This window comes from Talpa europaea (genome assembly GCF_964194135.1).
Source record: "Talpa europaea genome assembly, chromosome: 6".
NCBI classification, from domain to species: Eukaryota; Metazoa; Chordata; class Mammalia; order Eulipotyphla; family Talpidae; genus Talpa; species Talpa europaea.
In genome coordinates, this window is record NC_140072.1 from 71969125 (window position 1) to 72041213 (window position 72089).

General features: G+C 46.0%; 1 protein-coding gene across 1 annotated transcript; it reads right to left on the minus strand.

Moving 5' to 3' along the window:
• Positions 1–10697: 10697 nt before the first annotated feature.
• On the minus strand, positions 10698–43683 carry EDAR (ectodysplasin A receptor; the record flags this gene model as incomplete). Its single annotated transcript, XM_084235208.1, has 11 exons — positions 10698–11020; positions 19951–20011; positions 21113–21269; positions 23629–23701; positions 23923–23997; positions 24106–24231; positions 26425–26511; positions 34910–34995; positions 41554–41735; positions 42810–42932; positions 43633–43683. The coding sequence occupies 11 exons, from the start codon at positions 43681–43683 to the stop codon at positions 10698–10700; spliced, it is 1344 nt and encodes a 447-aa protein (XP_084091334.1).
• Between the last annotated feature and the right edge of the window lie 28406 nt (positions 43684–72089).

Genomic DNA, 72089 nt, shown 5'->3' on the forward strand with positions numbered 1-72089 from the left:
ATCCTGTTTATTTGTGCTTTCTCCCTTTTTTCCTTTGTGAGCCTGGCTAGGGGTTTGTCTATTTTATTGATTTTTTCAAAGAACCAGCTCTTGGTTTCATTGATCTTTTGGATTGTTTTTTTAGTTTCAATTTCATTTATTTCTGCTTTGGTTTTTATTATTTCTTTTCTTCTACTGGTTTTGGGGTTTTTTTGTTGTTCTTTTTCTAGATCTTTGAGCTTCGAGATTAGGTTGTTTCTTTGAGTTCTTTCTTGTTTCTTGATGTGAGCTTCTATTGCTATATATTTTCCTCTTATTACTGCTTTTGCTGCATCCCATACATTTAGGATATTGGTGTCCTCCTTGTCGTTCAATTCAAAGAATTTTTTAATTTCTTCTTTGATCTCCTCATTAGTCCAGGGGTCTTCCAATAGTGTGGTTTTCAATCTCCATGAGGTAGGAAAGTTCCTTGCCTTCTTTTTATGGTTTATTTCTAGTTTGATGCCTTCATGGTCAGAAAAGATGGTTGATATGATTTCAATCTTGGTGTATCTGTTGATGTTTGTCTTGTGTCCCAGTATGTGATCGATCCTGGAGAATGATCCATGAGCGCTTGAGAAAATGTGTACTCCATTTTTTTGGGGTTTAGTGTTCTATAGATGTCTGTTAAGCCCAAGCGTTCTAGGTCCTTATTGAGAGCTTTAGTGTCTTTACTTATTTTTTGTCTCGTTCATCTATCCATTGTTGTTAGTGGTGTGTTGAAGTCTCCCAATATGTATGTGTTTTCTCTGATGTCTGTTTTCAGAGATGACAATAGTTGTCTGATGTATTTTGGTGCTCCTTCATTTGGTGAATATATGTTAATGAGTGTTATTACTTCTTGAACTATTGTCCCCTCAATCATAATGTAGTGACCGTTGGGGTCTCTTTTTTATCTTTTTGAGTTTGAAATCCATTTTATCTGATATAAGTATAGCTGTTCCTGCTTTCTGTTTTGGTCCATTTGCATGTAGGATTGTTTTCCTCCTTTAACTTTGAGTCTATTTTTATCTTTTTTAGCTAAATGTGTTTCCTGGAGAAAGCAAAAGATTGTTTTCCTGGAGAAAGCAAAAGGTTTGTTTCTTAAGCCAGCCTGTGACTCTGTGTCTTTTTATTGAAGAATTTAGTCCACTTCCATTTAGAGGTAATATTGATATGTTAGCATCTGTATTTGCCATTGTATTTGTCTTTCCTTTGATTTTATTTATTTATTCTTTTAATAACTTTTTTTTTTGCCTTCTTTTGTTGTTATTCGTCCCTCTGAGTTTCTGGCTTTAGGACTCCTTGTAGTATTTTTTGGAGTGGGTGTTTAGTTGTAATGAAATTCCAGAGTTTCTTTTTGTCTGGGAAGGTCCTTATTCTTTCTTCATAGAGGAAGGAGAGCTTTGCGGGATAGAGTATTCTTGGTTGGCATCTGTTGTCTTGGAGTCTGTTGACTGTGTCCCTCCACTCTCTCCTTGTCCATAGTGTTTCTTTGGAGAAGTCTGATGTCAGCCTGATTGGTTTTCCTTTGAATGTTATCTGTTTCTTCCCTCTTGTCAGCTTCATTATTTTTTCCTTGTCCTGGATTCTTGGGAGCTTTACTATTATGTGTCTTGCTGTATTTTTCCTTTCATCGTGGATGTTGGTGTTCTTCTTGCTTCTTTTATATCAATTTTCAGCTCCTTCTTCACGTTTGGGAAGTTCTCTTCAATTATATCCTTGAATATTTTCTCTCTTCGTACATCTCTCTCCTCTCCTTCTGGTATTCCTATAACTCTTATATTTCCTTTGCACATGGAGTCAGATAGTTCCCAAAGTCTTTCTTTGGTCTTTTTCCTTCTTACTTCTCTTTCCTTTTCTGTTTTGGTTCTTTTTATTTCTGTGTCTTCAAGAGTGCTTATTTGTTTCCATTTCATCTATTCTGCTTTCATTGCTTTTCCCAGAGTTCTTCAGTGCCTCCATTAATTCTTTGATCTCCCGCATTTCTTTTACTTCCTTCTTTAGGTACTCAATTTCATTCTTCTGATTGTTGATTATTTTTCCCTTATCGTTGTTTTCCTTTATGAGTTCTGTCATTTTTTTAATCATGGCAATTTTAAATTCTCTTTCTGGAAGGCTCAGAAATTCTTCCAAGTTACTGTCGTTGTAATCTGAGGGGTGGTTTTCTTTTTGTGGTGTGCTTTTTTCCTGAGGAGTTGCTAGGTTGCATGTGGTTCTTCTACTCCCTACTGTGTGTTTTCTAATTTGCCATATGCATTGGGACACTGTGTTTCTGGGACTGGCCAGCATCTTGGGTGAACTTCTTCACCCCCTCTGGCTCCTCCAGGAGCCATCTGTCGGTTTCAAGCAGTCTTTCACTGAAGAAAGGTCCCTGTTCTAAAATGCCGATGTGGGGACACACTCCCCTGCGTGCCTGGTCTCTCCCTGGTGGTGGGTTCCTGCTCCCTCTCTGGGCTTGGACTGCAGGCCAGAAGGGGCCTGGCATGGGTGAACTTCCCAGCTCACCTCTGTCTCCTCCAGGAGCCTTCTACTTGTTTCAGGCACTCCCTGCTCACCTGGTCTCAGGCACACTATTCTGTGCACCCGATCTGCCCCGGCCGTGCGTGCCCGCTCACCCTCTGGGCTTGGACTGCTGTTCAGAAGAGGCCTGGTGTGGGCGAACTTTCCAGCTCACCACTGACTCCTCCGGGAGCCTTCTGCTGGTTTCAAGCAGTCTTTTCTGAAGAAAGGACCCTGTTCTATGGGGTGCTGGTGATTCTTTTTCTGGTAGCTAGGTGGCGCCAGAGATCTCTCCTAGTGTCCTTGGGGAGCTGTTTTTTTCACCCCGTGGGATGGGGAACAGAGTGGGAGTGGTGGGGAAAGCCTCAACGGCTTTGGGGTGTTGTGTCTGCCTTGTGCCCCACCGTCATGGGGAACCCACGCTCCAAATTTCGTGCCCTGGGTCTCAGTTCCAAAGCCCTCAGTTCCAGGAAGTGGGCTGTAGCCCAGTTCAGTATCTGCAGAAATGGCGCCTTTTGCACCCCACTCCTGTGCCCTGGCGCCTGATTTCTGATTACTCAGTGAGGGACATTCACCTCAGTGAGGGCCCCCGTGCATCTCCCCACAAGCCTAGGTTGCAGGCATGGGGACCTGGGCAACCGTGATCCGCATTTGGTTTTCAAGCGCATCGCTTTTCCGCACAAGCTTACCTGCTGGCCTGGGGCTATGTGTAGGTCTCCGGGAGTCTTTGTTTTTCTCTAATGGCACCTGGAGCCTTTTGCTCACCTCCGTGGCGAATCCTGCAAGGTTCTCCACAGCTCCAGTTCACGGGGTGTGGTGGCTGAAATAGTTCCTTTCCACTCACAGTCCTGCTTGATGCGTAGTTTGTTCTTGTTGGTTGTTTTAGTTTTTTTTGTTTTTGTTTTTTTTCCTCCTTTCTGTTGGTCGGAGAGTGCCGACTTTGTGGGTGGGGGAAGGTAGCAGGGTTCTGAGCTTTCCTCCCTTCTAGTCCTCTTTTATGGCAACTTTCTTCTTTGGGTAGTTTTCTGGAGTCGTCCGTTTATCTTCCATGTCCCAGTTCTCACTGGGACCTGCCACTTTTCCTCCCTATTAACTTTTTTTTAATGGGAGATCTTACTTGCAGCATTTCCTCACCGCCATGTTGATCCGCCCTCTGTGACCATCCGATACCATGTTATTGTAAGAAAGTATTTAGGAGTGTGAGCATGGGGCACACGCACCTATAAATATGTATACCTGGGCAGAGAAGCTGGAGATCATGGGGACTAGGAAATTTGGTTGCTCTCTGCCTGCCTGCCCGCTGGTCTGCCTGTAGATCTAGTCCCCTCCTTCAGCATTAAAGGCACGTCAGAAGGACTTGAGACTCCAAGGTTCTTTTTCAATTTGCCTGGATCAATAGTGAAACTGCCTGGTCTGGGACGGTTGCACAACAAGTGGTGTAGACAGCAGGGTGATTTGATACACACGGGCACGAACCCTCTGAGACCTTGGGAGGGATTGATGAGTGGCCAGCCATGAGAAGGTGGTACTCAGTTGCCTGCCTCCTCTCTCTGTGGGCACCTCTCCATGAATGGCCAGACATAAAGGGACCCCTGTTTCAGGTGGAGCAGGCCCTGTGCACAGTAGGGGAGACCTTGGGCAGGCAGAGTGCCCGTGATGCGGCAGGGGCTGTGGAATGTGTGTTTCTCACAGCTCTGTGAGAGTCTATGCTGAGAGAGGAAGCCAAGGCCTGGAGCTCCAGGATGAGATACAGGCACTGCGAGGTCTCTTTAGGACTCTGGGGGAGTGGGAAGAGATCCAGGAAGACCTACCTGCCCCTCTGGAGGTGCCAGGTCCCCCCTCTGGAGAGAAGGGAGAGGCTGACCCCTGGCCTCAGGCTCACTCTGTGGTGGCACAGAAGATGAAGCAGCAATGGCCCATGGCCCTAGGGGGTCAGGCTGTTGGGCCACTGCAGATGATGAGTTCACCATATTGCCCTATCACCCAAGCGGAACTGGTGGACTTGGGTAAACAGTTCCATCAGAAACCAGGAGAGCCCTGGGCAGCCTGGCTGCTGCATTTGTGGGACCTGGGAGGTGGACAGAATTATTTGCACAGCACAGCAATTAGAGAAACTGGGCTCAGTGACCCCATATCTGTCATTGTGACAGTGGCTGCTGAACAGCTGGTAATAAGGTCAATGAGTAATGGTTGCTGGACAAAAAGTATGGGCTGATGCAGATATGCCAGAGAATGTGAGTAAAGGGCAAATATATGCGAGTTTGCACAGGCACTTCGTGAACTAGGGATGAGGCAGGCCAGGTTTAATGTGCACACTCATGGCCCTGATGATGTGCACTTCACTGCAGGGTTGAGGGATGTGGTACTGCAAAATCCCCCTTCGTCCTCATTTGGGTCCCTTATGGCAATTGTAGCACCCTATGTGGGACACCGAATAAATGACGTACTAACTTGGGTACGTGAAGAAGGGTATTCCCTTCTCAGAATACGGGTACTTAGGCAACTGAAAGGGAAGCCAAAAAAAGACAAGCAAACCCCTTAAAGTCACCCATGCTCAAATGTGGGTGGGTCTACTGGGAGCAGCGGTAGATCATGCCAAAACAGATTGCACAGCCCAGAGCACATTTGCTGGAGTGTGGAGACAATTGTTAGAGACCAAAGGCTCACTTCCGTGAGAGGAGGGGCTGCTGTGACGGGAAAAGCTGGGGACTCCAGGCTCCAGGCATGTGCCCCCTGCCTGGAGGACCATTTATTGTCCACCTGGTCCTGCGGGATGTCCTGTTCACTTTTAAATAGGGTGAGGGCCAAGGAACTATCCTCAGGGGATGAGTGGGGACCAGAGGCCACATGTGGAACTTGCCATCCACTGATGCCCAACCAGTGCACAAAAGGTTGTGGTTTTTGGTCAAAGTGATAGCAGTGAGTACCCCTGGGGACTGGGCGATTACCCCCAAAGGAGTATAAAGTGTGCGTGTTGCTATTCCTGGAGTACATCCTGGGGGTGAACTACTACATGGCTCGTGGCTGCAGACCACAGCCAGAGAATTTCACCTTAGGGGGCGTGTAGTGAAGGCGTGGTGCAGGGACATGCTGAGCATCCACCTGTACAGCTGCCAGACTCCAGGCAAAAGACCAATACTAAACAGTATCGGTTGCCAGATGGCCACGAAGAGATTATGGGTACAAGAGCAGAGCTGGAGAAAATGGGTATTGTGCGTGCTGCCCACAGCCCTTACAAGTCACCCGCATGGCCAGTGAAGAAGCCTGATGGCTCCTGGCATATGGTGGTAGATTACTGTGAGTTGAATAAAGTGGCTCCCTGCTCGCATGAAGCAGAGCCTTCACTGGCAGACCTGATGGATGGACTGAGCCATGAGCTGGGCACATATCACTTTGTAGCTGGTCTGGTTAATGCTGCCTTTTCCATTGCTGTAGCACCAGAGGGTCAAGACCAGTTTGCCTTCATGTGGGAGGGTGGCAGTGGACATTCACTGTGCTTCTGCAGGGACATCTGCGAAGCCCTGCTCTGTGCCATGGGCTGGTGACAGCTGATTTGGCCCAGTGAGAGAGGCATCTTCAGTGTGCTTGTACCATTACACTGATGATGTCATTGACCAGTGACTCTCTTGCAGTTTTGGAAAAGGCTGTACCTCTCCTATTGACACACCTGAAAACATGTGGTTGGGCAATCACTGAAAGCAAAAAGCAGTGGCCTGGATTATCTGTCAAGTTCTTGAGGGTTGTTTGGCCTGGTAAAATGAAAGTTACCCCTGATGCTGTTACAGACAAGGTACAATCTTACCCCACTCCAACCACAATGAAGCAGTTGCAAACTTTTCTGGACCTCCTGGGTTGCTGGAGGGCATTTATACCTCACATGGCCCAGCTCCTATGGCCCCTGTGTAGGCTGATACGTAGAGAGCACAAATGGGATTGGTCTGCTGAAGCAGATGCAGCATTTGCTGTAGCCAAATGGACTACAAAGGCTTTGCAGGTTTTTGGCCCAGGCTGACCCTGTGAGCTAGATGTGCATGTGGCTCAGGAAGGGTTCAGGTGGGGACTCGGGTAGAAATCAGAGTGACAACAACAGCCCATTGGTTTCCAACTCTGGAAAGGGCTGAGACTAGGTATTCCTCAGTTTGAAAGCAGCTATGGTGTGTGCAGCTTTATAGCTCCTGTCCTGGTGTGGACTATCTATCCGATGGCTGAGTGGGTACAGGATTGGGCAACAAAGCCCTACAGAAGCTCACTTTGACAAAGTAGGGGGCATACCTGCAATAGCACAGCACTCTGTCAATTAGCCCCTTATAGGTGGAGTTGCAAGAGGTCCTGAGTCCAGTGCAGCAATGGGCAAAAGACATGGGTGTCGAGTGGAAATTCCATGCATCTCACAGGCCCAAGACTATAGGGATCACAGAGAGCCACAATGGCCTGCTGAAGCAAGGACAGAGCTACTCCCCCACTCCCACGCCAGCTGGGTGGAGCAGACTCATGTGGGACCTCCCTTGGACACTAAAGGAGAGGGCCAGGAAAGGCAGCCTGGCTTCTGTAGAGGCGTTGCTGCATCGCGCCGCTGCTCCCATCCAGCTGCAAATATATACTTCAGGCATCAGCCTGGGTTTGGGTGGCAGGGCAACATTTTATTGCCAGCTCCTACCAGGTTGGACCCAGGACAAACTATGGACTGGTTATGACCTTAGAAAGTAAAGCTCCCCACATGCATAGGGTGGCCCTGATAGCCCCTTGGGGATGCAGCCTGGAGGCCCATCTACAAATAACACCTTGGATAACTGGGCAATGGCCCCCATGGGTGCATGTTACCCACTCTGGGGTGGTGGATCAGAGGGCAAAGCCAAAGGGAACATTTGTGTTGATTTTGTGGCCTATTATGAGTCTGCCTCCTAGTTGCAATTTTGTATTGCTTTTGTGGGTTATGGGTACACATTCCTCGCCAAGGGAACCTCGTGGAAGAATGCTGCATAGGTTATACAGCAAAAACCTTGAGGAGGTGGAGTGTCAGGAACACGGAGTAACTCGGGCTCATTTCACCTCCCCCTGCCAGCCTCTGCGGCCACCACCTGCAGCTTTGTTTTCCTCCCAGGTATCATTACCTATATGTGATTCTGTTTTATAGGAGCGTGAGCATGGAGCACACGCACCTATAAATATGGATACCTGGACAGAGAAGCTGGAGATCATGGGGACTAGGAGAATTTGTTGCTCTCTGCCTGCCTGCCCGTTGGTCTGCCTGTGGATCTAGTCCCCTCCTTCAGCATTAAAGGCAGGTCAGAAGGACTTGAGACTCCAAGGTTCTTTTTCCATTTGCCAGAATCAACAGTGAACCTGCCTGGCCTGGGATGCTTACGCAATACCTAGACAGACAATGAGGCAGAGCCACCCTAGTTAAAGTATCCTGACAGAGAAAGGCCTCAGCTGAGCTCACACAACTGAACCCAACCTAGGCCAGGACCCATCTGAGCTATAAACCTATAAAATGCTGTCAGTCACTGAATTTGGGGACTGCTTGTTACATAGCAGTATTTAAGTGATACAATGCCTTAAAGACTAATGATGGAGACTTGGAATGCAAAGCTTGGGGTGGTTTTTGCATATCATTGTAATGTTTGCTTCTGCTGAGTGGATAGCATTTTAGGCAATTCTTATCTGGTTGGTCCTAATCCATACCTCATTGCACACAGTGTAATAACTAAGACAGAGAAATCAACCCTCCTTACTCACCTACCTTCTCACTCTACCCTACCCCACCCCTGTATACATACACACACACACACACACACACACACACACGAGCTTACATTGCAGCAGTTTGTAAATGTCCTTTTCATTTGTTTATTGAAATTGTAAAATATAATAAGTTATATATACAGAATTAGACAAAAGTATTGACAATTAAGATTTCATAGGGTGGGGGGTGAGGGGGATCACAGCTGTAGCCTGGGTGTTTTTTAAATGTGTTTAAATATAGCAAAATGACAGAGAGGGAGGGTGATTCTAGCTTGGGTCAGTGATAATCTTTAGGTCTCATTGATTGAATTCATAATGTTGCCTAAAGCTCATCAGAGTATCGCTTCCTGGGGTTTCCAAATAAGTAAATGACAAAAAATTAAATTACAAAACCCAAATAAGTGAAAGACAAAGGGATGTGTAACTCAGGAAGGGCTAGCTCTCTAAACACAGCAGGCAGAGAGTTGCTGAAACCTAGTGTGAACTTGGCTGGATAGACTCCAGTTTCCCAACAGTGTGAAATGAAGCAGAACCCCCTAGAAGAGTCCCCTCTGCTCCTTCACTGAAAATGCTCTAAGGAAGCTGCAAGCCACTGTCCTGGAACCCATGCCCGTCACATGTGACATCTGCAGCCTAATTAAGGGGAGACTCTCATCATCATTATTGCAATGCAGAGAAAAGTGGCCCCGTAGCATCTTAAAAAGAAATTAAAAGGATAATTAAGGCTTTTCTTGGAGGATTTAGCTTGCAGAATATACCAAGTAAGTTCTGAAAAACAGCAGCAAACAGACACAATAAATGATGATATTAAATATTCAGGACCTAATTATGATCCTATCACAGTATGTTCTACATTCATTGGTGGGAAATTGCTTGTTGGCTTTAAACATATGACTGATTTCCTCCCCCAAAGCATTCCCTCAGCCATGCAACTTGCAATTTTAAAAGCATTGCTTTGTAAGTCAGAGGCTGGTTTTAATTGAGTCACAATCACAAGCAGACCTGTCATTAGGGAGCACAGCGTGAACTCTCAATTAGCCTCCCACCATGAGCCCTGCCCTGGCTTCCCAGCTCTGGCAACTGCCAGTGTGGTAATAGAATTAGCCAAGAACAATGACAATTCATTAACTTTATCTCTACATGTATGCCGAATCATTGCAGTTACAGTGAAACCCCTCAAATCTGAGTTTTTGTGTTTCTATTCCCAGTTTACTTGATGACTCACATTGTTTTCAGTTCTATGGAGAATCTAGAAGGCCTGGCCTTTCCCATAGTGCCACTCTTTCTCACCTAAATTTTACTTTTCCTGATTAGAGGATAATCTCTAATCTCTCATTTACAGAAGAGAAACTGAGGCTTAGGGAGAGAGAAGAAAACAGCCCATCTAGGCACAGTGAGAACAGGGTCTCAGAATCCCAAGCTCAGTTCTCTCAGCTCTGCAGGGTCAACATGCACCAACTGGCTCAGAAGATGCGGTAATATTCCCACACCCTGAGGCTCATGCCTTCATCTCAGACATTCTAAAAATCTAGTCATCATTTCCCTTTCTAAGTAGAGTTGACCACTCAATTCTATTTGAAATGAAAACACCTTGACACATAATGAAAGTTGCTTGTGTCCTTGAGCATCACTCCCCTAAAAGGGTCAAATCTGACTAAAGATGAGATTGGAAGGCAATTCACGTGTAACATAAAACCACTGGGTTCCCAAATCTAAGTCTTAAAAGAGATTGCCTACCAGACAGCCTCCCTAACAGGACACACATATACCTTGTGTATCTGTGACAGAGCAAGCCACGGAATGAGTACGTCCATCAGCAGCTGGAAGGCTGTAGGGATACAGTAACCACAAGAATAAGCACAGTTACCCTAAGGAAGTCACTGACTACTATTAACAGACTTGTTCTGAATCTGAAACTATGTGGAGTGAGGGGTCTGCCTTTTGTTGCCATTCACTGAACTGCTCTCTTCACGAGGATGCTCTCCTTCATCGCCACAGTGGGAAGACACCTTCCTCTCTTAGAATGTTTCTTACATTTTCTTAGCCTTCCCTCATAGTGCTTGAGACATGACAATAAGGACATGTCTTCTGCCCCTCACTGCCTTGCAAACTCCTTTAAAATAAGGGCAAGGTTCTTCATTTCCTTCTTTCCCACATCCTGGTTCATGTGAGAAACCACAAGTTCCTTCAATGAGTTTGTAGCTGACTGGCTCTGAATAAATATTCATTCTGCCTAGTGAGGTAAAGTGGGTAACTGTAATCTTTGGTTAGATCAGAAAACAGGCCTTATTTCCTCTTAGTCCCTGGAACAGCTAAGGCACCCTGGCGACAGAGCTGGAAAGGCCTTTGTTCTCAGCAGGCTCTCTGCAGTCTATTGGCATGACTTGCAGCTCCAGGCCGCTGTCAGTTGGTCCTTGGTACATCCCAAGGAGACCAGTTCACCAGTACACGCCTCAAGATGCTGTGGCTGGTTGGGAGGCTGGTGGCACAGCCCCAGCCCACTCCAGTATGTCTGCGCACAAGGACTCCACGGCATCCAGCCGCTCTATCTGCACCAGTCTGGTGAGCAGTTCTGGAATGCTATAGCCAGCTGTGCTGATGCGGTCAAAGAGTTGCATGCCATCTGTCATGCCCCCGATCTCATCCCTCTTCAATCCAAAGCTCTCAGCGAGGTGGCGCCATGTTTTCACTATGGCCTTCTCAGAGTTGTATGTGGAGCTGAGCATCCGGCTGGTCTTCTCCAGGCAATCAAATGGCAGCTCTGTGGGACTGAGACCTGTGGAGACAAAGGGCCACAGTTGGATGTCACAAGTGGCAATCTATACCGAAGCTCAACACCATTAAATATTATTTTTGAAAACGATTATAAAATAAAATAGATGCATAAACACACGCACAAAATGCCAGACTCTGCCAGACACTTGAGAAACCTCTCCATGTACCTAACCCTAATAGTAATCTCTTCCCCATGGAAAGTAACAGCCATATTTACTGTTCTCAGAGTACTCTCCTCCGGACCATTTTTAGCAGGTCCAAAGCACTCGATACAGGCTAATCTTAGCTGGGTAATTCTGCTTTACATGGAGTCAAAGGGACAGTATCATGTCCTTTTATGGGGACAATGGTCACCTTTATGAAAGGTGCTCTCAAAGACAGCCCAAAGTCAGTGTGATCTGGCCAAGTCATTGCCTACTCAGTGGTCTAATGGTTCTCAGCCCTCATGGTACATTAGACTCACCTAAGAGCATTTTTAAAAATTGATATATTTCTACTTCTGGAAGGTGGAAGAGACATGTTTTTCCCTATTCCTCCTAATAAGCACAGCTAAAAACCCCTGGATATAATGTACAAAACAAACATAAGAAGACTCTGGAAACTGGAAAGAAAAGACAGACCAGTAGGGAGATTGAGGCTGAAGAAATGACACAGACTGGGTTTTCCTTTGCCTCATTATCTCAGACAAAGAACAAAGAGTTAGCAATCCAGGAATACATAAACAGATGAAATACATACTACAGATGAAAATATCCCCAACAAAAGCCTGTGCCTCTTAGCTAAAGTATTAGGTGTGGGGGTAGGGGAGAAAGCTTAGCATGAAGAAAATGTTTAGACAATAACTGCTCTACTCCAGCCAAACATCACAGAAAAAAAAAAGCATTGGCCAGAAAAGAGTGAAAAGAAAGCCTAGACACCCACGTTCATAGGCTCGAATACTGCACCAGGGTGGTGTCAAGAATGGTGAAGAAGGGAACCTGGACTTTCTCATCATCAGCTGGTAACTAGCCTCCTCACCCCTCATGGTGTTAATGGAGACAACTTGGAGAAATAGATTTCCATTCTCCAACCATCAGTGAAAAGGAGCTTCCATTGGGGTGTCAAAGAAGACTGAGTGGGAATAAGGACATCTACTTCTGCCTCGCAGTAATAAGCTGGCACCCCTTCTCCTGCCACATAAGTTTAAGAGGAGGCCAGCTACAATAGATGGTTTAATTAAGACCCAGAGTCTCCTAACATGACACAACACTGTCTAAATTTCAATAGAAATCAACTCATCATACCAAGAACCAGGAAAATCTCCCATAAATAAAAAGATATCAACAGATGCCAACACTGAAATGACAGAGGTGCTAGAATTAACTGACAAAGATTTTAAAATACCTGCCAAAAATATTTCAAAAAGTAATGACTGAAATAGATGAAAAATAGAAAGACTTAGCAAAAGATAGAAAGTGTAAATTTGGACCAAATGGAAATGTTATAACTAAAAGATACAACAATAGAAACCAAAAAATCACAGTAGAAGTGCACAATGACAGAACAAAGAGAGAGAAAGAATTGTAAGGTGGATAATGAAAAACGGAAAGAAAATAACATTAGCCTCAGTGACTTTGGGGTTATAAAAAAAAGATATTGTATTTGTTACATGGAGTCTCAAAAGGAGAGGAGAAAAGGGAAGGACTGAAAGAGTACTCAAAGAAATCATGGTTGAAATTTTCCAAATTTGGACAGATACAAATCTACAGAAGAAGTTAATATTAATTTATATCATAAATGGACTTCTGAAAAGTAAAGACAAACAAGTCTTGAAAACAATCAGAGAAAAACATCTTACCCATAGGGAACGACAGCAGATTTCTCACCAAAAACTTGGAGTCCAAAAGTAAGTGTTACAGTATTTTCAAGTACTGAAAGAAAAGAACTGTCAACCCACTATCTAATGTCCAGTGAAAAATATCCTTTAGGAATAAAGGGGAAATCAAGACATTCTCAGAATGAAGGAAAGCTAAGAATTTGTCACCAGCAGAACATCTCTAAAAGAAAAACATTGATTCAAGAGAACACTGCAACCCTATATTTATTGCAGCACTGTTTACAGTGGGTAAACCTGGAAACAACCCAAATGCCCAGAAATAGATGACTGGATCAAGAAGATGTGGTACATATACACCATGGAATGTTACTCAGCAATCAAAAAAGATAAACTCCTGCCATTCACAGCAATGTGGATGGAGCTAGAAGGAATTTTGCTCAGTGAAATAAGTCAGAAGGAAAAGGGAAAATATTAGATGGTTTCACTTTTAACAGGAATACAGGGGAACCAAATAAGACATCAGTGTAAAAAAATAATAACAGTACAAAACACAACAATGCAAAAACGGACAATTATAAATCAGAGACATCCCACAGGGGAGGAGGAAGAGAGAAATCAGAGGGAGGGGGGGAGGAGCACAGGGGACTGAGGTGATGGTGCACGGGTGCATTGGTGAAGGAAACTCTATGGGGACTACACCTGAAGGGGTGGGGGGGAGCAAATATTGTTTAAAAATGAACAATGATGTAAAGAATAAAAAATTAATTAAAAAATAAAAAGAAGAATGATGTAAAAATAAATAAATAAAATAAAAACATCAAATAAACAACAACAACAAAAAGAATAACTGAAGGAAGTCTCTAAAAAGAAAAGAAATGATAAAAGAATGAAACTTGGAACACCAGAAAAGAACATATTAAGCAAAAAATATGGGTAAATACAATAGCATTCCTTTTCTTTTTAAGTTTTTTTGAATTATGTTTGCTAGTTGAAGCAAGTGATGCGATTTTAAATAAATGTAAAGGAGATAAGACAACTCTAAGCATGGAAGATAGAGGGATGTAAAGGAAGTAAGGTTTCTATATTTCATTCAACTAGTAAAATGACGACAGCAGTAGATTGCAGCAAGCTATGTATATATAATACCAGGAGAAACTACTAAAATGGTTATAGAAAAGATGCACACAGAACACATACTTCACTCAAAGAACATCAAAACGGAATCCTAAAATATTCAAGTGATCCAAAGGAAAGTGGGAGAAAGAAAACAGAGAAATGAAAATCATAGGCAACAAACAGTAAACAAAAAATAAAGTAGCAGACTTAACAAACCCTAACATATCAATGTTATGTTAAACCATGTAAATAGTTTAAATATCAAGTAAAAGACAAAACTTGACAGAGTAAACATTTTAAATGACACAACTGTAAATTGTATGCTAACTGTATAATTGTATTCTATAGAAACTCATGTTAAATATGATGATATAGACAGACTGAAAGTAAAAGGATAGAAAAATCATGTAATGCAAACTAATAAAAGGAAAGCAGAAATGGTTTTATCATCAGATAAAGTAGACTTTTTTTTTTAATAGAGGCATGTTTTATTTATTTATTTATTCGTTTGTTTGTTTTGTTTATACAAGCACTGGGTACAGTCAGAAGTGCGGGAGGGTGAGAGAATTCACCAGAGCCAGAGCGGGGAGCAGAGCAGGCAGAAGGACCGAAGTACACTGCTGAGGGGAGCAGCGGGCGGCAGGAGAGGTCTGTGCGCCATGTGGGACCCTCCTCCGGTGGCTGGGGAGCAGCCGGGGATTGAACTAGCACGGCAGAGGCCGCGGGCACCGGGGAGGCCCTAAAGTAGACTTTATTGAGATGATGAAATCATACTTATAAGGAAACAAAGGAAATTACTAAATATGTATGCACTGAGCAATAGATTCTAAAATATGTGGAATAAAAACTGATAGAACAGAAAGCAGAAAGAGACAAATCCTATAATTAGAGTTGGAGGTTTCACTGCCTCTCCCTCAATAATTAATAAGTAACCATAGGAAGGACATCAGCAATAATACAGAAAAATTCAACAACATTAACCAGCAGTATCCAACCAACATTTATAGTACATGCCACACAACAACAGTCTCAATACAGTAACAGTGGTGCAAAGCGGAAGCTTGCTGAATAGCCCAGAACTTAACCCTCAACAAAAGAATTTAAAACAATTGAAATTGTATATAGAATATATACTCCTACCACAATGGAATCATGAAATATATAAATCAATAATAGGAAAGTCTTCCCACACTTGGAAACAAAACAAAACACTTTTTATTGGGGGGGGGGAGGTTAGGGGATAAATTTAGTTTATAACATTTATTTATTTCCCTACAGAGTTAATGCATGTAAAGAAATAGCCCATTTTTCACATGGAAATACACTTTTTCCAGAAAACTTTTTAGGTTCTTGCCAGTCTCCTGATTTTCTTTTTTTAAAAAAATTGGTTTGTATGGAGGGAGAGGTGGAGAAAGGAGAGATGTGGGGCGTCCTCTTCCTGGGAGGTTCTGGAGTCTTCCCTGCTTTCTAGGCAGGGAGGAGCCACGGGCAGTCACTTCTTGCTGTGTCTTACTCCTATTGTGAGGAGAACCACTGGCCTTGGGAATAACTACACATTGCTGCCCCACCCCAACAATCTGGGAGCCCCACTATTCAGCAGTTTTCTGTTTTGTGCCATGGTTTGTGCATTTATTGTGGTATGAGGGCTAAACACATGCTTCTAAAGTAATCCTTGGTCAAAGAGCAAACCTCAAAGGGTATTTTTTTAATGAATGAAAATTAAAATGTATCGAAATTTATAGGACAAAACTATAAGAGGGAAATTCTCAAGTCAACAATATAAGCTTTCATTTCAAGTTTCTAGAAGATTATCAAAATAAACCCAAAGTAAATAGATGGAAGGATATAATAAAGATAAAAACAATCAATAATTAATGACATTGAAAAGAGAAAAACAATAGCAGTAAAGATGAACAGAATCAGTTCTTTGAAAATATTAATAAAATGGACAAATCTAAAGACAGACAAGGGAAAATAAAGTACGTAAATAATGAAAATAACGAACGTAAATAATTGGAACGAAGCAGAGACTATCATGACAGAGCCTGCAGACATCAACAAGATAACAAGGCACTCCAGATGTGAATAGCTAGAATCTGAATTGGTGGGAAAGGTGAGTTGGCTCACCTATAACTCCATACAAAGGGACATCTCCTTTGTGGCCAGCAGATGTTATACAATACACCTGCCTCACTCTCACACAGGGCCGATGTTTAATACAGAGTTTAATACACCTGGAAACAGGTGCAAACATCCAAGTGCAACTATCTGTCCTAAAGGTCTAATCCCAATCACAGCCCCTCCTGGTGCCACAACTACTGAGAGCGGTATGCTGAGGAGGCAGACTTTGTGGAAGGCACATGTAACCCTCGACGAACACACACTCCTCTCTCATCTGAATCAGAATTGGGACAGTAGCCTATCCACACTGGGCATTAGCAACTCCCAGTTTAACCTGCTGCTGTTGCACACCTGGGTAAAAGTAAAACGAAACTGCTATTCCCAGAACCCTCAAGCCAGAGCTAAGCCACAGTGAAGAAGTTGATACTAGCTCTAGATTATTTGAGATGATTTGACTGAGGAACTGACCTATGTGAGGGGTCATTATAGATCTCCCACCAATACGCTCCTTCCATATACACACCTCCAATCCAGGCAGCTGCAGTATTTTAGAAAGCTTGAACTTTAGGTAATCACTAGCAGAAATCTCCTAATACCCTGCTTCCCCTCTGTCCTACCTTCTACCCGTTTACAGAACCAGAGCTCTGGGAGTTTAAACAGGCACAGTAGCAGCAGTCCATGAATCAATACACTCACACAGACTCCTGGTAAAGGGCTTCGCATTATATCCTGCAGCCTGTAAGTATAGTATAAGGCTGGCCAGAACAAGGAAAGAAAGCTCCTTATCTCAACCCATAAAAACCAAAAATGAAGAATCAGAGGAACATACTACAAATTATGGAACCTAAAAACCCTGAGAGAAGTCTCAGTCCAGCAGAACTGTGTAACTTGAAGAGGAGGTCAAGGTAACAATAATAACTATGCTTGTTGACAAAAGAAAAACAATGGATGAACAAAATCAGGAATACAAGGATAGAGAAAGCATGCCAATATTTCAAACTGAATTAATAGAACTAATGCCCACCACAACCAAATTGAAAAATAAAATAGAAGCTTCAATATCAGGTAAATACAAGTTGCTGATAGACTCAGCAAGGCTGAATGCATGGTGGTGGAAAAGACACAAATACCAGCAAAGAGAAAAAGAAACAAGAAGAATGAAAATAGTGTAAGAACTCTTCAGGACAACTTGGGGTAGAAACCATATCTATATCATGGGGAGCCTAGAAGGAGATATGAGAAGGAAAACCACTGAAATTTTATTTAAAGAAATAATAGTGGGCCTCCCCGGTGGCGCAGCGGTTGAGCGCTGGGTTGCAAAGCTGCCCGCAGCCTCTGCAGCACCGGTTCGATTCCCGGCTGCTCCCCGGCCACCAGAGGAGGGTCCCGCATGGCGCGCAGACCTCTCCTGCCGCCCGCTGCTCCCCTCAGCAGTGTACTTCGGTCCTTCTGCCTGCTCTGCTCCCCGCTCTGGCTCTGGTGAATTCTCTCGCCCTCCCACGCTTCTGACTGTACCCAGTGCTTGTATAAATAAATAAATAAATCTTTAAAAATAAAAAAAGAAATAATAGTTGAGAATCTCCCTAATCTGGGAAAGAATCCAAATATCCTGATCCAAGAAGCTCAGAGTCACAAACAAAATAATACCAAAGAGACATACCTGAAAACATATTGTAATCAAACTGATAAATCTAATGAAAAGGAAATTATACTAAAAACATCCAGAGAAAGAATAGTTATGTGCAAGGGAATATCTATTAGATGTTTGGGAAATGCAAATTGAAGCCACAATGAGATATCAAAAACACATCAATCAGAATGTCTGAAATAACAAATAATAACATCACCAAATACTGATGAGGATGTGGAGAAACTGGATCATAGTTGGTGGAATGTAAATGGTACAACCACTTTAGAAAACAATATGGCAGCTTTTACAAACATTAAATATGCAACCACCATACAACTGACAATTGTACTTGGGCATTTTTCCACAGAAACAGTGACTTAGATTGACATAAAAATGTATACATCGATAACAGCTTTAGTCACTATAGCCCCAAAATAGAAACAACCAGCACGTTCTTAAATGGATGAATAATCAACAGATGGTGGTACCTCCAGAACACGTACTACAATTTAGGATTAAAAAGGAGCAAATTCTGATACATGCAACAATCTGCATGAATCTCCAGTAAATTATGCTGAGTAAAAAAAGCAATTTGCAAGAGGTCACATAGTGCATGAATCCACTTATGCAACATTCTTGAAATGACAGAATTACAGAAATGAAGGACAGATTAGTGTTGCTGGAGGCTAAAGAGAGGGTTGGTGGGTGGAAAGTGAGTGTGGCTTTGAAAGGGCAATTGAGGGGGCCTTGGGTATGTACAGATGAGCTGTATCAGTGTCTTGGTGATGGCTTTCAGGAATGGTTTGGCAAGATCTTTCCAATGGGAGAAGCTGGGTGAAGGGTAGAAAGGACATTTCTGTATTGTCTCTTTTTTTTTATTTATTTATTTATTTGTTTTGTTTGTTTTGTTTATACATGCACTGGGTACAGTCAGAAGCGCGGGAGGGTGAGAGAATTCACCAGAGCCAGAGCGGGGAGCAGAGCAGGCAGAAGGACCAAAGTACACTGCTGAGGGGAGCAGCGGGTGGCAGGAGAGGTCTGCGCACCATGTGGGACCCTCCTCCAGTGGCCAAGGAGCAGCCGGGGATCGAACCGGTGCCGCAGAGGCTGCGGGCAGCTTCGCAACCCAGCGCTCAACCGCTGCGCCACCGGGGAGGCCCTCTGTATTGTCTCTTATACGTGAATGAGAATGAAAATCTACGTTGATCTCCCCAAGGAGCTCCTATTTCCTGCTGAATTCCTAAGGTTAATTTGAAAACCCAGCTATGGACTCAAAATCAAGACACCCTTTGGAACAGAGAAGAGCATTCTACATGATGGAACGAAAATCTCAGACCATGCCTCAATGAATGGCCAATGGCCCTGCCACAAAAGGCTCTATAGGTGCATTGGCCCTGGGTATATGAAGAGATGCTACCTCACTCCAGGCTGCAGAGGCAGTGGAGGGGGTGGGGGCACCCAATCAGCAGGCTTGCCCCCAACTCAGTGTGCTGCGCACAGGGAAGGGGGTGGTTTCACTCCTGCTGCCCTGGCCAGGGAGACCAGACTGAGTGGTCCGGAGAGTCAGGGAATGTTCCCTAGTCTCGGTGATAAGGGTTTTTGTCTCCTGGGTGAATAAATAGGTCATTTTAGGACTTGAAAGAAATTGGAAGTGTGGACTCTGGTTTCAGATGAAAATGTTGATATTCCTGGCACTGCTGCCTCTCCCTGCCCACACCCAAACTGTCGTGACATCACAGGGAAATAGCCTAATTGCTCAGAAAGCATCTTTGCAGAAGGAGGGAGGGAGCCCACACCTGTTAATATCGTGAATGGCCGCGGCATGGAAGGACTGCTGATTGTTGGATAAGTGACTGCATAGCAAAGATTTAGGAGATGATCATGTCAAGGTAGAGATGGCATCTGGGGGGCCCTGCAGGAGACCCATATAGGTCTCCTATTTTCTAGAGCACTAGGTGATCCTGACTCCAGGAACCCCTATGAGATGCTGTGCTGGGGCTGGATGTGGGCCCCTTGTCCTGCTCGCGGAAGGACAGGGGGAGTGCTGGGGACATGTGTGCTTCCCCCCTCAGGACAAGGATCAGCATGTAAGTCCCTCCACACCTGAGATCAGAACAACTGGCCATTCAGTTCAGGAAAAAGGTAAGTCCCTCCAAAGACCCTTATTAGGGCCTCCTGTTGACCGTCGGAGAAGGGTCTTGGGAAAACCTTTGGTAAGCGCACCCCCCAACAGTTCTTTCATGTTTACCTTCGACAACTCCGCACACATTGGCATACACATCCAGTATCTTTTTCCTTCGACTCTGAATCTGTGAAAAAAGTGAAGAGCATGTTAATTTTCAGAAAAAGAACCAAGTTCTCTAGTTTTGGCAGCTCTCCCTGCTTTCTAACCAAGTCCTGATATGAAGAGCACATCTGTAATTCACAGGAAGGATGCTTTCTCCCTGGGTTCTCCAGGCAAGTGCCTTCCACGCACATTGCAGGCTTCTTAGGCTCCCTGGACACTCGAACTCAAGACAGTGTTGATGGCAGTGACCAGGTATACTACCTGGCATCAGTCTGTTTGGCAGAATGAATGCCGGGACCCCCGTTCACAAGCAAGGCAGGCGGCCTGGGACACTTGTAGCCATGTGTATAGCACCCACAGAGCTATGCATGAGCTCTGCTCCCCCGAGCTGTGCCAGGAGATGGGCCCATGAGGGACAGGTGCAGAAGCCACCCTACGGCAACCAACACCTCTCTGCTGCTCCAGGGTCCTGCTGCAGAGGTCACTGAACTGGACAGCCGAGAACACGAAGTCCCCATCAGGAGCCAGGCCAAGCCCAGCCTCCCATTCAAGAACATGTTGACGTTAAGTGATGTTGCCTAGTACCACAGCTGCCCTGACTCTTGCAGGGCGGGGGTGAGGGGGTGAAGGGGGTAGGGGGCCTAAATTCTCAGGTAGCCTGGGGCAAGGCTTCCCTCTTTTTTGCCCACATTCCTGCATTACATGGCAAACCACATGGATAATTTTTACTTGAAAAAAATGCTACACATATATACACACATGCAAATGTGCATATATATGAATGCAACTATATATACACATTTGGTTGGATATGTGTTTATAAAGTATGTTTATAAAACTTTTGTTCTATGGCATTTAAATGCCAACCAATTTAAACTTTTCCCTCTTATTTTGATTTTCTTCTTTGAAGCGACAGACAATGAGAAATGTTTTCTATATTTTTAATGTCTTCTTTTAAATTGTGACTCCCTGCAGGTTCCCTGTCTCCCAGCAGAGATGGTTCGCTAAGCCTGTGGGAGGGTTTGGAGCGCGCTGCAGGTGTGGGCGTCCGGCTCTCCCGCAGTGCGCTCAGGGTCTCCCCACCAGCGGGCCCCCGCGTGCGCCCCGCCACGCAGAGCCTCACCCCTGCGGACTTGGTGGCGGCCGACTTCTCCCGCGCCAGGTGGACGAGGGACAGCAGGCACAGCTCCGGGGAGCCCTGCTTGTCCGGGGCCGGCTCTTCGTCGCTGTCCATGCTCCGGCTCAGCAGCTGCTCGTTCTCGGAGGAGGCGTCATTCTCGCTGTGGCAACAAGAGCAGGAATAAGGTGACAGGCGCCGGGAACGTGCTGCCCCCAGCTCCCTCTCCGTGCAGTGGTCAGGATGTCAGGACCCGTCCTCGACCTCTTGAGCAGTCGGGGCTCCCCCTAACAAGTCACATCCTCGCGGGAAGCCTCCAGGACCCCACTGAGAAGATTCAGGGGTTCCTGCCTGTGAATGGGCGCCTGGGCTGCTGGCCAGTGGGGGGCAGAGCTGTGTCTCCTGCCGCCCCCTCAGGGAAGGTTTCTTGAATGGGTTGCAGCTTCCTGCAGTCCCTTCGGATAAGCACCAATTGCAGCCTGTGTCTTCATTTAGCAAACCAGTCTATGCGGCTGGCACGGAATTCGGTTATCTCTGGGATAATCGAAAACAAAGCTGAATAGAGCCTTATGTCGGGTGGGGTGTGTGTGTGTGTCCTCTCTTGCTTCTGAGGCGGCCTGACTGAAATGTGTGCTCCCGGGGGTTGGGGGTGGGGTGGAGGGGGCGGGGCGGGGGGCAGGGGCAGGGGCGGTCCCACAGGAGGGTTGGCAGCCGCCTTCCCTCGCTGCTCATGGGGGCGTGTGGGAGTGTGAACTCTCAAACCCAAAGTCTCAAACACTGAAAAGCAGTGTTCCTTTCCATAAGTGTCCTGCTTACGTCCTGCGGCTTGGCTGAAGACATTTTATTTTTTAACAATATTTGTTAGTAACTACTTTCAGCGATGAAGTCCACATGAATGCAGTCCCAGAGGCCAGACCATAAAGGAAACCAACAAGGGGGCTACGTTCCTTCAGGGCCTCAGGGGAAACTAGTGCCCCCACCCGGGAGCGCCACTGTCCCCCAAGACATGGGGCAGCCCCAGGTCCTTTCCTTGAGACCTGAGAGTAGGGGATGAGAGCTCAGCTCTTTGTTGGCTTCTACACCATAATTGTCAGGTTTTAATTCTTCACATTTGTATATGAAACAAGTATTATTTTTTCCAAGTAGGGTCTTCCAATTTTCTCTCAGTCTTTAGATGAAACTGAAATCACAGAATAATCCCTGTCCTATTGAGAACTCCCCCCTGCCCCCTATTAACTGGAAAACACTGGAGGAACAGAAAGGGGGAGGCTGACACAGGGGGGGTTAATCTGACTGTGGGTCAGAGGAGCAATCATTTGCCAGGACACTCACAGAAGAGCAGGCAGGAGCTGGACTGTCCTGAGCAGGGGCTCACACCTGGCATGGTTTGGCCAGATGTGCACAGAGTAGCTCAGACCACAGATTTCCAGGATTTTGACAAACGATCAATGGGAATGGAGGCACTTACAGGAAATCCCAGCTCCCAAAGACCTTACCAGGGCGAGCATATACACTCAGCGGTTTTTTCCCAGTATGCAAGGACTTTTATGATTTAAGTTTGTTTCCTGCGCTGTGTCAGGAGTGTTGAGAGAGACTGGAGTTTTCCAAATGAAACAACATGTTCGGCAGTGCTTTATAAATGCCAAAACTCTACACAAACATCTGGGTTTATGGTAATTCCTACAAATGCAAGGCTTTGCAAGCACCCACACACCCTGCAAAGATCATGGGCCTGGGACCAGAAGAGGAGGCTTAACCTCTGTTCTTGCTATCACCAGTTAGGTGACGTCTTGTAGCCTTTGTTTCCCCATCTGCAAGGTGAATGGGGTCCTGGCATGTCTTCGGGGTGGAGGCCATGGGGAACTGATATTCTGGGGTGGATTTTTGGAACCTAAGCAGGAGAAGGTCCAAATGACCACGCACGGAGATGAATAAAGAGTGTACATTTCTCCATGTGCATGATAAATCACATGTGGAAGAAACTGTGGAGTCAGCCACTCATGGGTGTGTGACTTCAGGCAGTGACAACTACAACAGGGATAAGACTAGCACCTTGCTCACAGGGCCTGGTGAGACATTCACAGACTAAGCCATTGTTATCACCACTATTACAGCAGTGTAGGGCTGCCAGCTGTGGCTTTAGCACTATGATGTAGTGTGGGAAGCAGCAGTAGTATAAGCAGGCTACGGGAGAAGGGGGCATTTGGAAGCTTTGGGGTCTGCATGTGGAAGTCAGTGCAGGAAAAGAGGAAGCCTGGGCCCAGGCATCAGGCAGGCACTAGGCTCCTGCAGGTCAGTGGTGGGGCTGAGACCTGCACTGACCAGTGCTACCTCTGGGACCCAGCTCTGTCCAGCACCCCTAACAAGCCTCCAGGCCAGGAGCCAGGTTTCTCAGTCCACCCGTGGCTGGCACAGCCAGCTCCTTTCCCTGTTCTGGTACCCACGAGGGCCCTTGGCCTCAGCCTGGAGCTGGAAGCTGCTGTAGCTTCCAGCTTGCAGGTGGCTGCCTAGACATGACTTACCTCTTGGCAGTCTTTGCTGGAGCTGCTGTCAGCTTCTCAAATTCATCCTTTTCAGAGTAAATCACCACATTGTCTGTAAGTATATGAGGAGAGGGGGGAAGGAGGAGTTAAAGTACCTGCTTACTTCCTTTGTAGCAGAACCGCCTAGTGACTAAGGAGTAAGTGCAAGGCGGGTGCATCAATACCTCTCCCACCGCCCCCGGCTCAGTGGCAGTTGGCCTACAGTGGCAGCAGTGACAGGGGCAGACCCTCCACCCCGGAGATGGACATGCATTCCAGAGACTGTTTGCAAACCTTGGGCCTCTTTCTTCTCCTCGTCCTTATTCACTTGGGCTTCTACACTCTTTACTGGGTGGCTGGTGCAGCAGGCTGTGTGGAGAAAGAAGGGTGTGAGTAACTAGGCTCACACCTGGGCAGACTGATGGAGCTGTCAAGAGGGAGGCATGTGGGCAGGCGCAGGGGCGTGGGAGCAGTCACCTGGGGCAGAAGGCTTTGTCTTCACGATATAGAACATGATGATGAGGACAATGGCGATGGCCATGATGAAGATGGTGGACATGGCAATGATCAGGGCTGTGGCCAGGTGTCCTTGGCCTGAGAGCTCTGCTGGAGTGGGAAGAGAAGGCAGTGACCAAGGGCTCACATTCCCTGGGGACCTATTGGTCAAGACCTCCCTTTTTCCAGACCATGGCCCCTGTGAGCAATGGTTCTGCCATTGTGATGCTTCCAGGAATGCAGAGGGGCCCAAATACTTTCTAGGTCTGAGAAGACAGCCCTGCAAGTTTGCCTTGGTTATCACATCAGGCCCACCCAGGAGCTTCTCTTTCTGTCACAACTGAGGCATGCTCAGGTGTGGTTTGGGTTCCCTTGAGTGTTGCTGGGGTGCTGGCTTTTGGTTCTGCTGCTTTGGGAATCCTGGGCAAGGTGGGATGTGGAGAGGGAGAGAGGCCCTTGAGCAAATGTGTCCTGAAGACAATCCAATCCAGTCTAATCCGAGCACAAGTCAGGATGTGAAAGTCAGCTCTGAGGGTCAGAGATTGTATTGTTGGTTTGATTCTATCTAGTGCCACATGCAACTATAGTAATAATTGTGAAATAGTGATGATAGTGAAAAAGGTGGTACATAGGTGATGACCTAGTCCTCTCTCCTGTCACCCCTGGCCATAGAGTTTTTCTGGGAATTGCAGGAAGAAAGCAGTGGACAGCGTATTCTTCCGGGGGTTGTTCTTGGAGTTGACTCTGGAGATTATTTTGGCCTTTGACCTCAACCTTATCAGCTCAGTTTTACTGTGTGAAATACCCTGACACTTATTCTGGTCTCTGAAACAACCAAATAGGATTCTGGGTCTTACATAGTGAGACGCAGGTTACCTACCACCCAAATTGGGAAGAGACAAACATCTAGAGAGCCCTAGGACCACCATGGGGAGTGTGTGGCCCAAGGTTGACAAGAGGCACCCAGGCTGACAATCCAAGGCCGTGGGTTTGGCAGCTGCTACTCTTTAGGCGGGTGTGTCTGTAAGAAAACTGGCTTCAGGCTGTCATTTGGGGATATCTGTAACATTTTTGAGAGGTCAAGTATGATATAAGTGTTTTAATATTCTCTAAGTTCTATGTTACCTCCCCCAGGTCCTAGTGAAAATGAGAATCATCTATCCTGGTAATTTTGTCCTACATTGATGCTCTGTGTGAATGGTTAGAAGGATCAGGTTTGGGGGGTTATGCTGAGGGTACTGTGGGGATTTTAAAGAACCCCAAGCCTTACTGAGACCTGGTCTCAAATCTGCCTAAATAATGGAAGGTTAGGGATAGAAAGGGCTTGCCCAATCCCCCAGAGGAGCACAGCTGCATTTCTGTAATCCCACAGCCTAGCAGGGCTGCCACTCTGTTTCAAGGACCAGAGAAGATCTGGCAGGTCTGGGAGGCCCAGGAAGAGTCTTTTAACTACAGTTTGCACCCACTTGAAAAGACGGAGAGATGGGGAGACCCAATTAGTCTGGAGTTGAGAGGGGTAATGGGAGAAAGGTATGAATAATTAAGAGGAACCTCTCCCCGCAAATAGGAAAAAACCCTTAAAATCCCTCCTGCTTTACTGCTCAGGGTGGCTCCCCCAGTTTCTGAAACTGCTCACTGCTCCTGCAGGGCCCTGTCCTGTGGCTTCCTAGTAAACTTGGTTGCTGGCTTCATTCCGGTGCTTCGTGAAATTCTTTTCTCAAGAGACACCAAGGACCCTTGGGTGTAGGGGTCCTCAACAGGAGGAGGAGCCAGCCACCAGGTCTTGCTCTGGGAGAGATAGGTCCCCAAGGTTTTCAATTGTTTTCATCCATCAGGGGATAGGGAATAAAATTAAGGTACTGGAAATGAGCATGAAAGAGTGGAGGGCAGCAGGTTTGTCTGAAAGCCAGCAGCCGTCACTGTCAGTTCCAGGGCATGGTTCCATCACCTTCCCCTTGCAATTCCCTCTCCTAGCAGGACTCCTGGAGCCAATGCACTGCGAGGCCTCAGGAGACAAGGGACATTTTCTCTAAGGGGAGGTTCTCAGGAACCTGCCTTTATTACCAAAGCTTCTAAATGGCTCAGGATGCCCAAGCCATCAGCTCTATTCCTTGCAGAGGTAACTCCTGACTTCTAGCAACTGGGGTTCGTTGGTGTTAGTATATCACAGTAGGGGCTTGATGTGAGGCAGGGAGAGCTGAGGCCTTCCTGAAGTCTACACTTCTTTCCTTCTTTCTCTTCCTTTTATTCAGCCTCCCTCATTTCCAGGTAGGTGGGAGGTGGTGCCTGAACCCTCCTTACCTTTGTGGGCATGCTGGGAAGGAGAAAGGGTGCTGCTTCCAGATGTGCCAGCGAAGTTGGCGGAGACTCCAGATGTGGCTCCCACACCTGCAAGGAGTACATAGTCACGTCCCCTGCAAACACCTGAGGAAGCCTTGCTGTGGGGATGAGCCACAAGCAGCCAGCCAGTCCATCCTGGATTATGAGTGGGCTGGAAGGGAATTTTCTCCTTTCTTGGAAAGTTTAATGATCACAGAAGAGCATTGTGATCTCCCAGGGTCACTGTTCTTAAGCTGAAAAGACACACATGGCAGATAACTCTGCTGAAACTAAACAGGGAGCTTTGCAATTTTCACTAACTTAATTTTCTCATGAGCTGAGACAGGAAATGCAATCTATAAAAATGAGAAGAGTATGTGTATAACGAAAGCATTATTGGGGAAATATTAGTTGAGCAGTTCCTTCAACTATACAGAACAGGAATGTATTTTTAATACTTTTTCTAGTTATTAAAGTAATACGTGTCATTATTAAATATCTGTAAAAACCCGAAACACAAGAAATAAGTGAAAGAATTAGCCTCACTGTCTAAAGTAGACATCTTGGTGTATTTTCCTCTAGGATTTTTCATATGATTCATTTTTTTTAAACAGTTGTGACCAAACTTTTTAAGAACAGTGATGAACTTTGCCTTCCCTCGGAACCATGATTCATAAACTCCTTTTTGCATGGAGAGTTCGTTTAGCTGATTTTATGGTCTGTCAAGTCACTAAAGAATTTTTAAAACAAACACACGAAACTTTCCCACAGAAAAGGTGATGCTCTGATGGTCAGCTCACGGTTAGAACAGACATCAGTTGGCAATTAATAAAAATGGTCATTTCACAAGTTTCCTTCTGCCTTCTCTTGTCTCAGTCATTTCTGAAGTAGTTCACGAGGTGGGTTCTCCCCATGGAGGACGGCTGAGCCAGCCCCGCTCTGCCCAATGGGCCAGGGCTCTGGGCGGGCGTCAGGACCCGCATGAGGCTGGGCTCTTGCCAACGCACTGCGAGGGACATTTTCTCAGGGGGAGGTTCTCAGGAGAAACATATGCCTGCTTTGTGAGTGGTACGCTGTAGGCGACCCAGGAGACCCAGGGCAAGGAAGGTTCCACTGCCAGCCACTTGTCTCTGTCCCAAAAGGAGAGAAGACTGCAGAAGAGTAGGGTCAGACACTCTCTATCCTCACATCTTCAAAAAAAAAAAAAAATAGAAAACTACAGGTGAGGCATGGGAAGTGACAGCAACAGGCCCAGACTGGCTCCTGCCGTCCTTATGCTTGTCATGCCGGTTGGCAGGTCAGCCTGTCCTGGTGCATTAGAGACATCATTTGCCAGCTGAAGGAAAAAGATGAGAGCTCTTTAAGCAACAAACCTGGGGAGTATGAAGGCAGACACTCCTTAATTACTGTAGGAAGGTGCAAGCCCTGGGCACTCAAGGAGACTTATTGGTTGGGTGAGGGCTGTCAGCGGGTGCCATCCAGCTGCCCTCCATCCCACGCCTGGAACCATCTTTCATGTCACTAAAAACTCCCCACTTGCTAAGTCAGAGAGAACCAGAGGCATCTCCTCTCGGAAGGTTTGCTGCTCCTGTGCTCCCAGCACAGCTGCCCTTTGAATAGGTGGGAACCAACAGGGGGTCTGCTCAGAACAGACTCAGCCCGAGTCCCTGGGGCCTCTTTTCTCTTGCTGACTGGCGCTGGGCACATGGGCCTCGGTAGGTGGTTGCACTGTCACAGGGGGCACTGATTGTTCTTTTTTTCTCTCAGAGCTCTCTACATCGGCAATTCTTCCAGTACGCAAGGCCTCCTGCCACCTCTGTGTCCAGAGCTTAAGGAGAGGGTTCTTTTCATTCTGAAGGATAAATGGAAGTTTTCCCTCAAGCCCATTCTGAAACTTATGCTATATGTCTGCTTTTTGATTCAGCCTTCTCACCTGGTCTTGGAACCAATGGCCTGTCAGGGGTGTGGCAGGGATGTGTGGTCAGCAGTAGAGCCGATCCCCACCTTCCCTTCTCACGGGCCACTATGAGTCTCCTGGGAAACTGGCTGCAGAGAAGGTGGCCTTCAGATTTCTAGAACCATTTGCATCCAGCGTATCAAATTCCTTGTGGCTTGCAAGGATAACCTGACTTCCTTTGACAAGCAAATAGAATACTGAAAAAGAAGTAAAGCTGGGTGTTTGATGAGGGGCTCAAGGAGCTTAAACTGTGTCTCAGAATAAAAAGACCTGTCGCTCTACTGGTGGATGTTTGTCATCTTTGTCTCTTCTTACCCCTTCCTGCCAGGAATGGCTCACTGAGGCTGGGTGACAGGGATTGAGATTGGGGACATAAGTATGCCTTGGCCTATGGTTTAAAGAGGATAGTGAATTGCCTGCACCTGGCAGCTGGGCTAGTCACAATGCATGCAGGTCACTGCAAGTCCGTTGTGCGCATGGGGATGCGCAGCGGGCACCTGCCTGCCCTTGTTCCTGTGGCATGTCGGGCCGCATTCTGCTCGGATTCACCAGACATTTCCCTCAGCTGAACTCTAGTCAGGGTCAAGTCAACAGTCCCAGGTTCCAGGGACTGGCAGGATGCTGTCTAGTGCTTCCTGATCCCTGAGCTCATCAGAAAAAAGTCTGTGCTGAGCATCTGAGGCTGAGAAGGGTGGGGGTGAGGTGGGCAGGAAGTGCAAGTTCAGGTCTGGGGCAGGTGCCTTGGGACAGTGTACCAGAACCCCCAGGGCCCTGGTGGCATGATTTCCAGGCTCTGCTCTGGATCTAAAGCAGATGAATTCAGCACTAGTAAAATCACTAAGGTATCTGGGAGGTTTCCCTCTTTTCCAGCAGTTCTGGGTACTTCTGGTTCCTTTAACATCCTTGGAATGGCTCTTTAGATGATATTTCTCACTGTTGTTTCTGTTGGGTGGTCAATTACAGGCCCACTTCCCCTTCCATAACACTTCCATTTGGAGCCCAGCTTTCAATAAGGCAAGGGGTCAGGATGTTGGAGATAATTCAAATCCTGAAAATAGGCAGAAATTTCCACAAAAGGTTTATATTAAAAGGAGAGAAAGTGGGACGTGGTTTGGTTTTTCTCCCTTCTGAGTTGGAGGCGGCACTGCCTCCCCTGGCAGGTACAGGGAGGTGAGGCTCAGATCTGTTCTCTATTCAGTGTGATGACAGGATTTGCTGGGGTCTTTGAGGTCTGTTATTCTGCATAATTCATATTGTGTGAATATTAGAGCCATGGATTCTCTACATGGGCCAACGAATTTGGATTTTTTTTAAGAGGCATGTATTTTTATTTATTTATGATTTATTTATTTGTTTTGTTTATACATGCACAGCGCGGGAGGGTGAGAGAATTCACCAGAGCCAGAGCGGGGAGCAGAGCAGGCAGAGGGACCGAAGTACACTGCTGAGGGGAGCAGCGGGCGGCAGGAGAGGTCTGTGCGCCATGTGGGACCCTCCTCCGGTGGCCGGGGAGCAGCCGGGGATTGAACCGGCGCCGCAGAGGCCGCGGGCAGCTTCGCAACCCAGGGCTCAACCGCTGTGCCACCGGGGAGGCCCAAGAAGTTTGATTTGTTTATGGAGCCTCGCGGTTGTCAATGAGGATGCTCCTGGGCTGTTGCTTTGACCCAGCACCCCCTAGTGGTGCAGCCTGCAAGAACAGGCAGCTGGGACCTAGTTAGCACCCCGCTGCTGGCCAGGGACCCTGGGAGCTCACTGACACCAAGTCTTCGACTCCACCCCAGTTCTGCTGTATCAGAGTCTGTTTCTTAACAAAACCCCTAGTGATGGGATGTACATTCACATTTGATAAACACTGTATTTGGAACCAATTTTCAAACTGATGTTTGGAGAGGCCCAAACTTCACATTTGAGTTCTGTCGCGATGGGGAGCAATGACAGCACAGCAGTCCTACAAACAGGCTGCATTCTCCAGACAGGCAAGCCCTGACCCGGGGGACGTGATCACTGACAAGTGGTAATAAAACGATGATGATGTAGCGACTCGCAGGGGCAAGGCCCAGCACTAACTCAGTGCTACCTTGGTCCTCTGTGAGGGAGGGCTCCTGGCTAGTTCGAGTGCCATATGCACTAACAGGGGTATGGGCAGCCACTGTGCAGGATGGGAGGCCGAGGGCCAAGCTGCACTGGCATCTCAGGCCTCACCAAGTGCCACGTGCAGCCCTGGAGTGGGCATGTCCTTAAGATTGGACACATCATCTCCTCACCACAGACTTATGAGACCCATTTTGTGGATGGGAAACTGAGGTACAAAGTTAAATAACTTTCCCAACAGTGGAAACTTGTAATAAAATCCAAGTCCGATACTATCCCTTTCTCTTTTGCTACACCAAGTTGTCCAGTATCATCACAACACAGACTCCTTTGCAAGGTCATCCTCAGGGGTGAGTTATTAGGATGGAGCAGGAAGAAAAGAAAACCAGAAAGCTTAGTTTGCACTAAGTGGATCTTTCTCTTTGATTTCACTGAAAAATAACTAAGGCCTTTGCTCTCACGTCCATCTAATGTTAATTTGCCAGGACACAGATGGATTGGAGGTGGTAAAGCATGGGGAGACCAGTGCATCCTGAAGTTTTTCTGATGGACAAGTCCCAGTGAGAGAGAGGGGTTGGCTTCATTCAAATTTCCTGGGAGTCCTCCCTGCCATGTACCAGCAGTTCAGGGGAGCGTTGCCATTCACCTTGCTTTGCACTTTCAATGTTGAAAATATGTTGTGCGTGTATGTGTCAGCCATCTTTGTATACTGAGAGGCTATTACTTTCTCAATTATACAGGAGAGAAAAAACAAAGTGAAGAAAGTTTTATGTGTCACAGGGTATTTTCCATTCCCTGAGCATCAGCTCTGAGTTCCAGAACATGCCCCTTTTCATTAGAGATGATGGTCGACTCAAAGGCAGGACCATTGCCACCAACAGCAGCCCTCCAATGAAGACTCATGCCAGTTGCTGGTCCAAGAAACTGGAATGATCGATTCCACTTGAAGCAAAACCATGTGGTGCTTTTTCATTCTTCTGAGGGGTCTTTGAATGGGCCACGTGGACATAAACAGTACATGGCCACTCACTATGGTGTCACTGCTCCTGCTAACAGCAGCCTCCCCATGTCAGGAAAGCAAGGAGGTCAGAAAATCTGTCCAAGTTAAACAGAAATGTAAATGCAGGAGTGAGTCTCCAGAGCAGGGGCCCATCAAATATGGTCCTGACACCCTGGGATCTTGTTAGAAACATGTTGTCTGCCCCACCTGGACCTTATAGGTTGGGGCGAAGGCCCAGCCTGGGGGTGTCCTGAGCCCTTGGGGACCCTAATGAGAATCATCATCCTACACTTCAGAGAGCGCACAGAGAAGTGCCAGGTTTCTAAGTTTGGAAGTGCAATTACACTGCCCAGAGAGGCGAGCTTGACCTCTGATTCCATTGTAACTGAGGCCAAGTAGTCAAATTGGTCTCATACGCTAAAAGTACAAGAAAGAAAAATCTTAGTTAAATTATTTTCTGAGACTTGCTTTTCCAGATGCAACGTAGGCTGGGGACATTAAATATTCCAAATAATTGTAACTCAAGCATATGAACAATTGGGATCGAGATCCTGTGACGGTCAGATCTCAGGTAGCAAGGGAAAGATTCCGCTCCTTTGTGGAGCACCAGGCCTCCCTACTCAGCAAGAAGTTCCAAAAGATGGACGTTGGCCCATTGCCCCTGAAGAATGAGGAGCAGCATAAAAACAGAGGAGGAAGTTGTCTCTGGGTCTGGTAACTATAAATTCCTTGTCCTTGCTCTGTTCCTGAAGACAAAACTAGGCAAAAGCAGTTGAGACCAAGATTGAGAACTTCTGTAGTGAATCACTAGCCCTGCCCTTGATGAGTGACACTGCCTGAGCCCCAGATGGCCACGAGTCAAGATAACATCGAAATAGAACATGTTGGTTCACATAGCCCCTGTTTTGGCTTTTGAGCAGCGAGCAGCACCTCCTCACCACCCACCCTGCTGAGACACTCAGGGTACTGATCAGTCCGGGACAAACATTTTCCCCTCGGTCGACTGTCACCCAGGCCTCTCCAGCCCTGTATGTGGGCGTCGGTGTCACAGTCGTCCTGGGTTCTGTGCCAAGTCCTCTGAGACTGTGCGCTAATATAATCCACTATACATCCACTCAGGTATGGGGGCGGTTTAGCTGCTTGGTGTGGGAGCGTTGGCAAATCACTTCAACACCGAAGCCAGCTTCTCAGCTCAGAGGAATAGGTGCTCTCACCATCTCCTGCGGACTCAGAAACTGAGATCCGCGGGGTCTGGCAATCAGCTGGAGACTCCAGGCTCCTATGAATGAGGTTCAACCCAGTTCCTGACTGTCCTGGGGTGCAGCTACTGATGATAGCCCTGTGGATTTCAGTCTTGGCATCTTCATGGAAGCTGTAGTCATAGCCAAGCTTTCTAGCTCTATCTGCTGACTCCAGATTTGTGGACTGAGAATCGGTTCAGAGGGAGGTCGAACCCATAGGTGGAGAGGATAAAATTCCTCTCCATGCTTGAGATCCTGATCTAGTCAGGATTCCACTCACCACAGCACCCCACGGACCTCATTCGTTGTGTCCCCATTTTCCAAATGGGCAAACAGTGGTCTGATGACTAGCCCAAGACACACAGCTCATTGGGACACAGCCAGGACTGGAGGCTCCCTGACTTGGCTTCTGTTTCTTTTATCACCTCCTTCAGGACTAGATTCTACAAACTCACTATGAGGCTTCCCTGGGTGCTCATTTTCAATTTAGCAATTAAGATCTGGGGATTAGAGAGAGAGAGAGATTTACTAATTTTCTCTCTTTTTTCTTTTTTAAAAAAGATTTATTTATTTATGCATACAAGAACTGGGGTATAGGCCAGAGGTGTGGGGGGCTGAGAAGATTCACCAGAGACAGTAGGGAGCAGAACAGGCAGACTGACTGAAATACACTGCTGAGGGGAGCAGTGGGCGAGGCAGGAAAGGTCTGCTGTGCCATGTGGGTTGCTCCCTGGCTGGCCGGGAATCAAATTTATGCTGCAGAGGCTGCGGATAGCTTCATAGAGCTGTGCTCAACCCCTTGCACCACCACAGAGGCCTCAGATTTACTCATTTTCAAAATCTCCAGGACTCAGGGACTTCGTTTCTCTCCCAGTTATTTCCTCCCTTTCTCATTGTCAGAAGAGAAAGGAGAGAGGCTCTCATCCCCGACGCCAGCTCTTCTGACTGCTAGGAGTAAGTGAAGCCCCCACATCTAGAAGGACCCTGAATGTCTGAGATTTCAAACAAAAGGTGTCCACAGAAAAGAGCTGCTTGTTTTTCAGATTTCAGATTCCTTTTCTAAAGGAAGTAAGTGACCTCTTCCTGTATGAGGACTCCAACCCAGAACTACCAGGCATTAAGTAGGTTTAGATTCCCTGGTAATGGCTGTGACTTCACCAGGACCTGCTGGCAGCCCCAGCATTGGGGTGCCTCTAATTAGTGAATCAATTAGAATAAGAAGTTAATTAATTAGGCAGAAAGCTCAGCTTTAAAGTCATGCTAATCTATTTTTGCCTGGCTCCTTGACTTAAGCAATTTAAAAAGGAAGGTGTGGCCCTTCCTGGCAGCCCTGCCCACCTTCCAGCACCAACTCCAGCTGACCCCAAGGACGGGGGACTCCCTCTTCTTGCTCTCTTTCCCTTCTCCCTTTTGCTCTATGGCATAGGTCCTTATTCTATTCTCCTTGAAAGACCGAGGGAAAATGGGGTGGGCGGAGTCAGGAGGGCAGGGTCCTAGTGTGGGGTCCTGAACTGTGGACGGCTGGAATGGAAGTGGCACTGGAGGGAGAGTGAGTGAGGCAAGTACCCTGCATGCAAGCCAGACCCCAGCCTCCTCCAGCTGCCCATCTGCACCCCTGCTCCCTTCCATGGTATCTAAGACAAGGCAAGAGACCACACATACATTCTATGAAGTGAAGGTTTCTGGCCCTTCCCAACAGAGAGATGCCCATGAGAATCAAACCAAAATGAGAGTAGGAGTGGAAGTGCCCCAAGTAGGATTCTGAACTTGACCATCATATTTCCTTGGGCCTCATCTGGCTATAGAAAAGATGTATGAGAACTTACAACTGCCTAGTGCCTTGCAGTACTTTGCATTTGTTCTACCTTCGCCTCTGTGAACTCTTTGGTCTTTCCAATGAGTGGCCTCAGATGCACAGGTCCACCACATTACAGATAGGGAAACTGAGGCCCAGAGAGGTCGTGTGACCTGTTCAAGGGGGCTGTCGGCCTGACTGACTAGCAAACCTTCCCTTACAGGCCTGCCTCCTCATGGGCCTGGCCACAGGAGCATTTCTATTTGGTCTCACTGTGGCTCATGTGTCTGGGTGCCAGGCTTGACCTCTGTGCACAGCACCATGTAACAAGAGCTGTCAGTGGTGACCCAGTCTGTTCTGACGGAAGGCTGAGGGGCACTTACATTCCTTGGTGTTAGGAGGCGCCAGCAGGCAGGAATAGCAGACCATGCCATAGATGTTTCTGGGTCTGTTCTCCAGCATATAGTAGCTACAGAGAGGGAGAGACAAACGAAGCAGACAGGTGAGCCGGACATAATAGAAGCAACATTACTGGGCATGGGCACAATGATCCGAGCAGGCGCATGAGACATGCACAATGAAAATCGGGAACCTCCCGGAGCAGGCAGCCCTTCTTAGCCCATGTGTTTGTTTCCCTGGGTGTTCCCAACATGCCTTAGATTGACACATTCTAGTTCCCAACACTGCGCCAGTTTGGGCTTTCTTTCCACCTCCTTCCCCTTTTGGTTCCTTTCACTGATGGATGTGTTGTGTGCGCGTCATCAGCCTTCATCAGCATCTGCCACCAGAAACACCTGCACACCCACCACCTGTGCACCGGCATGGCTCTCTGGGAACCTCACAAACCTCACTAACCAGGGAGAAGACCCTGTGGAAGGGGCGTCTCCTCAGTGGTGCCTGCCTCAGCCTGCAGCCAAGTGGCATTATTAACTGGTGACCCTGAGCACCTCACACTGGCACCTCTGAGCCCCCGGAGTCCTGATGGATGAGACTGAACGGAGGTGGCGGGCAGCACGTAGCTGCTGTGGACCAAGTCAGTGTTCACAGAGTCATTTCTGAGGACACTAGTGACAGCCTGAGACACAGTGTGGTCAGAACTGTTGTTTCCTCCTCAAGAAGAGCTGCCTGAAGACACCTACCTATATGAGCACTGGAGCTGCACTGAAAAGGACTAACCATTCAAGAAAGACAAACTCTTTGCCCAAGCAATGTTCTATGGTGTCCTTTGAGCTGCCAGAGGTCAGTGTGTCAGCTCCCAGGCCACCCTCTACCCTTGGGTCAGAGGTCTCCGCAGGCCACTACAAGGGAGGGGGCCTCCCAGGGGCTCCTAGCTCAGCTCCCTCCCTCCTGCAGGCTGAGGGTCCAGGCGCTGGGCCATTTTCCAGGAGCATTCCGGGGTGATCACGGAGCCATTTAGCCCATGTGAGAAGTGATTCAATAAAGTGAGCTAGTACTGTTTCTCTTATTACAATTCAAGACTTGAAAGACCCCTCTGCACTACTGGGTTTTTCTCTGGTTGCTGTTAATCTCTTTTCCCAGCCATGCATCCCCAGTCTCCCCAGACAGCAGTGCTGGGGGGCAGCTCTGGCTGAGGTGGGGGGTGGGAGTTGTCCCTGGATTCCACTCTCCCCAAGCAGGACCATCCCTGTGATGTTATGATTGTAACTGCTTGCCCTTCCTTGATGTCTTTTATCCTCAAATCTCTGTGCATCTGATAAACACTAATTAACCAAATGAAAAACACCCCACTGAGAAGGCATAATAGCCAGTTCTATAGCCTTCTGGAAAAAGCCTCATTCAAACACACCTCTGCCCCCTACAGAGGCCATCTATGCCCACAGCAGGAAGTGACCCCAGGGTCTAGGGTGGGCCTGTCCTCAGGAGGAGCATGAGGAGGCCTCCTAAGGGTGACAGACTCCAGGTCACCCAGGTCAGGCCTGCAACTTCCTAACACCCAGATGCTTCACCCTTTTATTCCCCTCCATAGCCAGCACATTCCTGTCCTTCTCTCCAGACAGGGAGTCTACCAGCAGGCCTGTATTCCCAGTGCATGTGCTGGGTGCTGAGGGGGAAGGCACTCGGTAAATGCTGGATGGAAAAATGAATGAATGACACCAAGTTCTTCTTCCCAGAGATTTAAAGTGCTGAGAATGAAGAGAAGTCCCGAGGGCATTTTGTGCATCTTTTCTTCCTTTTCTAAAACTACAACCACAGTTTAGCCTACCCTGTTTAATTCCTGGGTGCTGACCTCTGTATTTGATGATCAGTGGCCACCCGGGGTGGCGGGCAGAAAGCGCTTTGGCTTAGGAGGTGTCCCTGGCATTTCTGGGGGCACACACCTGGGGAACCCACTCCATCTGGGGCTTGTCTGCTGCCTTTTCCAGGCACTGCAACAGTCACACTGACTGTCCTTACTCTGAGGGTGTCTCTTATCCCCATAGGGGGCCCCAGCAACTGCCACTGAGCCTCCTGCCCAAGGATGCGCCCGAACCAAGATGTATGACATACGTAGTGAACTCAGTAACTTAAAAACTTAGTGAAGAGACAAGGTTAAAATCTCCGTGAGGCTGTTTCGGGACCCCCTAACTTGGATGAGTGCTAAACACCTCTGGGGTCCCTGGCACAGCATTTCACAGACCCTCTTCCTCTTTAGGACTAGCTTCAACTCTGCGTGGTGTACCTTAGTACCTCAAAGCCCCCTCTGTCCTCCCAGCACAGAGCAGTGGAGAACAATCCTTTAGCTGCTCCCACTGGACGGATTTCGCAGTGGGAAGCTAAGTGTTTGTTTAGGGATTTGTGGCTGCTAAAGGCTGCTGGGCCCCTTGTCTTTCCGTAAGGGTCTCATTTCCTACTCTTTGATCTGTATTTCGATTTTTGCCTGATACTTCTCACTTCACCTCTTCCCTTTACCCTTGCCATTTTTCAAGATTGGTTAAAGTGACTAGCCCAGTAAACTGATAAGATTCGGTTTAAATGGACCTCCAGAATCTTCTATATCGAGATTGGATTCTTTCAAGTCAATAGGAATATAGATTTTTTTTCCCCCGGAAGATCTCCTGAGCGTGTGGTAGATGATCTGAGCCATTGGACGGCTCTCTCCCCCGTTCCAAAGCGGGTGCGGAGGCCCAGCCACTATGCCCTCCACCCTGCCCCCAGTGGCTCTCATTCCGGCATTTGAAAGAGATGGATGTGGTGTGGACTCTAGCCAGCGGGCGCCTCTCCATGGGTAAGATGATGCTAGGGGGGGGGGGGTTATAAAATCGTGCTTCCTCTTTCCTCCTCTCCTTGTGCCTTTGTCCCTGTCCTCCCACACAGCCCTTGCTCAACAGGAAAGCCCCCGTGCCACTCATTCATTGTTCAGTGTCCCGGCCACGTTCTGATACGCAGTAGAGGCTGTGAAGAATGAGAAGTTTGCTGCCAAACCACAGAGGGGACTGTGGCATTAGGAAGACAAATCTGAGGCGGTCTGCATCCGCAGCCTGGGAGCCACATGTACTCGGGAATGAAAACAGTCTTTCATTGCGCGAACAGCGCCAGCCTGCCAGAACTCCTTGTAATCCTCCTCTGTAACAGGGCATAAGTGCTTCATTTTGTCCTTTAAGCCCAGGGTATGTAACAGGAAGCTGAGGGCTGGGGGCCACCCCATGAAGTCTGAGTTCATCCGAGTCAGCACCAGGAGGGTGGGGGCTGGAGATGTGGGGGTGGGGGCGGGGGTTCTATTTTGATGTTCTTTGAGGTTGGGAGTGATTTATCTGAACAGTTATACCACATTGCAGAGCCAAACTATACTTTTTCACATCCACAGAGGAATGTCAGGACGTAGGGATGTGAGTGAGCTGTGTCTCCAGCACAACATTCTTTACTCCCTCAGGGCTCCAACCTGGCCTCGATCTGGTGTGTAAGATACGGTGCCGGAGAAGCAGCTCGCTGCTGTCATGGAGCTGGGAGGAAGCCAATCAAGATTTCAGAGCTGGAAGGACTCCTCCCCGCCAGAGACACAGGCTGGCCCCACCATGTCCACAGAAGCCCCTTGTTTTTTGAAGCCTTTTGGAGGCAGGAGGATCACTAATGTTTCATTGTCACACTTCCTTCTGGTAACAGATTGGGACCAAGCAAATAGTCTGCATTGCCACAGAATCAGTGTTTCTGGCGAGCAGGCCGGCACCTGCAACAGGGCTGTTTATTGCTCTGGTCCCAGGGCTTGTCCATTCTGGTTAAGAAACCTTTGTGTGTCTAAGAATGATAGAAACAGCGCTCACTGCCTCTTGATAGCATCACAACAAAATTGCTGCTGAGTCTCATAGACACTGTGAGTCCCTGGGGGAAGACTAGCAATAACCGCTAAGGCTCCCTTTGCACCCGCCTCTCTTCCCTAGTGAGATGCCTTGGTGCAGGAGTCCATCTGGCAGTGGCTCCCGGAGATGACTTTTGGATCCTGCTCTTTAGCCTGTATCTTGACCCTGAGCTTCATGCCTGTTTATTTATTTGTGTGCTAGATATCTCCTTCTGGATGTCACCACACCTGAAATTCCACACACATCTTCTCCCTCCACCTCCTCCTCAGAAATTCCTTTTCCTCCTGTATTCCATGTCTTAGCAAATGGCACCATCGTGCACACAGATGGCCAAGGCAGACATCCGAGAGTCCTCTTCGAAATTCCCTTTGCCATACCTGACATGCACTCAGTCTGCCCCTGCTGCTAGCTTCCAACAGGTTCTCAGACATATCCTTTCTCTCCAACTGTCTAAACTTCCACCTTGCCCTAGTCCTCATAGTCCTCATCTTTGGTCCTGGGTTCCTGTTTCCTTCTTTTCTGTCGGGAGGATGGTTCTAGGGTACAGCCCTGCTCAGTCTGACACCTGCTTAGAAGTCTGAATAGTGACCTAGAGCAGTGCAAGCTAAAGACTCGAGTCTTCAGTGCTATTTTCCAGAGCTCTTTTCCTTCTCACTTTGGTGCCTTTGCTAGCTCTGTTGTATCTCTGATGTACCTTCTGCTTAGCCACAGGGACCCCGGCCCCAGTTTCTGCTGGGTGGCTCACAATTGGTGCTCTGGCTTGAGCACCTCCCCTTGGAGAACTGGCTTACTTCTTGATCTGACCAATTCCTCTCCATCTCAGTCTCCTAAGACATCCCAATCCATTTCCCTCACCACGGAGTGAGGGGTCCTTCCTCAACTTCTAGGACTCCATGTGTGCCACCTCACTCTCTGCTCTCTGGTTTCCTCGTCTCATGGTTCCACTGAAAGCAGAGACTTTCTTCTTTGTCTTACTGGCACTTACTTGAAAGGATCTTAATTCAAAGGTTTATTAAAGTGTGGGAATTCTTATGCTAGGTGTGGATGTCAGGAGAGATTCTTACATTGAAAGCCTCTCAAAATAAGGTTTTACAGGGGGTTATTTTTCCCCCCAAAGTGGGTATGGCAAGGTGTGTAGGCTCTTCCTTGGTTTATGTAGAGGTAATCCATGACACTACATTTCCTTATGAATCATGTATCAGTACCAATAAAAACCAATCAAGAAGAAGTTCTAGGAAGCAAGTACATTAGTAGGCTGATGCTAACCCTCTAGAAAGCCAGGATCCTATTGAAACCCTCTAACCCAGAACCAAGCTCCATGTCAGAGCAGGCCCTCAATGGACGTTGTGTCATTAGGTTGGAAAACATCAATTCTGCTGCTTGCAGCATGTTTCTTTTGATGGAGCTGCCATAACATAACCGCAACAACAACATTAAAAAGTGCTCACTGACAGAACTATGTTGTGTCACATTTTCTAGAAGAGTCTAATCTCTTCTGCAGAGCTACCTACTTTTTTACATATTGAAAAATAAGGTTCTATGATAAGCTTCCCTGCCTTTTTTTTTTTTTTTTTCACTTGAAAACTGTTTGAGTCACGCAGCACACCAGGGCTATTGGCCTGTGTCATCCAGCACATACTTGGATGTGCAGGTCTATAGCTTAGGTGTTAGGTCTGAACTGAAGACAGAAAACAGCAGACTAGAACTCAAGGTGGTGGAAGCAACGGAAATGGATGCTATTCAGTAATAAATCTTAACGGAAGTTTTCCTGCATGTTTGAAATATCTCCTGGTGTTAAAGAGTTATGAGTTTTTAATCTATTCCTAAATTGGTGTGTGTTCATTACTTTTTGTACTTCCTTCTTCTTATAGACTAAAGCCTAATGTTCTCATCAGGATATATCCTTATTTTCCTCTGCCTAATTTGATACAGCGACCCAGGGAAATAATATGTATACAAGCAGACTGTAAAGTGCAGTACACTATTCAAAAGACTGTTGTTCACCAGGACCACCTCCACCATCACTACCTCCCCGCCACTGCCTCTGTTTCTCCAGTCCTCACCACTGCTTTGGGTTTTTATCCATAACCCTTGCGAGCACCATGGCTTGTGGCCACTAGAGGGAGGCAGCAGCAACAGCTGCGGCTTGCTGTTTACTAGGTGTCAAAGTTATGCTTGTTCCAGGCAGAACTGCTGACGTCTTGCCTGGAAGGAAGATTTTATCTTTCTGTATTTTAGGCTAATTACATTTTCACTTTGCTTTTTTGGGAAAGGCTTTGATACATAACAGAATTGTGGTGTAATTGTCGGCATCAATGCCACCAATGTGACTCAAATATTCCTATTATTAGCTGTTATTCCCAGTTTTTTTCTAGAACACCAAAAACACTTTACTATGGGATTTTAGGGTTTTTTCCCCAAAGCATATTCCATCTCGTTGTAAATACTTGACAAATCTGTTTGATTTGTATAGTACAGACATTATCTCTCTAGGGACTGCGAAGTAGAGCCGGGTGGACTTCAAGTCCTGTGTAAGACAGTGGGGTTTGCCATTCTAGAAACCAGGCTTCCTGATTCCAGACATATGCCCTCCTGGTTGAGCTGCCCCTAGTAAAACAGGACGGTTGGCAGGACTGAGTGACAAAACTTCAGGTTCACGCTGGCAGGGTCTTCCCTAGTGTGCACCAGAGCTTCCTGCAGAAACCAGGCCTGGCCCCGTGCCTCTTGCTTACCCAGGGAGACAAGGTCCACACTCAGCGTCATTCTCCATGTCTCCCGGCGTCAGCACCGTGGCCCGGAAGAAGCCTTCACAGTCTTTGTGGCGCCTGCATATCTGGTAGCCTCCTTTGGAGAACTTCTCTGCTGGGCAGGGCACGCAGCCGTAGTCCTCATCTTTTGTGCCATAGCCACAGGACTGGCAGAGGAAGAGGACAGAGGACATGGGTAAGTTCGGTGCATCCCGCCATGGTCAGACCCGGGGCCCTTGGGTATACCTTGGGTGTACCTTGTATTGGGTATAATGGTCACACAGGCACACCAGGTGCACTGGGCACAGTGGTTGTGCTGAATGTACTGGAACTCCAGGCACACAGCTATTCCTAGAAGATTCCCTTGCTGGACATTTGCTTCCTGACCTAGCCCAACAAACTCTCCCCCCATCTCCAGCTCTGAGTGACACCCTTTCCCAGTGCTCTGGGGTTCAGATGCTGCTCTTCTCCTGAGAGCCCCTGAACAAACTCAATCAGCTACAGGGATGTCTGTTGTGATGCAGCCCATGGTATCTGACTTTTCTTTGCTCTCTATATGCGTCCCAGGCACAGAAACCATGCACATTTTCCTTAGCACTTAACACAAGTATTTGCTTAGCTTTTCCCAAAGGAGAAGGGAGATTCAACACTCAGGAATAACTGTGCTGCTGACTCATTTTCAATTCAGACAGCCTGAAACTTAATTAAAGTAGAATAGGAAAGTATAGGCACCCCTTGCTTTATTGCAAGGTTTGTGGTGATCCTGTGCACAGCAAGTACATTGGTGCCATTTTCCTCAATTTGCATCTCTGTGTCACACTTAACATTGCTTTTTTTTTTTTTAAGATAATATAATGCTATTGCACACTTAATAGATTACAATGTAACTTTCATATGTCCTGGGAAACCAAAACTTAACACAATTCCCTATGGTGATACTCACTTTATTGTGCTAGTCTGGAACCAAACCTACAACACCTCTGAGGTGTGCCTATAATTGTCATTTCAATCGATGCAAAACAATTCCTGAGAAATGCTGCCATCTCTCTCACAAGGTAAGCACAGTTCCTGTGCTAATATCTGTTCCAGCTACCCAATCCTGATGTGTACACACAGCCTGCTGACCTAGCCCTGCCACAGGAGAGCAGCTCCCTGGGTGAGGGTCCCCACGGAGCAGGGGCCGTCACCAGGTTGGTGCTGTGGCTGGAAGGGCCACAGGGCCTTACCAGGTAGGGCCTTACCAGGTAGGGCTCCTCGCCCGGCCCGCACGGGGGACACTCGTGGCACAGCCCGGTGGTCTGGTTGTAGTACTCATTCTCGCCGCAGCTGGAGTATTCCGCTCTGGCTGAGCACATCAGGGACACCTGCCGCAGAGAGGAGTCGCTTTGGCTTCCGCCTCCATGCCTCCTCGCAGGCACACACTCTGCCTTGGGATCAGTGCCCTAAGGCTACTGGGGGAGCTTGGTGATGGGGGTCCTGCTCAATGCCGAATGTCAGTTAATATGCTGGGTGGGCACCCCGCTTCCCAGAAGCTGGCCTCGCCCTGCTCCTTCTATCCCTTCTTTGAGGCCTGATCCTGCTCTTCACTCATGAAAACTCTGCTTTTCACCATGACATGGCCCCTCCCTGAGACCCCGGCACAGGAGGTCTCCCTTAGTCTCTTAGTAACACCAGGTGCTCTTCACCTTGGGGGTCCTAGGGAGGGAATCCTGGGTCTTTCTCAGCTGACAGACCCACTATACTTGTCATGCAGGTGTTGGGTTGTGGATTTCGCACTCAAATAAGCATGTGAGGACATTTCTATCCACGAGACCTGGCCAAGGGAACCACAACCCAGAGAAGTCTAGCGTGAAGCTGGGGTGCTGTTCAGTGCTTTGTCGCCATTATTGCACCCTCAGATGAACTGGTATGGGAGGTGCTAGGACCACTATTCCCACCTCACAGCTGTGGAAACTGAGGTTTACGAAGCCAAGGGAGCTGCCCAAAGCCGTGTAACTGCCGAACACAGTCTGGGCCAAGCTTTTGGGGCTAGAGCAGCATGGGCTCAGGTTCTACCCCACTTACCACAAGCATGGGGAGCCAGGGCGTCTGCTTGCAATCTCCCACGTAAGCCATCCTCTCACTCCGGTGTTCCTGAAAGACACGCTTCGTCAACACCAGTGATGCCAGGGGCTTGAGGCCACCAGGTCTGACTGAGCACAGCCCAGTTCCCTCAGGTTGGTGGTCTGCATTCTGTCCTGGTGTGATGATGCCCCTCTCCCCAAAATCCCCCTCCTTCTTACCCCAAGAAATCAAAGCAGGGGTCAGTGCACCTGAAAAGATAGGGCAGGTTGTAAGTTGAACCATGGGCTACTTGCACTGACTTCCCCACCTGTCCCTGGGCAGGGGCTCAGAGGAGGGGCTGAAGCCCATGGAGGGCCTACTGTTAGAGTCAGGGATGATGGCCAGACAGCTTGGAGAACCTGGGGCTCCAGATAATCCTGCTCCTCTGAATCAAGGGGATTCCCGGAGACAGTGCCAGCAACCAGAATCTTGCCCGCCCCCCTCCCACCATATATCTAGCCCCCCAGCCTGCTGTGTGGGCATTCCCTCTCTGTTAAGGAGGGTCATTCTGCATCAAAGTGATTAGAGAATGCATGAGTCCAGCTACTTAATTTTATGGCTGAGACAACCGCAGCCCTGAGAGTTCAGTGACTTGCCCAAAGGTCACACAGCTACTTAACGACAGAAGATGGCTACAGCCCAGCTGCTTTTCACCAATTACTAAGTTAGCACACTACTCTCAAGAAAGAAGTGTGATTTTCTGCTTTTCCATTTTCGGAATGGGGAGAGCTGTGTTTGCAGCTCAAAGCAATCTTGCCGGGGACACTGGTTATACAAATGGTGCACTCGTGTGATCATCTAAATTCGCTAATCACCACCTTCTTGGCCAGTTTTCTTGCTTTGATGCTGGGGATGAATTTGTGACAAAACAGCCCATTTTCTTTGAATGACTGGGTTATGTGAGGAAATTTCCAGACTCAGCTACAGACTCAGTCTCGAAGTCAAGAGTGTCTCAGAAAGCCCCCTGAGACCTTGCACTTTCTGAGTCCTCTTGTTCTGGGTGAGAATTGTAGGGCATGAAAACCAATAATTCCTGACACCATGAATGCAAGCTGTGGAGGGCCCAAAGGGGGAGACCAATGGATGGGGAATCTGGGGCTTTTTTGGGGAGAAAAGTCCTGAGCTTTATCATTACCACATAATATCCTGAAAGCATTAGCGAGAAAAAGATTATTTACTGAAAATAAATAAGATAAATGTCAGAAGGAAGGATACCATGTAAATTAAGAGTTGGAAAGGGCTAAGAGTGGGAAAATCAGAGCCAGGGAGGGGAGTGGACCTGGGGGGTGCAGAGAAGGAAAATCCTTGAGTATCCATATGAGTGTTTCCTAACGCCTCCAGGATGTAGCTCAGGGAGATTTCTGGGGAGAAGCTTTTTTAGGAGAAGCCCCCCCAAACATAAATGTACAGTAAGAGGCCACCGAGTGACAACAGAGCTTCAAGTACACTGCCTTTCCTCTTCTGCTTGCCTGCCAGGGAGTGGCCGCACCCACGTGTCCCACAAGGACAGGCTGGGGACAGTCTAGGCAAAGCCTTAAGCTATGTGCCTGTTTATGGTTACAAGGAACAAAATAATCCAATGGAACATCAGTCCTGTGGAACACCGTGCAGGGGCTCTGCAAAAGAGGGCTCGGGTTTGTGTTGGTAAAGGTTTCTGTCCAGAAGCCCCCTCTAGCCCTCATCTGCAGTTTCTGTTCCTGTGGTTTTGTTTCCTATGCATGGCCAACCGTGGCCTGGAGATACTAGATGCAATAAGATATTTTAATAGAGAGACCACATCCACATACCTTTTATTATAATATATTGTTATCATTGTTCTATTTTATTATTATAGATTAAAATTTAACATAGGTTTGTGCATATTGGAAAAAATCATAGCATATAAAGGGTGTGGTACTATCCACAGGGATCCACTGGGGGTCCTGACGTATTCCCCAATAATATGTCAGGGGAACTGCTATATGCAGAGAAACAGATCTCAAGTGATAGCTACTAAAATTTCAATAAAGATTCTTTTGTCAGGAAGTGAAAGAGGGTAGGGGTGACGAGGCAGTGAGGGAGGATTATGGGGAGCAAGTCATCTGAATGTTTTAGAATATTACACATGAATTTCGTGATCAGGAAAAGGTAATAAAGACATTTGGCTTTGAGAAGAAGCTTATATGTGATTGCTTGCAGCTGGGGGAGGGATGTCTGGGGGTGCTCTTATGGGAAAAGCACATATTGGAGACACTGGGGGAAGAGAGAGGGCTCCAGGGCCTGGATCCTTCCAGGTCTTTCCCCTGTTGGTGCCGTTACCCTGGAGGGGCTCTTACCCAGTGAGTCACATCAGGTGGCCTTGGGGGATGGTCAGGTTTCCAGAATCTCTTGAAGAGAGCTGCCTTTTCCTCTTTCTAACACTGCTTGCAATTCAGGACCACATTTATGTTTAAACAACACTAAATGGACTAAGGCAAGATGAAAGCAGCCAGCCACCCCAGCGGTGAACTCCTGGGTGTTTTCCTTCTAGCAATGGAGCAAGCTGGGGCAAGCAGGGTGGGGAGGTGGGGGCGGCATTCTGCTGCCTGCCAGATGGGAAGGGCAAGGTGCAAACAGGACCAGAAAGGGAGCTTAGGAACCAGCTCCCGTGAGACCAGGCAGACCTTGGCTGCAGGAAGCTGGGGTGCAGAGGATGGATATCCACTGAACTGTCAGACTGGGTCAGAGGCTCCCCCAAGGAGAGTTGTGGGGCTGGAGGTCTTCCAAGAACAACACTAAGGGTTTCTAATTTAATTGACTTCTAATTATAGGTGAGCCTGGGAGGGCTTCCCTGTAAACACTGACAAAGTTTGGGCCGCCGCACCTTTGTGTCAACCAGGAGCTCTTATTGAAAGGTTCATTTAAAATGTTCCCAGGCAAATCCAGGGAGACAGAAAAGAAAAAACAAACAAATACACAAAGCAAAACAGAAAGTCTGCGGCTTTAGACGCATTTCTGTCATGCCTACAATTCTCCAGGAAGGAAAGTGGGGCCTGGAAAGTCAAAGGCATTTCTGGGGTGAGAATTCACTTCTGAGGGCTGACTTGCCTCAGAGGGCACTGTTCTGCACACAGGGACTGACCCTGATGCCTGGGTGAGACATCCCCACCTATGACCTCCTGGTTGTTTTTACTTGGGGGTTCCGGTGCAAGGCAGCACCCCTGCCGAGGTACCAACAGAAGGAGCTGAGTCCTCCCTAAGACAGTGATGTAGAAATGGGCCAGGCAGCACTGACATGCCTCTTTCCATCAGCCAATGCACAGGCCACTTTACTTGTGGCATTGGCCAGCTAGTGAGTGGTCCAGTGCAGGTTTCGGGGGTTGCAGTCCTCAGGTGGGTCCAGCCACACTGGCTCTGCAGATGCATTTTCCAGGGAGCATAGTTTCACCCTTGTTCCCTGATGCCCATAATGGCTTTCATGATCCCACGGAGACCTTGTAACCAGAGCATCCTGGGACACAGGCCACATGGCGCTTTCCAGAAAAGCTCTGCTTCTCTGTTCACTGCTAGTCATCCCTAGTTCAGCACTTTTCCACCCACTAACTAGACTGATCTGCCATCATTCCTGCCTCAACACTTTCCAACAAGAATAAACAACACAACAATGAAAATAACAGCTTTGAACACGGAACTCTGCCCTGTGCCTCAGCACTGCCTGGGTTCCATCCTCACTGCTCTTCATGAAGCCTTAAGTCAAAAGTCCCGGGTGTGCAAGCTGGAGCTACAGATCCAGTAGGAAGGACAGAAGCTGCAGGAACTACTGTGTATTTTGGTTTTGTGCCATCTTAGGATCTCAGCTAGTAGGCCTGCACCCAGTGTTAACCACACAACGGGGAAAAGTGTAGTGTCTGAAAGCGAGGGCCAAATCACATCTTGGGCAAGTTATGTACCCTCTCAGTGCCTCTATTTTTTTTTTAAAGTATAGGAAATATTTTATTTTATTATTTAAAGGTTTTTTTTTTTATTTTTTATTCCTCATACAATTGCACCCCCCTTATTTAGACCTCAATCCCACCTTTCCCCGCCCCTCCCCATAGTGTGTCTCTGGTTCATAGTTGTTTGTTGATTTTGATTTTTTTCTTTCTTATAGTTATTCTTTTTCCTGGTCCCTTATTTAGGTTTTCTAGATTCCTGTTATGAGTGAGACCATCCGGTATTTTTCTTTTTCTTTCTGGCTTATTTCGCTGAGCATGATCCCTTCCAGCTCCATCCATGTTGCTGCAAATTGCATGTGTTTATCTTTTTTGATTGCTGAGTAATATTCCATTGTGTATATGTACCACATCTTCTTGATCCAGTCAATGATTTTAGGGCAACACTAATGATAAAGGACTGATCACAAAAATCTACAAATTGCTGATGAGACTCAATGAAAACAAAGAAAATAATCCAGTCAAAAAATGGGCAGAAGAGCTAAAAAGAAACTTCTCCAAAGAGGAAATACAAGTGGCCGACAGGCATATGAAAAAATGTTCAACATCACTTGTAATCAGGGAAATGCAAATCAAAACTACCATGAGATACCATCTTACACCAGTGAGAATGGCACATATTTAAAAAACCAGCAACAACAAATGTTGGCGAGGATGTGCAGAAAAAGGAACTCTCCTGCACTTCTGGTGGGAGTACAGACTGGTCCAACCACTATGGAGAGCTGTGTGGAGATTCCTCAACCTAGTAAAGATAGAGCTTCCATATGATCCAGCAATTCCACTCCTAGGTATTTACCCAAAGGACACAGAAACATGAATTCAAAAGGGCATCTGCACCCCTATGTTTATAGCAGCACAATTTACAATAGCTAAGCTTCAGTGCCTCTATTTTCTTATGCACAAAATGGGCATCTGGAGAATGCTTAGCTCCCATAGGGAGGGAGGCCTGAGAAGTCCTGGTCATTCCCAGCATGAGGGTTCCTTGTTATACCTTCCCTTCATGGCAAGTCTTTGAAACTCTGGAGACATGTACTGGGGAGGATAGCCTGGAAATTCCGTGTGCATCTTGCACATCTGCCTAGGCCTGACAGTTCTACTCCCGCAGTTCCCTCTAACTCTAGAACTGAGGCAGAAAAGGAAAACAGCTATCTTCTAAAACCTAGAAACTGCATGACTTTGTAGTACATAAAGCTTTGCGCACATGCTACAGAAATTAAGAATCTATCAGGATAATAGTTTGAAATATACTTGGGCCCAACCTTTGCAGTTGGGCCTCCATCAGGAGCTTTCTCTCCTTGGTGCCTCAGATCAACAGGCAAGAGCTTGGCACAATGTACGATGTGGGTAGCTCATGGAAACGAAGCCCCCAAGAAACTTGTGGCTTGTTAACACTGACTTTGGAGTTGAGTTTTATCAACTCTGCAGTGCTTTTATATCCACTCAAACAAATTTAAACATCTTCAGTTTGTCCCAATTCTGGGCTCGAGAGAGGGCTCGTGGAATTAGATCCAGTTTCTGCCTTCTGGGTGACTGGAGACTGAAAGGGGTCACGTGGCCATCTTCAGGGGCTCTCCAGGTGGTGCCCCCAGGATGAACACCCTGGGTGTGCGGGACAGGCAAGGCCTGGTTTGTAACATTTAGCTATTGCTGTGCTGAAAATACTCTGTCTGTGGCCTTTGCAGCTGCTGGTTGAAGTCACCCTGAAAAATCACTTAATGCAGAGCTGGGAGGGATTATTGGAGCTGCTGGCAGTGCCACCTCAGCAGGGCCTCACTTGTTCTCTCACTTGTGGCAGGGCAGGTGGTTTCTCACCCGTGTCCTGCAGTACAGGTAAGAGTTACCTAGGAAAGAGCTAGGGAAGGCTCTCACAGGATGGGGCATCAGGGCCCCCCCCCAGCCTGAGGTGAAGTCACAACTAGCTGGAGGCCTGAGAGTAAGGTCAGAGGAAGTCAGGACATGCAATGGCCTTGGGCAAAGTCTGTGTGGTGCAGCAGAAGGGGTAGCAAGACCAGCTGCCTGTGGCAGTGAAAATGGGGAGAGCTGTAGGGGAAACCTATGTCATAATGTGACCCACAAACATACATACTCACACAGCCAATATAACAGTTGCATGAGGCATTTGTGTTTACTGTGTGACAGCTTTCTGGGAACACTACAAAGGTGAGTGGTGACAGAGACCCTGGGAATCAGAGGACAAGGTGACAGTGACTCAGACTGTGGGAGGAGGGTTGATTTTCTCTTTTCAGAGTTACCGTGACAACAGCAGAAAATACTGCCATCTCTGGGACTGGCTTGGAAAGAACCACCATGCCTTCTTCATTAAGAGCATTTGACAGCACCCCTCTCTGACCCTGGTTCCTAGGGGGATCGGTTAGATAGTAGGGCTCCCAAGCTCCCAGTTCAGGATGGGTCCTTGACCCTGCTCTCAGCCCCAGGCTGCTGCTCCCTGTTGGCCACAGCCAAGAGCCATTTCCCTAGATAACATCCTGCCTCCAGAAGGTTCTCTCAGAAGCAGTCTGGGTTATTTTTAACCCATCGATAAGATCATACAAACAGTAGAAGGATCTTATGTGTTGAGAACTCTGAGTGTTGGCTTTGCCTTGGGGAGTAGATGATGGTAACATCTGTGAAGTATGAGGAAACACTGTTTTCCACAAGCCTGACTTCAGAGGTGGCAGGACAGGCTGCCCGGGCTCCCAGGTCGTGACTTGCTCAGCTCTTTGCCCCTGACTCTCAGCCTGCGACACCAGTGCAGATGGGAGTAGAGAGGACTCAGCCTGCCCCCTTCCCTGCCAAGCACAGACTTGACCCTCCCTAAGTCTGGAGTTAGCTTGGGGATTCAGACAGGTTGAGATGAAGGTAAAATCAGAGGACGACAGTAGAGAGAGTAGTTTTGAGTAGTAGCTGAGAGTAGTTTTCCTCGAGTGTTGGGGTCCCTGGGCCAGCAGCAGCAGCATCCCCTGGAGCTTGTTCTCATGCAGAGCCCCAGGCCCCCTGAAGCCTTGTTGCCCCAGAATCTGCATTTCCAGTAGACAAGGGGGTCAGTAAATACACATTGTTTGAGAAGACCTTACTAGTCTCACTAACAGGCTTGCTTCATTCCCTCTTGGACACAGAAGCAAGGGTTTCTTCCTGGGCCTCTCCCTCCATTCTGACGCTCTCCCCAGGAACAAATCCACCCAGCCCTGAGCATCAGGCTCTGTGGTTCCTGTGCTTTTGCTAGTCCTTTCATTCATCGTTTCTTCAAGAGCGATGGTGGAGCGCTACTGTGAGGAGCCCTACAGACCCTGGTCCTGTGGAACCCGGGGGCAGACAGGCAAGGCCTTTGCCTTGTTTGCTCTTTATCTGCCCAGGGGGCTGATGCTGAACACAGAACTCTACAGTTTAAGCCACTTTCTGAAGCTCTATGGCTTTCTCCCGCATGCCCAGCTTCCCGCTGGGCAGCTGCCTCTTGGATGACCTTTCCCTTCCAAGGTGTGACTCAGTCTCAGGGGATGCTTGCCAACTCTGCAGTTAACATGACAGTGGGCAGAAGTGTGCTCACATCATCATCTCCTTTGGGTTAGTAGATAGCCCAGCATGGTATTTTTCCCTTCTTTCACCTTGGTGGGATCCTCTTTGGATCCATTTGACTTCCCTTGACTGGGAAGATATCGCGGCTCCCCAGAAGGTTCGACGGTCTGAGGTACTGCCCACTCTGAGTCTGTAGGAAGGTGCCAAGGCAGTGGGGTGCAGCAGGGGGTGTGAGACTTTGTAGAAAAGGCTTCAGTTATGTTCTAAGTGTGCAGTTGAGGGCTCCCTTGTCTTTGACCCCTTCTAGTCCTCCTGGATGCTCACCTGCCAGAGGCTCAGAGGTGGTGTTGTCTGACTGTGTCCCTTGGTCCTCGTCGGGCTGCAGTGAGTGGGGTCAGAGGCCCCATAGGCCACCTGGGGAGCACAGTGCTGCCCTCTGGGTGGCCTCTATCATAAGACAGGGGACAGGGGACAGGAGAGGCCTGTGGCCAGTCCACCGTGGTCCTCAGCACAAGCTGTTTGGAAAGGCAAGACACTGGCAGCTTGTGTTCTGGGGAAGCAGCCTTGGAGCCTGCTCCCTGCTCCCCGCCCAGCCAGCACCCGCCTCTTCCTGGCCTCCCACATTTGCACCCCCCTCTTGCAGAGGGACGCCTGGGGGGAGGCTGCTGGTGGCCTCCTCCCCACACAGCAACAGGATTCCTTGCTCCTAGACTCCCCAGAAGGCCTCCACATCCCACCAACAAAGGCAGACCTTCTTTCACCCTCCAGCAGCCCAGGGAGGTCATTATCAGAGCAGCTGAAAACACTTCCATTTGATGTGATTTATGGCTCCACCACGCTTCCTTATCCTCAGTCGGCTAGGGCTAATTAATGCTAGGTTGTGAGGGGATTAGCTCATTCTCTTTTCTCTTATGTTTTAGTTCAATCTGTTTTTTTCACTGGAGACTGAAAAGACTGCACCCTAGGGATGTATTCCGGAGGGCCCTCCTAGGGCAGTGTGTCTGGGCCCAGGGGGAGCACCAGGGAAGAGACTCTCAAATCTTGTCAAGACAGCAGGTACCTCTCCTGAGGGATGCCAGAGGAATAGAGATGGGGCTGAGAGACAGAGGGGGCACTGGGCACTTTAAACAATATCAACCTGGGTTCCAAAGGCCCAGTCTCCACTCTCATCACTGTGCCGAGAAACCTCTACTCAGATCTCCTGGTGAAGATTTCAGGGCTACGAGGGAGAAACTGGCCTCCATCAGCGCCTTGGTGTGCGGCCGGTAGGGTCCACACTCTCAAGGACATGGTCTCTCAAGGATGTGCTTTTGGGTGAAAATATGTTATCTATAAACATGCGCATAAGTACGTGGGTATGACGTGTATAATTTTTTTAAAGATCCAACATATTTCCTTGTCTGTTGGAGCTGTTTGTTCTGCTGCCACCTGGACGCATAGGACATGGGACGGTTTACTCCCAAGCAGTTCTAGGACTTCTGGTTTTTGCTCAACCTGTGGTGCCAGAGTCTGCTGAGAGGCAGTGATGGTTTGCATCATAAAATGCTTGATGCCTGTTAAATTCTAAAAGGGTCAACAGAGTGCAGGCGTGATGGGTTCTCAAATAAAAGTTGGAGTAGCTGCTTCTATTTTCCTGGCACTTCGGGGCAAGTGGGGAGCTAGGCAGGGAGAACAAGAGGAAGAGGGAGAGGCACTGAGTGCTGGCTCTGGAGTCACCACTTGAAAAGGGGGCGAGGAAACCCCCTGCCATGCTGGCAAAGCACAGACAGGGCCCGCACAGTGCAGGCAGACCCATTCGGTCCCTGACCTTGGTGGTCCCTTCCCGAGAGATTTTGACAATCTGGCAATATGAGTTGAAAGTTTAAAATGAGTGAACCCAAGTTCATTTGTTAATTTTAAATGAAATAACACTAGAAAACACATATTCTAGCACACATAAAATAAATATAATGCATGAAGCATTTATTTTTGAGCTTTTATTTCTAGCTTTTATTTCAAGCATTTATTTCTAGCTTATCTTTTGAACAATCACTACTTATACAAAGAAGCATGTTAAATTAATTTGCATTCTATACGATCATGGGCTCTTCAGCAACAGTCCAGTGAGGCAGCAGAATGTAGGAATGTATTGCAAAGGCAGTATTTTGGACATTGCTTTTCACATCTCATCTTTCACCTTGACTCAACTTTTTCTGTCAGTCTTTATTTCCCTGCATATAAGCCAGTGATCATAGTAATTGCTTCTGAAGTGCTGCAGATAGCCACTGCCTAGAACATTCCCTAAACACCAAAATTATTTTCATTGTTTGTCACACAAAGTTTGGGCTTCTCTGAACATCAATGGCATAACTAAGCAGGCACTGTGCTTTGGTGTGGAGAGAGAACTGGAGCTGGAGTCCAAAGGAGAAAGAGGCTCTCGCCAGCCTTTGGAACTGAATGTAACTTTTAGAGGCCACTGAAGTCTTGAAGGCTTGCTCATGAAAATAGCATGGCCAGGAATTTTCCACACAGAAAAGGAGAGTAAGAGTGGTTAGCCTTGTCCCAATCTCCTCTTATAAAGATTTGTGTTCACAGTTCCACTTCTACTTCACTTAATGCCTCAGAGCCAAACTGATCTTACAGAAGTACTGATCTTGGTGAAAATTTTTAAAAAGTAAGCCCCCATTTTACTGTCTTATTGAATCGAGAGAAAGCATTTTCAGGTTAAATGCAGAATTTTATTCACTAAAGTACATTGCTTTATTTATTTATTTTTTTTAAGATTTATGCATATAAGAACTGGGGTACAGGTCAGAGGTGAGGGGGGTGAGAGGATTCACCAGAGACAGAGTGGGGGAACAGAACAGGCAGACTGACTGAAATACATTGCTGAGGGGAACAGTGGGCGAGTAGCGGGCGAGCAGCAGAGGTCTGCTGCGCCATATGGGTTGCTCCCTGGTTGGCCGGGGATCGAACTTGTGCTGCAGAGGCTGCGGACCGTTTCATAGTGCGGTGCTCAATCCCCTGCGCCACCAGGGAGGCCCCACTAAAGTACATTGCTTTAAATTACAAAATGCAAGTGTTTCTAGGATTCATATAAATGTAAATATGAAATTTTGTTGAGATGTAATAGCCATTTTCCAGCAATTTAATATATATGCCATCTATCCTTCCCTTTGTCTATCTGTTCTGCCATTGATCTATGCAAAGATCTGTGCATCATCTACCCATCCATCCATCCTCCCATGCATCCATCCATACATACATGCATCCATCCATCCATCCATCCATCCAACCATTCACCCACTCACACACCCACTCACCCACTCTGTTGTCTATCCATCCATCTTTTAATTCAATTGTCCATCCTTCTAGTAATCCATCCTCACAAGCAATATTTATTGAACACTGACCCCAGACCAGGATGAAAAACAAATAAATCAACACAATCCCTGACCTATTGGTGCCTTGCAGTTTGGTGAGCCCACGAGAAAGGCAAACATAACAGGGATAAACACAGAGAAGGGTGCAGTGATGAATGATGGGTGCAGTGGGAGCACCCAGGGAACATATGTGAGGTGTGAGGAAAATCGGACCCACTTGAGGAGGATGTAAAATTATGGTACTTATATATTTTTAAAAAATGTACCCTTAACCAGATCAACAAACCACACATTCATAGGAGACATGCTGGCCCTGAGAACTGACTCTAGTCCCTGCATCATTTCCCATGTGGACGTGCCTGTCTGCATATGGGCTCCCACAGCCGCAGCGGTCAAGCTCAGAAGCAGCTTTTCTCTTGCTCAACTTACTACATGTTAGTTCCTCACTCATACTGTGATGAGGGGATTAGAGGTTACTGTGTGGCCTTTGCGTCTGGGCTTTCAAGTAGCCCTGAGTCCCAGATGGAGACTGGAGAATAGTGTCCCTGATCCATGGAAGGGAGGAAGGCCAGCAGCAAGCCAGGAACAACAATGGGAAGGTAGAAAAAATGTAGTAACAGTGTGCGCACATCCCATTTGGGCAATGTCTTCCCTCTGGGTCACTGCTCTGTCCTCTTTTCCTAGCAACAGACACATGAGTCACTTCCCAAACCTCATTCCAATAAAATCAGGAACTTCTCTCATTTTCTGTCAGGGGCCTGTGGTGCTAGATGTCCCTCAGTTCATTGTCCTTGTTTCTTTACTCAGTGATGTTTGGAAAACAATATATCCACTCAACCCATATCATCACCCCCAAATTCAGCTATTCCTGTGGCTGGAGTCTACTAGGGAACAGTAGGGAGTGATGGAGGGAGGCTGCTGCACAAATGCATCAACTGCACCAATTCTGCTTAACAGGAAAAGCAAACAAGCACATAATAAACAATTACTGTAAGACACACTGCTAGATCCCAAACCGTGTCAGCCAAATAAAAAACATTAATTTGGTGGTGAAGATATCCTGTAAGTAAAGGAAGTTGAAGGAGATAAACTATTTATTGACACTGGGATCAATAGATTCTAAATTAACTATAAACCTGTGGTTAGCAATGAAGCCAGGAGGATCTAAATGATATTGCTATTATTCATCCCTGAGGGTCTCTCAGAGAGTTTGCTGCTACCTGAGGATTGTTGTGGGTAATTGAGAAGGCTTCTGCATAGATGACGAGACTGGTGGGGGTGGAAGTGTCTCTTGAGACCGCTGTCTGGAGGAGAGGTGACGCCCATGGAAGGCAGGCTGAGGGCACACAACTCTTTAACACTGAATCTACTGTGTGGCCTTCACGCCTAGTTTTCAGGCAGCCCTGAGCCTTAGACGGAGACTGGAGAAAAAGGTGGTCAGTTTCTCTGCTCCTTTTGCCTACAAAAATCTAATCCCCTCATCACAGCATGATTGAGGAACCAACTAATGTAGTAAGTGGAGTAATAGAAAAGCTGCTTCTGAGCTTGACTGTTGTGCCTGTGGGAGCCCATATGTGGACGGGCACGTCCACAAGGGAAACGATGCATGGACTGCAGTCATGTTCGCAGGGTCTGCATGTCTCCTATGAATGTGGTTTGTTGATCTGGTTAGGGGTGCATTTTTTAATATATATAGTGCCATGTTTACATCCTTGTTTGTGGTTTGACAGTGAGGTGTAGGGTAAGTGATTTTCTGGCTTTTCTGCCCTCCCACCATTAGGATTATACCTGCATTTTGTTACATTGTTATATTTATTTGTATTGTTTACTTTTGTGGGCCATGGATGCAGTTTTGACATATTTGCCAAGAGAAGCAGAGGCAGGAGAGAAAGAGAGAATGCCCCAGAGCCGGGAGAGAGGAAGGAAGAAGGACTTGCCAGGGGCTAGGAGGCCTGCTAGCCTCCTGGCCACCCCGGCACCCCTATGTGTCGTGTACCTGGTTGCTGCACTACATGCAAAAGTTCAATAAAAGCCTGAGAAAGCCACCAAGGTCTCCAGGACTCTCCTTTGCTCTGCTCAGATCATAGATGAACCAGCTCTGTGCCTTCCTGGCACTACTGTAGGATTCCCCGCTCAGGTGTAGTCACTGTAGCTCTCCTGCCACCGTAGCACCCAAAGTCTGTCTTCCACCAGAGTCCATGTGCTTTCTCCCTTCTCTCTCCATTTTCACCCCGCCCCCTCTGCTCTGGATGCCTCCGGCCTATGATAAGCCTTCAAGGGTTGGTTTTAATGTTTGTCTTTATCTGATCCTTTGTTTGGCTTCTCTATATTCTACCTATAAGCGAGACCATCTGATATTTATCTTTCTCTTGATGGCTTACTTTACTGAGCATAATCCCTTCCATGTTCATCCATGTTGCCACAAATGGCATGAGTTTATCTTTTTTGAACACTGAGAAGTATGCTGTGTGTGTGTGTGTGTGTATTTATATTATATACACAACACATCTTCTTGATCCACTCATTAGGTTTTGGACACTTAGCTTTTTTATGTATCTTGGCTGTTGCAAACAGTGCTGCAATAAACATAGGAGGGCAGGTTTCCTTTCAAATTAGTGTTTTTGTATTCTTTGGGTAGATATCTAGCTGTGAAATAGCTGGGTCATAAGGTAGCTCCATTTTTAGCCTTTTGAGGAACCTCCGGACAGCTTTCCACAGGGGATGGAAAGTCTATATTCCCACCAGCTGTGTGAGAAGCTTTCTTTTTCTCCATACCCTCACCAGAAGTGGTATATATTTTTGTTTTTATTGTTAAGGCTGTACTTAAAAAAAAAAAAAAAGCTTTATTAAGATATAAGTAACTCACAATAAAATCACACTTTGTACATTTCCAGTGTACAAGCTTGTGCCTTTCTACATGGTAATACACGCGCGCACGTGCGCGCGCGCGCGCACACACACACACACACACACACACACACTATCACAACCACCCAATCATGATACAGAAAATCCCAGTCACTTCCAGAGGTCTTCTTCTACCCCTTTGGCATCAGGAGTCATCACTCTGTCCCACTGGGGCAGGGCAGGTCACTGCAGACTAGTTTTCCCTGATCCACTTCTCATATAAATGGAATCATGCTGTGCATGTTATGTGTGTCTGGATTCTCTCACCAGACATGCCACTGCTACATCCATGTTGTGAGAGATAGTAATTTTCTCCTTTGTGATGCTGAAAAGTACTCATGTATTGATACATCACGTGTTTAGCCATTCACTACCTTTACTATTTCTTTTGGTACAATTAAATTTTCAATATGATTTTTGGTTGTCTTCTGGAAGTGCAATAGTCCTGGCCTCACATTTGACCGAAGTTATCCAAAAGGGGCTGCCTCTTGCTCTTGTCTGACCTGTTCTAGACACCCTCAGAGAATATGTGTTGTGACACACCTTCTCATCCAGACACCAGAGCAATTTGGGTGGCACTAACTTAGATGCAATTTCCACACTGTTGCCCTAAGCTGTTCCCTTGAGGCTTCCTGGGCCCCTACCCCTAGGCTTTGTAGTTGCCATAGAGACACGACACACAAGTTCTGCAGGTCCATAGAGAAAACATGCAGGCCCTTCCCAACCAGCATTGAGTGTGGCCAAAGGGGAATGTGTTGAAGCAGAAGAGAATTGATAACATTTGCCCAGAGCTAACCCCAAGGGAGGCTTTCCAAAATGTCCTTTCAGAAAGTATGTTAGTGCATTAAAAACAAATATAAGTTGTTTTAAATTCACCATTATAAATAATCATCCCAATGAGGCAGGCACTACTGTTCCTCAATGGAGATTCAAAAAGGTGGAGTGACTTGCCTGAGGTCACACAGACATAGGTGTGAGAGCTGCGCTACTTGTGCCATTCTGCCCAGCTTGGGCAACAGCAGTCCCAGGGCCAGAGAGAGAGGCAGGAGGTGATGGAGCACAGAGCATGTGAGAGGGCCAAGCCAATAAAGGAGGGGTCGGCGCAAAGGGAACTTGGTTCCCTCTAATTTCTGTGGATTTAAGAGGACTGACTCACACTGCGAGGTCACCGAGCCACAGGAGGCAGAGGATAGTAAGAGTCAGGGTGTGTACCCCTCTACCCCCAGTCAGTCCTCAGCAGTAGCACAGTTTTATTTAGTGGGTTTGTTGCTAAGAATGAGGCTCCATCCTGCTTCCCACACTGGGCCTTTGAAGATGATGGTTATTTTGGTTCCTGTTATCTCTTCTGCCCTTTTAACACCCCTCCAGCTCTGCGGATGCTTAACTGAGGGGTACACCCATGGCAGCTGGGACCCCCATGGAGAGTTCCTACCCCAGGAGCTTCAGGTGGCGAGGCAGGAAGAAAACCTTATGGCAACAGCAAAGTTCGTTTCAAGTTTAGTATATGTGCTGCCCAAGCGAGCACAACAGCAAAGTTCTCTTCATGTGCTGTCTTTTAAATTTGAGTGGGCAGGATTTTTGTTTGTTTGTTTGTTTGCTCACACACTAAGGATGATCTCCCTGTTCCTAATCCCGGATTAACTATCCCCTCCTGGCTCTATCCCACTCACGTGGAAATACCCTGTACAGATGGTGGTTCATCAGGCAGGTGACCCGGATAGTACTGAGCTATAAATAACCATTAAATGTCCCTTTCAGAGAGGCCCCTTGGATTCCAGTCCCAGCATGAAGCAAGTAACTTGTAAATTTGGATCCTTCCTGTCAAACTCGAGGTCTTGCTCTACCGGTTTGAAAGAGGATTTGTTTTTCATGTTCCCTTTTCAAGCACAGTCACAAGAAAGCCCAGAGAAGGCAAATCTAGCCACGTACCCTGTAGATTCAGCAAGAGCCAGGGGGATCTACTCTGACGAAGTGTCAGGGAAATCAAGTCTGTATCCCCAGTGCCTTGGGGGTCACTGGGGCTGAGATTAAAATCTTTGCTTTGTGCTTTAATTTGTTCTTCACTTGGTTAAATGATACATGACTATGATTTAGATTAGATATTGCAATTACATCGTTTTTTTCTCTACTCTGTACCTTTGTTCAGGAAGAGGGAGCTGAAATCCATGCAAAAGTTTTGAATATTCTCTGAAAAAAGAAATTGGAAATTGTGGCACTGCCCTGGCTGAGACAGGCAGCGACTAGTCTGAGCGACCCAGATCAACTTGAAGAGTCGCCGCAGGTTGGGAGGGCTTGCTTCCAAGTTCACCTGGATTTCTGAATGAGGTTTTCAGAGGTAATGGTGTGTATATTGTCCTCACTGACTTGCGGAACAACAGCAGGAGGAGGTGCTCTGCTGTCTGCCCTGGGTGGTGATGATGCTGTCTGGGCTGGGGGAGATGGATTGGCAGGCTGAGCACTTCCTTTCCTGCGGTAGTCACATGCCCTGGCCTCCATGCCCTGCGGTTCAGCATGGACTGAGTGAGGGTGGTATGGATGTGACCCACCGCCCTTGGCCAGCAGGGTTGTGCCCAAGCTGTTTCCACCCCTGGGTCCCTGTTTTCTAATCTGCACAAAGACCAGCAACTGCCCAGAGACAGAGGCCTCTTGGGAGCCCCTTTAGCTCACTTGTGCCTCGGTCATTTCTACCTGAAGGGGGTGCTTAGGTTTCCTGCCTGTCCACTTCTTGGGGGTAGGATGAGGTGAACTGACTGCGAAAGCTCAACATAGAGTGAGGTTACTCAGTAATGTACACACACAATCACCTTCCAGCCAGGGAGCAGAAGCGGTATTTTATTTAAGAGAATTTGGAAAAGCCTGACCAATATGGCCACGACACTCACACTGTTAGGGGGAAAAGGCTGTCCTAAAGCTAATTCCATACAGGCTTTGTGGACCCCACCCCCACCCCAGGCCAAAGCCAAAGACACTGGGAACTCCAAATCCCATCACCACCAAAGGGAAGGTGGCTGGGACCTGAGGGTGGGGTTAAGCAGCCAGGTTGATCTAAAGGCAGACACACGGGCTTTGGGGGTCCCCCATTTTTGGCTCTCCACCAGCTAGCAGCATCCCGCCAGCTCTGAGAGTGACTTTGGGTTTCCAGGTTGGCGGATCGGGTAGGACGCATTAAAGACTTTATTTCCCTATTTTCTCCCTGAGTTGTACATTTCCTTATTTCCTTTTCCCTTGTAAATAAACCTTTTATTAACCTTTTGTGTGTGTCTGTAGTGGAGTATTAATAAGTCCCTTTTAAGCGCGCGGGTGAGGACCCACAGCCAGGAACCCATTCAAAATCGGGGCTGCTCTATAATAGCTTGGCGCCCAATGTGATTTCCAAGCTTCACCCGTGGTTGACCAGCCCAAAGTCATTTTTCTTGCGTTGGTCACCATAAAGCGCATTAGGTCTGCAGAACCCGTTCAAAATCGGGGCTGCTCTATAACAACACCACTGCCTTTAACCTGGAGGGTGGTCATTCCTGCTGTGGGTGACACAGGGTCGCCTGATGATGGGTTCCTTCAAAAGCAACTGTTCCCTGCGGGAAGAGTTATAGCTTTCACACGCTCATCACACCTGCACAGAGAATGAGCTTCCCTAAGTGCCAGGGCTGGGGGAGCACCATTGTCTGCCCTCTTAGGCTCCACTGGTCCCATGACTGTACCAGCCAAAAGGAAGTCCTGCTGTGCCCCCTGTGAGGATGAGGGAATTGTGATGCTCAGCACAGCTGTGACTCCGAACCCTCTGAGGTAAGCAGAGTGCCCATGGGGTTCCTACTTATTCACACAGGCACTTTCCCTGGAAGAGAGACTGGTCCCTTGATGGCCGCATTATGCCATCTTGATGAGTTTTAGAAAATGGAGACTTTTGGTTTGGGTATATCCTAGGGAGTTGGGATATATCCATAGTGCTGCCTGTTTGTGAGGTAACCCAGGGACCCTAGGTTATAATGGAGGGGGGAGGGGCAGGCTGTTGTGTGGCTGAATGTTTCTCCCCATTCCCTTCCAGCTCTCCCCGCCACTCCCCCAGCACTCACCAAGTCCTTCTGCTCCAGTAGAGGTCTCTGTATATTCCAGAGGCCAATAAAGAATGCTAGACCAATGAACCCAAGTTCAGAATGTTTTAAAATCACCTTTTATTAGGTGTTTCATTATGTATTTCACTACCTCAGACGTTTGTCATTTATTCCCATGCCAAGAGCCCTAAGATGATGCCAAACTATTTGGAACTAGGGTATACTGGTATTAAAATAAAAATACATTTAAAGCCTTGAAACCTGTTAATTAAAAGAAATAGTAAATTCTTAAAAGAGGAAAATGTCTCTGAGTTTAAAGAGCAGCTAATTAGAGGTCTGGGTAGAATGAATGCAATTTGATTTACGTGGACTGCCAGTGTTTTAATACCAACCACTAAGAATGGTAGGAAAAAGAATTAGAAATTATTTCAAAATAAAAATACCGCTATCTTTAAAAAATTCAGATATATTTATCTTAAAGTGCCATGAATCCCAACTGAGTAAACAAAATATGGTACATATATGCAGCAGCATACTCTTCAGCCTTAACTGGGAAGAAAATTCTGACTTAAGCTACAAAGTGGATGAGCCTTGATGACATTGTGCTGCAGGAAGTGAGCTGACCATGAAAGGAGAGATGCACTATGATCCCACTTATAGAAGGGACCAGAGTAGTCAGACAGAAGGCAGAATGGAAGTTGCCAAAGGCTAGAGGAAGGGGAACAAGAAGTTTGTGTTTATTTACTTATTTTATTTATTTAAGTTTTTTTTTGAGCTTGTGTTTAATAAGGATGGTTACAGTTGGGGAGGATGACAAAATTCTGGAGGCAGATGATGGTGATGTTTGCCTAGTAATGGGATGTTCTTAATGTCACTGAATTGTACACTTAAAAAGGGTAAATGATAAATATTTTGTTATGTACGTTTTACCACAATCAAAACAATTGCCCTCAGTCCCATAGAAACAAATGCTAATTTAGCACTGTTAATAAGAGGTCATTCTATTCCTTAAAAGGTAGCTGACTTGCACACAAAGTTGGACAGCGCAGACATGCATGCACTGAAGACATTAGAGGAAGTCGGTCACTATGTCTAGGACCGTAGACCCTGCTGCCATCACGATCTGAGAATGGGGGCCATGCTTTGGGTTCTTGAATCCTGGTCACACGGTGGAAACAATGCAAGAAAGGCTCCAGGTTTTTGCCATGACTTGGCTTCTCTATGTGATTTTTGGTGTTAATTTCTGATTGATTGGGAACATTCAGTTTTAGCTAGGAATTCCCTATTTCTTGGTGTTTTGTTGTCTAGTGCCCACAAATTTTCCTTGAAATTTGTTGCCCATGCCAGCCTTAGGCCTTCAGTCCTTTACCCTCACTCATAAGCGAACTCCTTGTGTTCAGCCTCTACAGCATGTTTACCACAGGCCTGTGTTGTCCGACTCCATGGGCCTTCCTTGGAAAACATACTGGAAGTAGGTGAAGCTTCACGACTTGGGTGCTTGGCAGCTAGAAAAGCCCACATTTCAAATCATACTCCTATCTAAACTATGTGTAACTTAAGTAACTTAAATGTGTTATTTAAACTTAAGTTATGTGTTATTGACAGTAAATGATTCAAAGGTAGAAGACCAAAGCTTTTCACTGTGTAGGAGAAGGGCTGGAAGTGGATTTTCAAAATGTGGTCTCCTTGCCTCAACCTTGTTTTAAGACAGGGTGAATAAGATAACGTTAAAAAAATAGCAAATGTTTCCAAATTCAAACAGTGTTTTACATTTATGGCCAAAGTGATAGCAATTTACGCAGATGACTGACTCTAAGGACTGAGTGGCAAGGACTCCAGCTTACATTATCTTTCTTAATCAAACAGAAACTTCTAACCCTTAGTGCTCATTTCTAACAGCCTGTGAACCCCATATTCCTACTCAAGACTTTGAGCCTCACTTTAGTTGGAAGCCCCTCTGTGAATACGGACCTTTGCTTTGGAAAAAATTTCTAAACAGGTAGAAAATAACATTCATGAGTGGCAAAGAGACCAAAAGCAATACAAAGTGATTGGAAGTGTACCCTCTGCAGTCAGAGAGAAGGCTGAGATGAGGTGCTAGAGCCAAGCCCCCGAGTGCTCCCTAAACCTGGCTGGGCCTCCAAACTACATAGAGAGCTTTATGAAGCAGAGATTGGAGAGCCTGGCTCAGTGAGTCAGGCCTGTGAATCTGTCCCTTCCTGAAGGTTTGAAAAGTAAGCCATGGCTCCCATGACGTGGGCAGCAGTTCAAGTCCATAGGCTTTAATGAAAAGCAGAGACTCTGTTTATATTACTGTGCATGGACAAATGGTCACATTTAATTCTAGGTTTCTGGGAAAGAGGGGCCTAGAAGAAGGGGAGGGAGTTGCATCCCAGCAGATCTTACCTGACTAGTTTCATGGAACAAGTATGCTGTGAGGAAGGTTTTAAAGCAGAGAGGGGGTAGAATTATGGGGATAAGCTTAAAAGGCAAGGGGAGGGAGATTTTTCTAGAGAAACAAAAGAGCATGGATTTGAATACAAGTAAAACATTATTACCTATTATTAGAGAGATTCAGGACTTTCTTAGCTTCAAGTCCTTGGGATGGAGAAGAATCAAGAAGCTGGGACTGTTGTAAGAACTGAAGTAGACAATGAGGATGACAGGAGGTGATAATGAGGCTGCAGGCTTAACACACTTTACTGTAGAGTGTTGAACCCCTCCTATCATCCAGATGACTCTTTATTATTTAAATGACAATTCAAACAAGCCCATAATTCCCAAGCGACAACTGTGAGGAGCAATCAAGATACGAGTGGACCTGGGACTACCACAAAGACTCAGATTTGAAATTCTGAAGCCTTCAAAGAACCCAGTCTTCCTCCCCTCACTTTATCACAGGCTCTTCATATATACCATCAAATCAGTTTCCGTAGCTTCAGGGCAGTTCTATGTGACAGACAGGAAGCAGAGCTGGGACACACACACCTTAGTGTACTGAGCAAGTGTATAGAGCTTGCACATGGTGAGACTTAGTAAAATTTGTTGGACTGACCCAGTGACTCAGTCTCAACCCAGTGCTTCACCCTTAACCCAGTGCTTCGCCCACCTCCCCCCAACCCCAGCCTTCCCAGTCAACAGGTCCCAGCCAACAAGACCTGGAGTGCTTTAGGGGAGTCTCTAGCACCATCCCAGATCCTACAAGACTCTAAGTAACTGTGCCCACCATCAAGTAAACATCCAGAACAGTGGGAGAGAAAGACTCATATGCAACAGAATCCCCAACTACAGCAGAGCAAACCCAAAGCAAACAAAGGGGATGAAGAAAAACTGACAAACATGGTACAGCAGACCTCTCCTGCCTTGCCCGCTGCTTTCCTCAGCAGTATGTTTCAGTAGATCTGCCTGTTCTGCTCCCCACTCTTTCTGGTGAATCCTCTCACACCCCCTCACCTCTGGCCTGTACTCCAGTTCTTGTATGCATAAATAAATAAATATTTAAAAATAAATAAAATAACAATGAATCTCTCTAAAGAAACACTAAAGGCAAGAAGAGAATAGAATGATATTTTCAAAATACTCCAAGAAGAAAATATCAGACAAGAGTACTCTATCCCGCAAGACTCTTTTTCCTATATGATAGAAAGATAATGATCCTCTCATATAAATAAACCCTTAGGGAATTATCATCTATTAAACCTCTCCAAGAAATATTAAAAGAAGGCTAGAATCTAAGCCAGAGAGGGGGCAAACACAGAAAACTAAATAAGGATTTAAATAGAACCACAAAGCTAGGAACAAAATGGCAGTAACAGATTTTTACATATTAGCAATTATTCTAAACATCAGTGGACAGATCTCACCAATAAGAAGACACAGACAATCTAGTTGGATTAGAAAACAAAATCCAAACTTCTGCTGCCTCCAGGAACCACACCCAAGAACCAAGGATAAACATAGACAGAAAGTAAAGTCATCAAAAAATCCTGCAAGCAAATGGCACCCAAAAGAAGGCAAAACAGCCACACTTATATCAGACAAAATAGACTTCCAGCTTAAAAAAAGTAATAAGAGACAGGTATGGACACTAACTATATAACGATCAAGGGAACAACGCAACAGGAGAACATAACACTCATCTATATGTAGTGATGAAGGAGCACCAAATGAAGAAGCACCATAATACATCAGACAACTACTATCAAATTTGAAAATATACATTGGTGCATTGGTGAAAATACACATATGGGGGGAGACTTCAATACCCCATTCTCACCAGTGAACAGATAAAAGAGAGAGAAAATAAATAAGGACATAGCTGCCTTAATAAAGAACTAAATCTCATGTGTTTAATAGACATTTACAGGGCACTCCACCCCTAAAAAAATTAACACACATTTTTCTCAAGTGCATATATGTCATTCTCCAGGATGACCATATACTGGGTCACAAGAAAAACATAAAAAATTCATGAAGATAGAAATCATAAAGTTACTGATCTACAAATCAACTAAAAAATAAAACAAGGAAATACTTTAATATGTGGGGACTGAGTAATATATTAATGAATGACCACTGAGGAAATCAAAGAAAATAAAAAATTATCTTGAGGCAAATGATAATGAGGACACAATCTTTCAGAATGTGTGAGATACAGCAAAAGCAGTTCTAAGAGGGAAGTACAGAGTTATACAGGCCCACTTTGAGAAACTGCAAAGTGCCAAACAACCTTGTCTCTCATTTCAAGAAACTAGAAAAACAGCAACAAAAATCCAAAGACAAGCAGAAAGAAGGAAATAATAAAAGTTAGAGCAGAAATAAATGAAATAGAAATAAAAAAATAGAGCCCAGAAGATCAATGAGAACAAAAGCTTGCTCTTGGAAAAAATAAGTAAAATAGACAAACCTTTAGCTAGGTTTACTAAGAAAAAGAGGGAGAAAACTCAAATAGAATCAGAAATGAAAGAGGAGAAGTAACAACAGACACTGCAGATATTCAGAGATTACAAGAGATTATGATAAACATTAATATACAAACAAGTTCAACAAACTAGATGAAATGGACAAATTCTTAAAATTATACAGTCATCCAAAACTGAATAAGGAAGAAAGAGATAACGGTAACAAATGACTCATAAGCAAAGAAATTGAAACAGTAATCAAAACTCTCTCCTTCCCCCAAAAAACAAAGTCCAGGATTAGAGGGCTTCCTTCACAAGTGAGTTTGAACAAACATTCAAAGGTGAAATAAAGCCTATCCTGCTCAGACTCTTTCAAAAAGTCAAGAAAGATGGAATTCTTTAAATACATTATGAGGCCAACATAACACTAATACCAAAACCAAACAAATACAACACACACAAAAAAAGCTACAGACCAATCTCCCTAATGAATACATATACAAAAATCCTCAATAAAATCTTAGCAATCTGAATCTAATAATGCATTAAAAAGTATACACGATGACCAAGTGGGGTTTATAGCAGGAACAAAAGAATGGTTCAACATCTAAAAATCAATCGATGCAATGCAAACAAATACCTTAACAAAAAAGGAAAGAAAAAAGTGACATCTGTTGATATGTCAACAGCTGCTGATAAAGTATTTGATAAGATTCGACATTCAATTATGATGATAGCCCTTGAAAAACTAGGGATAAGTGGATGTAGCTTAACATAATAAAAGCTATAGATGACAAACCCACTGTGAATACCATTCTCAATGAAAACTGATAAGCCTTTCCACTAAGATCTGGTAGAAGACAAGGAGGTTCACTCTCACCACTACTATTCAACCTAGTAAGTACTGGAAGTCCTAACTAGCAATTAGCCAAGAGAAGGCAATGAAGGGAATCCACATTGGGGAAGAAGAAGTAAAGTTATCATTGTTTGCTGATGATATGATAATATACATAGAGAACCCCAAAGACTTCATGGAAAAAATAATTGAAATAATAAACCAGTTCATCAAAGAGGCAACATACAAAATCAACACACAATAATCAGTTGCTTTCTTATATACAAATAATGAACTAGAAAAAGAAAAAATTAAGACAACCATCTCATTTACAATCTCATAAAAAATACCTGGGAATAAACCTAGCAAAGCAGGTGAAGAACCTTTACAAGGAGAACTGTAAAACATTGTTAAAGGAAATAGAAGACACAATGAAATGAAATGAAATATCCTGCTCATGGATTGGAAGAATCAAAATTGTCAAAATGACAATCCTAAGCAAAGCAATTTATAGATTCAATACAATCCCAATAAAAATCCTGATGGCATCAAAGAAATAGGACAAAGATTACTGAAATTCATCTGGAACTGTTAGGGGGAAATGATGTCCTGAGTTAATCCCATACAGGCTTTGTGGACCCCACCCCCACTCCAGACTAAAGCCATCAAGTTTTTTTCTTTCTTTCTTTCTTTTTATTATTATTTTTTTAAACTTGATGGCTTTAGTCTGGAGTGGGGGTGGGGTCCACAAAGCCTGTATGGGATTAACTCAGGACATCATTTCCCCCTAACAGCATCACAAAAATTCCAAATATCCAAAGACCTTTTGACTAAAAAGGAGGAAAATGAAAGTATCACACTAACAGACTTCAAACTGTACTATAAAGCCATAATAATTAAAACAGAATGATACTGGGGAAAAAACAGACACAATGGAATAAAATTAAGGGCTCAGAAATAAAACCAAACATTTATGGACAACTAAGATATGGCAAAGGAACAAAGTATATACTCTAGAACAAGGAAAGTCTCTTCAATAAATGGTGTTGGGAAAATTGGACTGTCACATGCAAAAGAATGAAACCAGACCTTTATCTCACACCATACATAAAATTTTACTCAAAATGGGTAAAAGTCTTGGATGTAAGACCTGAAACCATAAAATACATAGAAGAAAACATAGGCAAAACACTCCATGACATAAACATCAAAAACACACTTGTGGGGCCTCTCTGGAGGCACAGCAGTTGAGCGCTGGGTTGCAAAGCTGCCCGCAGCCTCTGCAGCACCAGTTCAATCCCCCGTTGCTCCCCGGCCACCGGAGGAGGGTCCCACATGGCACGCAGACCTCTCCTGCCTGCACTGCTCCCCGCTCTGGCTCTGGTGAATTCTCTCACCTTCCCGTGCTTCTGACTGTACCCAGTGCTTGTATAAATAAATAAATAAATTTTAAAAAAAGAAGATAAGATTTGTTGTGCTATAATTACTGTATTATTAAAACACACACACACACACACACACACACACACATACTTGTGGACCCATCTTCAGAGACAAGGAAAATGAAGGAGAAAAATAAACAATTGGGGGCCTAGGTAGCATTATCACTGCTATGGCCTGTGTTAAATCCCCAGCTAGGGAACTAACCCACATATGGTGCAGCAGACCTCTCCTGTCTCATCCACTGCTCCCCTTAGCAGTGTATTTCAGTAGATCCGCCTGTTCTGCTCCCTACTTTGTCTCTGGTGAATCCTCTCACCCTCCACACCTCTGACCTACACCCCAGTTATTGCATGCACAAATAAATAAATAATAAATCTTAAAAAATTAAATAAACAACTAGACTATGTCAACTGTGTAGTGGTACAGTGAAATAGACAGTGACAAAAACAAAGAGACACTCTACTGAATGGGAGAAAATATTTGCATAGCATACATCTGATAAGGATTTGATATTGAAGATCTACAAAGTGCTTATACAATTCAACAAAAAGAAAACAAATAACCCAATAAAAAAAATAGGCCATAGAGTTAAATAGGCAATTCTCCAAGAAGTCATGCAGATGGCCAACAGACTTTCAGCAAGGAAATGCAAATCAAAACCAAATGAAATGAAATGCACTGCCCATGGATTGGAAGAATCAACATTGTCAAAATGGCCATCCTAACCAAAGCAATTTATAGATTCAATGCAATTCTGATAAAAATCCTGATGGCATTCAAAGAAATAGAACATAGATTACTGAAAATTACCTCATATCTGTGAGAATGGCCCACATAAAAAAACCATAAACAACAAGCTGGTGAGGGTGTAGAGGAAAAAGAACCATATTACATTGTTGGTGGGGCTATAGACTGGTCCAGCCACTATAGAAAGAAATATCGAGAGTCCTTAAAAGAACAAAAATGGATTTACCATATGATCCAGCAATTCCACTCCTAGTTAACTACCCGACAAAATGCAAAAACAGGGCCTCCCTGGTGGTGCGTTCCCCGGCCTCAGGCAAGGGTCCCACATGGCACGACAGACCTCTCCTGTGGCACCCGCTGCTCTGCTCAGCAGTGTCCTCCGTCTGTCTGCCTGCTCTGCTCCCCACTCTGGCTCTGGTGAATTCTCTCACCCTCCCACGCTTCTGACTGTACCCAGTGCTTCTATAAATAAATAAATAAAATCTTTAAAAAAAATGCAAAAAACACTAATATGAAAGGAAACCTGCACTCCTATGTTGATAAGAGTGCTAGTTACAATAACCCAGATATGGAAAAACCTAAATGTCACAGAACAGATGACTGGATCAAGAAGATGTGGTTTATATACACAATGGAATACTACTCAGTGATCAAAAAGATAAGTTCATGTCATTTATGGCAATGTGGATGGAACTGGAAGGGATCATGCTAAGGGAAGTGAGCCAGAAAGAGAAAGATAAGTACTGGATTGTTTCACTTATATGTGGAACCTGGAGAAAACGAGCAAATGACAAGGGAAAGACAGTTATAAGACTTTCCCGTGAAAGCAGACACTCAGGAGTAGAGGGTTATGGGGAGAGAAAAGGGGAAACAGGTAGGTGGAGAGTGTGGTGATGTGGTGGAGTACTGTGGCATTTTGGTTGTGGGAAAACTGTGGTGACTATACCCGAGGGGAGAAATCCTATCTATACTGTGAAAAAATAAACAAGGATGTTTATATATATATATATATATATATATATACACACACACACACACATATATATACATATATAAATAAAAAACTTGTTAGACTGAATGTGACTGATATTTCTGGCTATTGATGTCAGGAATATCCATCACTAAACAATTCTGACAAAGCTGGCTCTAATCAAAGAGATTAACTAATAAATATAATAGATAAGTATTTATATATATACACACAAAATAACATACTAATTTATACACATTAAAGCATTTTTATGTTTTAAAATGTAAAATTGGTGGGAATATAAATTGGTGCAGTCACTATGGAAGGTCCTTAAAATGTTTAAAAATTAGAATGACCATATGATCCAGCAACCCCACCTCTCGGTATTTATTCAAAGGAAATGAATACACTAACTTGAAAAGATATGTATAAAATACATAAGTCCTGGGAATGTCATATACAACATGGGTTCTATAGTTAATAATCTTGTACTGCATATTTGAAAGTTGATAAAAGAATAGTTTTTAAAAGTGTCATCACTAGAAACAAAATTTGTAGTTATGTTTGGTGATGGATGCTAATTAGACTTATTTTGGTGGCCATTTCACAATATATATTAATAGAGAATCATGTTGTATGCTTGAAACTAATATATGGCAATTATGTCTCAAAAAACTTTAAAAAGTAACTTGTCTTGAATTATTCTCAAAAGAGACTAATTTTCAGATAAAACTTATTACTGTAATGTACTCTGGATTCCTTTATTTTTACCACGGAAGAGTAGAAAAACCTTTTTTTTTTTTAAAAAAAAAAAAAGATTTATTTATTTATTTATACAAGCACTGGGTACAGTCAGAAGCACGGGAGGGTGAGAGAATTCACCAGAGCCAGAGTGGGGAGCAGAGCAGGCAGACAGACGGAGGACACTGCTGAGCGGAGCAGTGGGCACTGCAGGAGAGGTCTGTGTGCCATGTGGGACCCTAGCCGGCAGCTGGGGATCCAACCGGCGCTGCAGAGGCTGCGGGCAGATATGCAGCCCAGCGCTCAACTGCTGTGCCTCTGGGGAGGCCCAAATAGAAAAATCTTTACTGGAGATTCTCCAAGGACTTTACACACACACACGCACACACACACACACACTCTCACAAACACACACGTGCATGCACACACACATGCGGAATTTCTACTTAATGTTATTAATGGATGTTTTGAAGTGGGACTATTAGGATTTTTTTGGTTTTTTTTAAATGTTTTTATTTATTTTTTAAAGGATTTTCTTCTTACTGTTTTCTTTATACTTTACTGTATGACTATTTTTGTGATGAGCATATACTATTTTGAATAAAAACACTAAAATAATTATTCTGGCATTCACACACACACACATACATGGACATGAAATACTGGATAATTTTGTGTGTCAGTTAACGGAGAACATGGCTTCTGTGAGAACAGCCATCCCATCCTTACAAACGGTGGTGCTTGTCTGGGCTGGGGCCTGAAGGTACAGGAGGTCATTGCCCGGGGATGCACTTACTCCTTATGAACTTTGCCTTCTTGGAGTCATTGCTCCTCAGACACCAGCCTCAATATCAACTTTATTACAGAAACATTTTTTTCCTAACAATTGTGATGAAATTCCTACTTTTAAAGAAATTTTTACTTTTAAAGTTAAAAAGAATCACTTGATATTTGAGGACTGCTTTGAGGCTGCAGGAATGAATCACACCCAACCAGCAAG